Below are 72,089 nucleotides of genomic sequence, written 5' to 3'. Positions count from 1 at the left end.
GAAACAAATAAAGTGCATAAATAAACATTAATAAGAAACATCCTTGGTTCTACAAATAAAAAGTACATAATTGTCAAACATAATTAAGAAACATTGTTGGCACGCTGCGCACGCATCGCAGTCCAACTATTAAACATTTCATTAGCAAGAAGGTCTCAACGATCGGTCCATTCTTGTGAGGGCTCGATCATAGAAATAACATTGTCATGGTCATTTGCAGGTTGTGTGTGATTTACTGGGATTTCGTTATCAAGAGGGTCTTCACTCATTGTTGTTCGTATGAAATTGTGCAATAAACAACAAGCAATGATGATACGTGGCATGGACTCTATGGGATGATATGAGTTATCACGCAAAATAGCCCATCTATCTTTAATCATTCCGAAACATCTTTCTATAACATTCCTGGCCGATGAATGTCTCATATTAAAGAAATCCTTAGCATTCGTAGGAGGACGAGACCAATCGTTAAGATGATAACGTTGACCTCGATATGGAGTTAAAAATCCTTCACCATTTGTATAACCGGCATCACAAAGGTAGTATGTTCCTACAATTAACCATAAACTCTATGTTAATTATCATACTTAAATCTATGTATATTCTTTGAAAATTGCCTATCACATACCCGGAGTTATTTTAAGACTATTGGGTCTACTGATTGCATCACGCAAAACTCTACTATCAGCTGCAGAACCCTCCCATCCCGCTAAGACATACGTAAATAAAAGGTCTCTCGTACATACTCCGAGTACGTTAGTACAAATCTGCCTTTTTCTTGTCCTATATGGTTTTCTATCAATAGCAGGGACTTTAACTTTAATGTATGTTCCATCTAATGCTCCTAAGCAACCCTGAGTTAAAAGAAATCATTACTTACTAATGTATGTTAGCAAAAAATATCTTTAATAAAAAATGTGTTTGACTAACCTTAAACCATTTCCATCTTTCATCAGTTTCATTATCTGGCACTGGCACGGGTGACTTGTAGAGTTCTTTGTGTAATCAACATATAGCATTTAAGACTAACTTGAAATACCGACTTACAGTTTCCCCGGACCGATGAAATCTGTTGACTAGTATCCTATTCTTTGCATTATGAGCAAGGATATGTAAAAACATAGCAACTTGCTCATCGACTAGCATGTTTTTACTATTCTTTAGTCCCCCTCTAGTTTCTAGCATATCACAAAGTGTTGTAAATGCATGTATATTCATTCTTATGTTAACAACACTCGTAACATCACTTTCATAAACCATCCTCACCATGTTTTCACGCCTATTATGGTAACTCATTAAATATTTTTTACGTAAAGTCATTGACTCAATCGACCGACGCAAATGATAAGTACACAACATCCACCAACGAATCGTAACATAAATGACATAAAATGCACCTATGGCAACTATTCTTTGTCTGGAAGGTGATCTTGCCATCTACACATAAAAATATAAGAAAATTCAAGAAAAACAAACTAGACCTCATATATATAACAAATCAAAAGAGTTCATAGTTCCTATTATACACTAAACTAGACCTCACGAGAGATTGCAGGTAAATTAATGCAAAAACGCAGCCAAAGTGCACACCAAAATGCAGCAAATTAAAGTGCAAAATTGAGGTAAAGTGAAAGAATTATGACCATGAAACTATAGCTTGAAAATTGAAATCATAATGCAATCATTAACATCATTAAAACACAATGTTCATATTTAATGTTGCAGTAACACTGGACTATGAACTCAATGCAACAATATCATTTTTATGGCTCATGATAACTCATAAATAGAAAACTGAATATAATATCTTTATGTTCAAATAATCAATTTCAAAGAAAATGAGATTCTGTGATGGTATATCTGGTTAGCCTCAATTTCAATCGCAAACCCTAGAAAACCACAACTTTCGAATTGGAATTGGATTATTATACTTGGAGTTCATATTTCATAAGTTGAGTACCTAATCCAATCATTCAAACCCATTTTGAATACAAATCTAACTTCTAAAACAAAACCTACAACATGTGAGCTCCTAAAATTGCAATTTAGGCACTAATCACTTACTGATTAACCAAGAAACCTTCTAAGTAAATCGCACACAACAATTAGTGAGTCAAGATAAAAAATTGAATCAGATGCTCTGTAAATCAGTAATTCATAACATATACACATCTAACTGAAATAACAAAACCTACAACACTAGATCTCTTATCATTACAATTTAGGCACTAGTCACTTTCGCATCAATCATGAAACCTTCTAACTAAACCGCACACTAAGATTAACAATTCGAGATCAAAATATGAACCAGATGCTATGTAAATCAGTAACTTATAACATATAACAGCTATATCTGAAATATGTAAACCTACAATATTAAAGCTCCTAAAACTGCAATTTAGGCACTAATCACTTGCGCATCTATCATAGAACTAATTATTATTATTAACACACTAAAACATCTATCATAGAACTAAGATGACTATTAACAGAGAGAATGCATTAATTATTATTATTATGCCCAAGTACTTTCTAAAAGCAAAATACTAATAAATAGATAGAACTGACCTCACAAATTATTGCTAAAACCTAAAATTATTGTTGAACATGGTCGCTAGCCACCATGAGGGTTTAACAAACAGCAAACAAGACCCACAGCCGTCAGTCACGGGGCTTTAGATCAGAAACCCTAACCAGGCCACCACACCACCGTCACCTAGGGTTCAGAAATTGAACCCGACAACAGTAGGCAAACAGGGGCGACAAACGACCATCACATCGCACATAGAGGGAGAGAAAAAGAGCATTTCTGATTATGATTAAGGTTTTGTGGGAAAGCGGTGGGTACACACAGATGGAAGAAAAACCAACTTGATACAGCAAGCACAGACAAACTACACAGAACTCAACATCTCAAAACCCAGTTCGTACGATTAATAATAATAAAGTGAAAAGGAAGCTGATATATATAGATTGAATGCTTATGGATCTGTTAATCGGAAATTTGAACCATACCTTGTTTTGGGTTGCGGTGCTCTGAAGGAGGAAGCTGGTGATAGAAGTGAAAAGGAAGAGAATGGAAGTGAGAAATGAAACCCTAGAGAAATGATTTCTCCGCTTTTTTTAGAGAAAATAAATCTGGGAAATGGAAATGGTTTATTTCCATTTCTCACCTCTTTCTTTCGTAAACAAACAAGAGAATTGTTTCCATTTCCATTTCTCACCCCCCAATTCTCTGTACCAAACACCCCCCTAGGTTATTGTCCTGTGGGCACCACGAGTGGAAATGTAGAAATCGTCTAATAAACACATATAATTTCAACGACAATATTTCCCGTCCTCGAAAGTAAGTTAATAGAACTTGTCTAAATTCGAAGGATAGACAAAGTCTATTAAATCAGATATTGGATATAAGGAATTGTTAATTAGAAGATCATCGGAATTTGTACATTCATTTGAACCCCTCCTCCCCAACCCCAACATTCCCTTCACTTATATCCAATAGTCAATTCGCAAATTATTTTATCTCTTCAACATGTAATGATTGACATCTAACTGTGAGTCTCGTGTTTTTTTGATAGTTTAAGTACCTTGTGCTTTTACAAGGTGTAGGAAGAACTACTTGAAGTGTAATTTATAAAAAACATGAAGAAAATTCTATACAATTTAACTATTTATTTAATAAAAGTATCATAAATTTAGTATCTACATCTCCCTAAATATTTTCTTGTAGGTTTATACTTTAATTTGTAGCATTTCGTTGTTGATAAATATAAAAGGAACAAATTGGTTTTTTAATAGCTAATAACTAAACAGTTACAAATATCAATTGGCTTATATAACTTGTTTAGCGATTCATAGAGCCATAAATTGTATACACTGTAATATTGACTTGAAATTGTTGTGACTTGAACTCAAGATGTTAATAACCCATATTAGCTCAAACATGTTCTAAATCATGACACGAACCTGCACAATTTGATATGCCTAACTACATATCCATATGGCTCCTAATAACAGTCCGGATGTGGCAACCATTCGATATAGTGACGTATTTATTTTCCATTAGTAAGATACTAATAATGTATTCATTTTTTAATATATATAAAAAATGAATAAAATAATTTTTAGTGGTTCTTTAATATTTAGTAGTTTTCATTAAGCCTAACAGTATGTATAAATATTAAAATATTGGTTTTATTTATTAATCTTTATTAATAATTTTTATATCCATGAAGACAAGTATCTACAACATATGATATATTGATAATAAAAAATCAAATTGCACATTGATCTTGGCTGGAAAGTAGTTTAATATATTAGAGAAACAAAACTTTCTCTTTTTGTAGTACTCTTTATAAATGAGTTTAATAGACTTTACCTAAATCTTGTTCATATGCAACAAATCTATTTATTTTCCTCCTGAAAAGTCATGCACTTGGCCATTAACATCTTCTCCATCTAATTTTTGCGAAATGAAATCAACCACAACAGTATTATCTTAGGAGGACTTACTAATTATTATAATGTAAAAAAGGTTTCAAATTTAATAATGAAAAAATTAAATTGTATAGTAATGATAAGGTAAATAAGATATCTGGCCCTCAGTATAAATATGTATGCAATTTGTAAGCATTTTAATGTTGTTTTGGAATTCCAAAAAATGGGCGGTGTTGTATCTAAACCATCATGGAATAAATATTAAATAACTAATTAGTAATTAATCAATTTAAAGGTCAAAATTAAATTAACTACGCAATTGATGAATATAAAGTAAGAAATTACCTTGTATTCAAATTCCACTGTCAAGCTCCTGATATGTAATTATAATAAAAAAAGTAGTTTATAAAGCTTTCGATAAATAAAGTAAAAAACCTTATACAACAAACACCAAATAAATTAAGGTTTTTACCTAACATCCGATTAGAGATTGAGCATGAGATAATAGTTTATATAGCCTTTTGATATCTTATTTTCCATTAGTAAGATACTAATAATGTATTCATTTTTTAATACATACAAAAGGTGAATAAAATAATTTTTAGTGGTTCTTAAATATTTAGTAGTAATTAAAGCTTACTATTATATAATAGTATTATTCCTCCTAATCATTATACCTCCATATGGGGCGTCATCACCATAAAACTGCCTCAAGAAAGCTCTTAATAATTCCTACAAAAGTCAATGATATAAATTTAAGTAAACATAATAAATAAATTAAATATGAAAATATGTTATTAAGCTTGGTACTAAATGTTGTGAAACTGAATCTCTTAATTTATTAAAAATAAAAAAAGTTAACACATTTTTTCATTTGTATAGAGAATAATTAAATATTTTAATTACAATTAATTCATAAACTGATGATTTTGCATAATTATGGTAAATTGAATGTGATTTTAATCCGGTTATTCAAATGATTTTGAATTTTGGGATATTTAATGATATTAGAAAAGTTAGTCTCACCATTTTTATTATAGAAAGTAATTAATTTTGATAAATGACTATCATAAAGTAAATTAAGAAAACTATTAAATGATTTATCATAAAGTAAATTATCCCTTCTTTAGTAACATCACTTTAATAAGAAATATAGTATATACATAGGCTTAATTAATTGTATCGTATCCCGTATAATAAACATCATTTGAAGTTAGTTTATACATTTATTTTTAATTAGTTGACTCAATTAAAATTTTCAATTTCATATCCCGTCTCTAGTAAAAATTATTTTAATATATAGGCTTAATTAGTATACATTATTTTTTTATTAAACTAAACAAAGTTATATTCTAGGCTTAATTATTTATGTTATTGTTAATTGGGTCTAATTTTAGATGTATGGGAATTGACAATTCATACCAGTTACCAAAATTCGTTTAATTGATATGATTAATTATATTAATGGTAATAAATATCAATTACTAACTTATTCTTGTACGTACATTACTAATTTTATGCTCTAGCTTGAAATATGGTGTAGATTTAAACGTATCAGTTTTAATTATATTGTAATTAATCGTGTTTAAAACATTATATCACCTAACCTAAGCAATAATAATTTATTGGTTACCTTAATTAAAACACGGTAATTAAAAAATTATAATAAAGACATATTCAATTGGTCAAATGTACTAAAGATTCTATAATGTACGTGAGCACCGGATTATTAACTATATAACCTATTTTTGTAAGTGGTCAAGAATTCGAATTTCAGAATGGTTCAAATAAATAATTTTTATTATTCACTTAAGGAATTTAGTTGAAATTGACATTATATTCATAATAACTTGAAATATTTAGAAGAAACTAATATTTTTTTATTTAATGTATGAATATTGAATAATTATTAAATGAGTTTATATATATGGATGGTCTTCAAAAAAATAAAAAGGGTTGAAACAAATTAGTCAAATTATGAATAAGAATTATGTTTAAACATGTAAATTTAATTTAAACATATTCAATATAAATGGTCAAATTGAGTCAAATCGTTAATTTATTCAAATTGTTGTTATTTAAACCTATTCAATATAACCAAATATGTAAATGTTATTAAACATATTCAATATAATTGGACTTTGACCAACAACAATATAATAGTGATTATCTTACTGTAGATAATTTAATATATTATAGAATAATCAACTAAATTTCATTTCGGGATTATATAATAATCAATTAAATTAAATAAATTGTGAAAAAAAAATAAATACATGAATACTAACATAAATATAAATCAATATTAAACAAAAATAAAAGCCATCTTATCAAACAATTCTCAATCCATGAAATTAGCTATACCAAGTTGGGGACAATAACCTGAAATGACAAAATTAAATATTAATATTAATATCACATAATAAATATATTACAAATTATGGAATATTTGAATCATGTGAAAAAAATGTAAAATTGATGTTATAACTTACAACCGGAAAATTTAAATCGCGTTACCGAAAAAACCAAATAGTGAAGATCTCCATTGAATCTTCGATTTTGATATATAACCTAAAAAGATTATAAGAAAAAGTCATATAAATATTAATATAAATACAAACAAAAACGGAAAATTATCAGTTTAATATTAGATTTTGGTATATAATCTAAAGATATTATAACAAAGTAACATAAAAATTAAAATAAATATAAAACCTTACCGGAAAACCGTAATAACCTCAACATATTAATTCAATCTTGGATTTTGATTTACAACCTAAAGAGATTATAAAAAAAATTATATAGCAATTAAAATAAATATTAAACATTACCGGAAATCTTACCGGAAACAATAGAACCTTACCGGAAAAACGTATAACAAAATTGGCCATTACCGGAATATAGGAGACGGTTGAGGAATAAGCCGAGAGAGAGAGAGAGAGAGAGAGAGAGAGAGATTAAAATGGTTAGGGATTTGTTAGTGTAAGAACTACCTTATGAATATTAGTGTATTTATACAAGAATTTCCTATTGTAATTAGAAACAAAAAATTAGGAAAACTCAATTAACTTAAAATAAGGACGAAAATTAGGGAATTAGGATTAATTATTTAATTTCAATTACTAAAATGTATGATTCATAAATTAAATCTATACTATATTTAAATCTAGACTATATTTAAATACGGAATTAAACTTATTAATGAAGAAATATAAATTACTAATTCAAAAATTGAGATCTTCTTTCTAGAGGTGAAAAATTCAAAAAAACAAAAAAATTCTTTTAAGAACAATAACACTTTTAAACCAAAAAAAGAATGCAAAAATGGATGATATAAAAAAAACACAAAATAAAAACCTTATACACAAAGCTAATGGTGTTTGCTAAAGAGAGTTTGAAGGTGTAAGAATTACAGTATGAAACTTAACTATTTATACGGATTGAATTATGGTTGACTAAATTATAGAAGGAATGTATACAGGGAATTGATTAGAAATAAATAATTAGTGAATTTCAAAAAATTTTAAAAAACTTAAAGTAAGAACGATAAGTAGGGAATTAGGATTAATGGATTTTCAAATTTTGAATTTACTAAAATGTAATGTTCCAAATTTAGATTATTATAAATATAATATTATTTAATTTAAATTTAAATGTTGACTATATTTAAACAAACGGAAATAAACTTATTAATGTAAAAATATAAAATAGTAATTTATTTATTTACAAAAATATAATTAATCATCAATTATAACACCGTATAGGTAATTTATAAAATAACAATGTCTATAATATATAAAATTACAATTAATTTTTATATAATGAAGTACTGAATCAAATGATTGAAAGTTATAAAAATAATCAACATTTAATTATATATGTAATTCATATAAGGTGTGAAAAAAGAAATTTTTAATTTTGTTTTTATTTATTAACATTAACACAATTTTAATACAACTGAACACTAATTATCAAATCCAATATAATCAATTAGAATATTTAAAATCAGCACCATATATTTAAATCAATAATTGAGAAATTTAGAATCAGTAAACGGGTCAACATTTGTATTTATAGTAAATCTTAAGGATGGTTAATAAATTCCTTAATCAATTGAGCCATTAATAATTTAAATATTGTAATTGATATTAATACATTTGGTTGCAATTTTATATTTACGTAAAATTTATTAGTTCTAATTTTATATTTAAGTAAAATTTATGTTAAATAATGATTAGTTAACCGATTGACTGATCATCCGTAATTATAGTAAAATTAATGATGCTAAATCATATACTTAATCAAATAACCAAATAAGCCACAATAATTAATTCAAATTTAGAAATTTTGTAATTATACAATTTCCTTAACCAAAGGGGTGATTCTTTCCTAAATATTACGATAATGGTAAAAACCGGTCAATTTGATAAATTTTTTTAAATACAATAGTAGAACCAATTATACTAAATTTAAATTCATATTCTCTCTATATTGAATCATATTGATGAAATATATATTAATTATCTAAATTATATATTATATATTATCTAATAACCATTAAACCTTCTGAGAAGAAACAAAGAGTGTGAATAAAATCAATCATCAATAAAAAATAATAACATAAAATTAGTTTTAAAACATATTTATACTTATAGTATACATAATAAATAAATCGTAATTAATTATTAATTATAATTATTAAGTAGAAACATAATTAAAGAAGATTCAAAATTCAAATTCAAAATTAAACATTAAATGAAAGATGAAAGAGAATACTTTAAGAGAACTGATTAATCTTGTTTTAATTTATTATTGATTTATTTAATTAAGATGAAAAATGGAGAAACTATTGATATATATGGAAACTCTAGTGAACAACCAATAGGAAGGGGGGATTTTGGCATAAAGCCTATTGCTTTAATAGTATAGTTATATTCCAAACACCTTATTACTTTTCAAAAAGTTTATAAGTTATAAGTTGATGAAATTAAGCAATCCCAAACACCCCCTAGTTATTACATTGCATCTTCATTAGAAAATTTTAGTTCAACTAATATTTTCTCAAATTTGAAATTGATGTATTAGAATATTTTATCGGAACGAGAACACAAGTCGACTAATGTAAAATTTACATCGAAACGGTGCTTCAAACGTCAAAACGATGCTTCAAACGTCAAAACGATGCTTCAATTTAGGGGTTTACACTTCCAGTAATAAAAATCAAGTCGTTTGGAGCACCATTTCGAGATAAGTTTTACATCATGATTCGTATCCTCGTTCTAATCAAAAGCCGTCAGTTTGAAATTTGGTAAAAGCCTAACAGAGTTAAGTTTTTTTAACGAATGTCCAAAAAAACAATTAGTGTGAAAGGTGAGGCCGCTGACAACTTTTTTTTAAGCTGAGATTATTATCGGTCAACTTCTAAAATGTGGGATTATTAAAATCTAATAAGTATTTATACTGGGGTATGCAATGGGAAGCCGGTCAGTATCGGTTCGATTCGTTTTTTTATGACAAAAGTTTCATTATCAAAGATGTGAAAACAAAATATAAAGAAGTAATTTGAAAAATAAAAGTTTGATTGCCAAAATTAAGTGATTAAAGAGTAGATATATGAAACTTTTGTAACAAAAGTCTATGTATCATTACTTCAGTTAATTGTTTATGCAGGTAATTATGTTTATGGACGTATACACATCACTCGCACTTTTCTCTATCTTTGAGTGGGGCTTCTATATTGGTCACTAAGAAAAAGAAGATTAATCAAAATATTTTAAAAGAAATTTCAAATATAACTTGGTAGCCTGATCTTGAAAACCGGGTTTTACATAAAAATAAAATAACAGTGTGTTCCTTTTGAAAATCAAGATAGATTTCGCGAAATAATGTCACATTTCGTTGTACAAATCAGAATATACAGTTAAGATTCCAAGTTATGCAATCAGGTTATATTAACTTACAAATCAAATCATAATTGGTTAAGAACAAAGAGAACGTCGTCATCAGAGCTAGTCGAATTAAAGTTATTTATCGTATGAATCTCTAAACATAGTTAACCGAAGGAAATTCGTCACCTAATTCGTAAGATTATATCAAAATATGATTTTAGGTCATCCTTATAAATAATCACTAAGCTTATAACAAATTTTTTAAAGAGACTTCAATTAACTCAAACCATAAAAAGGTTCCACACTTGGACTATTGCATATAAACAACATTTCGGTACTACATTATACATCCATAATAAGTGGATTAGAACATACTTATTGAAAAGGATGTCTAGATCATCATCCCAACTACTTACTTCATCACACTCTATTTATTTGGTCCTCTAACCATATATAATTCAATACTACGAGAACCAACTAGTAAAATATGGATAATACATAGCCATATTTTTGGAGTCTAGCCAAGATCAGGGACGGTGAAGTACTCATCATCATCTTCTTCAATATATGGCACTTCGTATTTCGGTTTCTTGTTATGATGGACATATTGCTTGGTTTGTCGGTATGAGACAGTGTTGATCGGCTGTGATGTCGGGAGTTGAGGAACTTCAGCAGCTGTGTCACAAAACACGCCATAGTCGGTCAACCACTCGATCTCTCCAAACCCGAGCGGTTCTTTCTGCATAACATGTTAGAGATGACAACTTGATCAGCCCATTTATTTATAAATTAGTCTACCCAATTAATATTTTGTGAAAGCAAATAACTAGCTAAAAAGAAATAATTTTAAGAGGTCAAATATACATACCCATGCATTTTGCTTTATAGAAAAGCATATATGAAGTTAATACCATTTCCGATACTTTAATTTATATTTTTTTTCTTAATAAGTGTTTACATAATTTGTTTTTTCGTAAGAAACCAATACATTTCTTTTATATACATTTTTAAATATAAGTAACATAATAATTAACATACTTGTATTAAACCTTCCACAAATTAGTAAATTATATATGATTTCTTTGCACAAAATAAAAAGTTGTGGCCCAATCTTATTAGATGATTTCATAATAAATATTTTATTAATATAAAACACATATCGATAAAATGATTTGAACTATTTATTGAGGTTTTTTAGCCAATACTGAATCGATGACCTATTCATTGTGTATAAAGTAAGAAAAACTTCTTTGATTAAAAAAAGTAAACAACTTTGCTGACAATTATATATTTTTTGTTTGGCCAGAAGAGTCCTCCGAATATTTAAGTACTGTATTTATATTTTATGTGATATATTGATACTTTTATTATATTAAATATGATGTTATCCGGTTCTTAAATTTGGTTCTACCGATTATCGGTGGACCAGAAAGATATCTGATTTTGTTTCCCGTCCAGTTATGAAAACATTGTTTTTACTTAATACATTAATTACCTTGTCAGGCGATTCGAAATCAGAAAACTGTAGGAGATCATCAACAGCCCACGACGATGAAGTGTATCCGGGAACCTGGTGTGCCGGTTCTTTCACAGGAACAGCCTGTGGCACAACTGCAGTCATAGTGGATGCTGCTGGTGGTTCTTGGTGACTCTTCTCGGTCGCCTTAGCAGCACCCGAGCTAAGAGCCACACGAATTCCAGTGGCTAAGAAACGTTGGTGGTTAGCAGCAAGGCTACCGGCTGAATGAACCGGTTCGTCACAGTCGCGACAAAATAATGCTCGATCCTCAACACAGAAAATAAACGCTGCTTTTTCCTGAAAAATGGTGTTAATCGGTTAATCACTAATTAGTTTCGAAAATAAATATTATATGTAGCATTACTAAACAAATGAGTATCATGACAATTAAATACTGTTGATAATAAGCGAAAGATTTATGACATATCCCATTAAATAATAAAAAAAGATCGGCAACCGCCGGGATTTAGTTAGTGTCGGTGGGAATCCCTTTACCGACGGAGAATCTGATGGTATTATGTCAGTAATTGAGGATTGGATTCCCGATAAAGATTACCACACAGGCTTTTCAGGCTATTGTCAGAGTGGGACCAGCGTCAGTACTGACTCTCAATCACTGATAAATACTCGTCGGTAACGACTGTCACCGATTGATTGTTGAGGGAATGGTCAGTGAAACTCATTTGTTTAATAGTGTGCGGATTTTTTTTAGATTATAATATTTCTATGAGCTTTTTACAAGTTATAGTATTTCAAGACACTTTGCTATGCCTTGCAAGCGAACTCATCAAGTTTGCTTAGATATCAAGCGGACTTCATTAAATTTGGTGAAAACCCTTGTCGGGTTAATTTTGGTAAAAACTCTATAGAGTTCGCTTGTCACCCAAGCAAACTTGCCCAGTAGCAAACTTTAAAAAAAATGTGTAAATATATTTAACAGAATCGTAAACACAAGGAAAACTAGTAGAGATTACTTGACAAATATCACAAGTAGGAAGCTTATTCGAGAGCGTTTGAAGCAGTAGCCTTTGATGCTTGCTTGCAAGCTTATTCGCTGCATGAACTTCAACATCACATCTTGCACACAAGGCCGCTTCATCCGCGCAACAGATCAAAGTTGCGGGAGCCTTCTCGCACACATCACACTGAATCTTCATCGATCTTTTACCGCGGAATCTGGTTCGGGTTGGGTGTAGATTGAAGAACCGTGGAGTTTGAAGATAAGGGGATCAGATGCAAGATAGAAATGAGGACAGCAAGACATTGGTATGGGACCTTTGGTGTGAACTTGCATGGCTAGAAATTAGTTTGATATCAATTATTATGGTTGCATTTTTATTTGTGGATGTAACTTCAATCCATTTCCGTACATGAAAATTTTGCAGATTTTTTTTATTATTTAGGAGGATGAAATTATTAACTGAAAGTTGATAAAATATAATTGATTTTAAGAATGTTATGCGAAGTTATTTTAAAAAGATTGTTTAACCTTGTGTTTTATTGATGGTTTTATTGATGATAGCAAGGGAATATATGGTTTAAAAAGTACAATTGACAAATGAGTTGAAAAGTATAAAAGTACTAAAAAACTTTATTAATGCTTTTCAAGCTACCATGACTATATTCAACTCACATGAGGTGTCGGTTGGGATGGTAAAGAATTATGAACAAGATGTAAAAACTTGAATCCGAAAACATTCTAGACGGGTATTTGCTACGTGAGCGGTTATGTGGGGTTAGTTTTTAAAAAATTTTCCGCTATGGGACATATATGGTAAGGTGATTTATGCTCAACACAATAACCCGAAACGTGCATATGTTTACCCAAATGGGCCTACTAGGGACACCCCCTCCCCTATACGTCTCGTATAGGGCTATACGGGGTGTATAGGTCCCCTATAAGCCTCGTATAGACCTATACATTGCTAATAAGACCCCCATATAGTACTAGGGGTATAGGGGGTGTGGGGTGTCTCTAGAATCCCCCTTACCCAAATCATATAAATAAACAATTTTGTTTTTTTTTTCAGTTTTTGCTTTTCTTTTTGGGATATTGGATTTTAATAATCCAAACTTTGGCATATTGGCTGATATTAATCTCAACTTAAGAAATTCCCTTAAATTAATCTTAACTTTCACTCTATTAGCCTCTACTGAGCATTTTCTTAATAGAAACTAACTCTAGTTAGTTTTAAGGCAAAATATATTATTTCTTCAAGTTGAGGGGGACAAATGAAAAATGTAATTTATTTTAAAAACTCACCACAATGTCCACCGCCACCACCACTAACACCGTTGCCGCCACAATCGCCACCGCCGCAACCATCGTCGTCGTCGTGGATGCCAATAAAATGAAAGTTTGGATTAATCTAAGGAATTTCTTAAGTTATGATAGATATTGACCAATAGACCAAAGTTTGGATTAGTATAATCTAATATTCATTTCTTTTTTTCCTTCAGTGTAACAAAACAATATGTTAATTCACTGGTTTTAGTTTTTATAACTTTCTTGGGGTGATAAAATTATATAAAAATCAAAATTGTAAGAAATGTATTTGGACATCTTAAAAAATATTTTTTTAACAACAAATATATCTAACACACAAATACCCTACAAGAATACAGGATTAATAAAACATAATTTGTAAATTGGTATGAAAGTGGGATTATCAATGCCCGTCCTAAACTCCTTTGATTGTCATCCATTCGTATATGGTTGTCGACGGGTGAGCGGGCAAGCCTATGGTAGGGGCACATATAATTGAAGGAGGGCGTCCTTGAAGTAAATACTCGTGTGGACATGCAGGTTTGGGTGAGGGGTGGGGTAGGGTTTTTTTGTTTTCATTTCGTTTTAATATTTACGTACAGATGGATGGAACACTTAATTTAAAATTTTTAAAGGTTTATAAAAATATATATAAAATGAAACACTTAATGACAATTGAGTGACTTTAACGAAACAATTAGAGAAACTTTATTGTGTAAAATACCTCTTAGAAATTTATAAAAAGATGAAGTCAGTCTTGAAGTCATCCTTGTGCAAAAGATTTAATTATTGGAAAGCATATAATATTTTTGAAGGGTGTTGGTGTATATGCACACCTATATGAAATATAAAAATAGAGGTTAATATGAGAGAAGGAAGAGATATATAAGAAGAAAAGATGGAGAATATAAAAATGGGCATGCATAGATAAAAAAGAAAGTGATTGTCAAAATTGATGCATTTAAGTTCACCCAAATACCAAAGTACAAAAAGTAAAGTGATTGTGATTAAAATTAAAAAAGAAAACTAAAATCTTCGACCATGTCGCCCCCAACAACACGTCCATTTTAGAGTTCCTTCCTAAACTTCTTTTGCCCTACATTTTTAAATAAATAAATACATAAACCTTGTTAGCCATTTATTTCAAACGAAATTATTATAAAATCATATATTATGATAAGACAATAATTCAACACTTCAAAGCCGTTGTAGACATAAATACAAGTCAAACGGATACTAACATCACACGCAAATCCACACAAAATGCCAACTCGTAAATTTGATTTCTACTTGAAAAGAATGCATTAGGGGTGTTTACAGTCCGGTTTTCTTGGTTTTTAGGTTAAACCGTGAACTAAACCGTTAGTAACGGTTTTTGATTTTCGTAAACCAAAACCGAACCGTTGAACTCTTAAACCGAACCGCTTGGTTTGGTTCCGCGGTTTGGCCTTGTTCGGTCTTTATACAAATTGTCCAAAATAATTCATGATATGTTAATATTGTACAACTCATAATATTTATATGATTTAACAAACAACTGATTTTTACTTTTTTAAAATCTCATTTAAAAAAATAAAAGGCTAATTAAAATTTCTTTCATTTTCGATTTGGGCTCAGCCCACTTTTTTGTTGACTATCAATATTTTGATACATATTTAGGAGTGTCCATGTATACACACACACACACACACACACACATATATATATAATACAAAATACTATATATGTCTAGTTATAAATTTACACACACAAACACACACACATATATATATTATGAAATATTTAAAAAAACATATATATAAATCATACGGTCCGGTCTTATGCGGTTTGGAAATTTTCAAACCAACCGACGGAGAACTAAGGAAAAAAACCAACCGCAAAACCAAACCGATGGCCGGTTTGGGCCGTTTCGCGGTTTTGAACCGAACCATGAACACCCCTAGAATGCATGGAGCCACGAGTGGAAATTGCAACAGTATGTGACGAGTACATGTATAAATAAGTATAACTAATAATGTAAACGTTTGGACGATAATTAGGACTTAGGAGCCCGGTAAAAATATTGCTCAATTGGAGCTCGTCTAGTCGTGTAGGAAAACCTAAAATTGTGAATGTCAAGGCTTATTTGAAATGTATCTATGGGTCATAAAAAATGTGTCATAAATTAAAAACTTAATTGAAAAGTATCTACGCCTCTATGGGTCATAAAAAAAATGTGTCATAAAAGATTAAATGGTTGAAAATATGAAACTAATTCAACTTGTACACAAACATTTACCGATTTACGACTCAGTATTTTAAAATTTCATTATTTTAGTATCGATATTTAATTGTATTTACAACATGTCTTGACAATGAATTGAACGAATTGAATTTATGTATTTTAGTGTTTATAGAAATTTAATAATTTTGTTCAGAAAAGTTATTATTTTAGTAAGTATATATGTAATCACATTTCATTGCAAAATAATTATAATAACTATACATTATATACACTTATTCATTAATTGAATTAACTTGTCAAGATAGGACGAGCACACTTGGGATGCATGCCTCTTATAGAAGAAATGATAGTTTAAATTTATTTCTGTAAAGTAAAGTATGAGTAACACTTGTCATTAAAAAAAGTTATAATTAACCCGGATTATGAAAGTTCATTACCAATCAAGAATTTACGGCTAGTTTTATCTCATTGCAGATACGCGGCACGGAAAAAAGACGCATTCGCGTGCTACAAGTTTTATGTTTGTTTTATATGTATCAATTTCCTCTTTTAACTTGAAATCAGGTTCATTTAAGCTGTATATAATCTGACATGTGATAAAGAAAATATTTAATGTTAGATGGTTTAGGTTGAAAAGCTTCACAAAATGCACGTGTTATTGTGATACATTAATAGACCATTAATGAACAATAAATTATAATCCTTAAAACCTCATAATACTTTTTATTCGAAATGCTATATAATTATTTTGATAATTTATATTAGTCCTTTAATACATTATTTATTAAATAATTAATTGATTAATTAATTAATTTATTTATAAAACTCCAAACACGGATCAAGTAGATATTTAAAACTCCAAATTGTATCTTATATGCAAAATACACAAAATATTAATTTATTATTTTAATAATATATACTATATGATCATTTTGTTCATTATCATTTATGAAACCAGTGAGCTAAAGCTTAACTAGCATTAGAAGAAAAGTGAAGATAAGAAATGAAAGCTTGTGAAGATAAGAAATGAAAGCTGCAATGCGCCTTCATGCGGCGGGCTTTCTCCAGAACAAGAGATGATGTGTTTGAGCTACCCAACACTGTTTGCACTCGTGGATGTATGTCGCCTTTTGCCATTGGATTGTCCCGGGTACCCGGGCTTTATTCGTTGGTCATTTTTTAAAAAATCAATCATTTGTAAAAAATCCAAAAACATGTCAACCCGGTTCATTTTATTACACATATTAATTTATATTTTATTTTCACCTCTCAAAAGTAATTCTGTATTGGACATGAAGATTTATTATGTCATATTTCACAAGAACATAAAACTAATTATTCGCTTAATTAAACCAATCGTGTATTAAGAAAGGCTAATCACGCAATGTATATAGTTTTCCAACCCTAGTTTAAAATTTTTACTTTACCGAAGTTAAATTATGTGCATCACTGATTATAACAGCGCTTGTAGATCCTTCATGTTTAAAGAAAGGTTAAGTGGTAAACGACAAAGAAGTAATTAAACGAGGTTGTGTCTAAGTTCCACTTTTTGTCAGATACGTTTAAAATTACTCGACAAACTAACTCCATCAAGCACTTGCTTTCAAAGTGAATACAGAAAGTTATAGGAATGAAAACGGTTCGCATATTAAACTTAAAATGTCAAAACGTTACAACTATAAATTCCACTAAGAAATATATATCCATCATCCGAATAAATAAAATCAAATGTTGATAAAACAAAAGAAAGAAAGTATATACATATATAGCATGTATTAGTAGAATACATGAAGTGAAATACGAGCATAAATGATATTATTCTAGACAACATATCTCTCAAACCCCACATTTATGTGATTGTCTAAACTTGTTTAAAAATCGACACCTTGTTTAAAGGGTTTATACCACTTTGCACGAAAAAGTCCCTCAAAACAAATTTTGGTGCATCAAAATCCCAAAGCTTGTTTAAAACACGCACATGTGTAAAATCAACGAAAAAAATGCTTGTTACTAGTACAATCATTACACATGCCAGCAACTTTTTGTTGACGTGTATTTCATGTAGACTCATTTATTGACATGAAACACAACCTCGTCACATTTGACCACTTTAAAGCTTCACAAGTATGCGTTTTTTGAACAAGTTCAAGGACTTTAGTATCCCAAAACTGGGTAAGAAACTTTTAACTTTTTGGGACAAAGTGAGAAAGCATGTTAGGCTTTTATGGCTTATTAGCCCTCGCTTAAAACCGACATGTTTTAACCTTTCTGATTCCCTAATACCCCTACTAATATGATTGAACCAAGATAAGTAACTGTAGGTTGTTAAAACCGACATGTTTTAACCTTTCTGATTCCCTAATACCCCTACTAATATGATTGAACCAAGATAAGTAACTGTAGGTTGTTGCCTAAAGTGGTTACTAAACTATGATGTATCCTACCAATTTTCTAAATTTGGAAAACCAACTACTTCACCAGAATAGTGAAAACATAAAGCACACAGCATATCTTAATTATTTCCTAAAAACCATAAATATATATAAAGAAAATTAGGGTCAGAAATAGTAATACCTTGACGAATGAAGTCACCTTAGTGGCTTCCACCTGTTTCCGCACCTGACTGCTTCTGCTGTATCTGCGACAGGAAGTTAGCCGCCAACCGTAATGTTGCCTGGTACCGTGCATTCTTGTCAGCATAGTGCACCTGGTTTGATCGCATAATATCACCAGTCAAATTGGATGCCCTTTGTTCTTGGAATGTATCGCCTGAAGGTTGTTGACCATCAGAGTTGGCGTTTGCTAAAGAAGCCAGAGATGCAACAAGTTCAGGAGTCAAAGAAAGTCCAGCTGGAGCAGATGATGCGGCGGTAACCGGTGGAACACGGTCCACATGTCGCTGTGTAATAGCGGGACCAGAAAACTTGTCATAGGTGTGTGATGGGAACTTCAGAACAAGAATAAATTGGTCGGGACCCGAAACTTTCAAAACCGTTCTTAGAAAGTCAGATGGTGGGACCAAGAATAAATTGGTCCCATCACCAAATTTTGCAACACCAGCTCGGTTTAGATCAGTCATGTACTGTAAAAACTCGGTATATGAAGGAAAATCCTCTTCGCTATCAGGTAAAAAGAAAACGATATCAAAACCAATAGTGTCTGCAAAATGTTTTGCTAGCATGTCCAATCCCGTTCTAGCCGAGCAATTCACAATTTCCGGCCTGCACGTTTAAAATGTTTTAATATCTGTAACAACAACAACAACAATAATGATAAATGAGAAGAATTAATTATTTACATCTCATATCCAATCCCCAATAGGAAAACAACGTGCACGACAAACAGGAGCCCCACTCCTAGCAATAATGCCTCGCCATATATAGTCCACGTCTGCACAACCAGTATTGGTACTCCTACTTGTGAATCTAGTATTTGAGGGTACACCATTTTTTAAATGTGGACCACTTCTCAACCTCTTGGGCTCCCTTTGAATTTGGCTTGCATCAAAAGCATCCCGTGTCCCAGGAGTTGACTTGGTCAACGGGCTCATACTAGGAGATAACAGCATCTGTCTCGAAGGTTCAGGCCCGCCAAAATATGGACTGAAGGGACCTCCAACACCATGAGGAATCACACGCCCATGAAAGCTACTTGGCACCACAGGTTGAGCAGTTACATCCAATTGTGGGGGCAAAAATGGAATTTCATTAGCAACGGGTCTTGGACCTATGATTCCTGATTGGTTTGGTGCCTGCACGTTTTCTGAGAATGTAACTGATATTCTGGGATCATTGAAAAGTTTACCCTGTAACCCGTTTTTGGCACGTATAGCCTCTTCCATGCTTCTGAACTCAACAAACGAACAGTGTCTTGAAGGAAAAGTTTTGATCTTTTCAATCTCACCAAATAAAATTAAGTTATTGTGCAACATTTGTTCATCAAGGTTAACAGCAGGAGGATAAGATACACACAAAATATTACTTGGAACTTCGCTACTCCAATTTGGGCCTTCAGATGGCGGAACAGACTGTTAAATAAACATGTAGGATGATAAGATAATAATAATAATAATTATAATGCTCATTTATTGTTACTTGCCGACATTTTATAAAATAAAACAAAAAAGGAAACTTATACCATACTTTTGTAGAATGAGATCTGGAATAATCCACACGAATCGTAGTTCCGCTTATTTCTTTTCCATGGATAGCTTTGAGAGCCTTAATTGCATCATCTAGTTTGAGATAATCAATGGTAGCAGCATGTTTGTGCCGATGGAATTTAAAATCCTCAATTTTACCAAATTTAGAGAATTCTTCTTCTAGATCTTCTTTTGAAACTGAAGTGCTGATACTACTAACCCACAAGCACTTGCAGGGTTTAGCCTGCCACAAAATAAAAAAAAGAAGTCTAAATAAATACGAGAAAGCGATTAAGCAATTAAAACTATATAACAAACTAATAACTGAAACTTTAATAATTGGCCTGCGTGACAAATTAATCAGAACAGCTAGATTTCATGGTTGCAATGGTAAAGCATGTATAAGAAGTCCAGATCCATCAAAACCTAATTTAATTACTCTATGAAATAAGAAATGAAGTATTTAACAATAAATCAGACAAAACATAAAACAGATGTACACGTTGAGGGATGTTGTAGGGCTTTCCATATTTAGCCAACAAATGTGCATAAATATAAAACGTGTCTATGTAAAACCATAAAAGACTGATACGAGATGGACACAGATTTGTTTCTCACAATACTTCAACTTATGTGCATAGGAGTATCAGCATAATTCAAGTTTTGAAATTGCGATAAGCGACATAGTACTAACCGTCACTTGAAACTCCATGGTCCCAGTAAAGAAGGAAACAGAACCACGCAAAATCATTTATAGAATCACAACATACAACCAAACTAGCATCGTAGAAACATCAACGGTTAATCTTGTCTAGTAATCGGATGCTTCATTTGACTTCTTCACTCGACACATCAGGAAGATTGAACTGTTATGAGTGATACAGTGACGTTTATCCACCCAACACATGACTTGTAAAGAAGCTGTTGTATTAGTACATTATTTACCGATGCTAAATTGAGAAGTTGCAGATCACTCATACCATAATGGCTTGCATAGTTGCATGTTGTGCATTAAAAAATCGTATCTTGCACCATTTCAGCATGTGAGAAAGACTCGTAGATCTGGCTAGCTCCGAAAAAGGACATCCTAGACTAAGTTAAGCAATTAACTTGACAAAAAGATGCTGTTTATGTGATCTTTAGTTCCGTTCATTCGTCCAACTTCAAGTTGGAAGTTGGAACCATTCTATTTCTATTTTTCTTTGTAGCGCAAGAGTCATATTGCTCTAAATGTGACCTTTTTCATACCAATGGCAAAACTTGCAAAAAGAAAAGGTGGAGCTAACATGTAAAAAGAAATGCGGATGCAATTAGAAAATCATTTTTAAAAAAATGACACGATAAGATTTGAATTTCACATATTCACTATGAATTCAACTAAACTGTTGATACTCAAAGACTCAAAAGAAAATGAGGCGGATAGTAACTCCTCCCCAAATAATTTTCACCAGATATAATGAGGGCGATTCTATTCCGTTGTGCATAAAGGTATTACAAGTGCTATTCCTTTTCATACGCTGAAAAAATCGACAACAATTTCGAACATACCAAGCATCTAAATCCTCAAGAAGTCCATTCATTCAAAAATCTAAAGATATCGCGTGTGGTCAAATTTACTTTAAATGCCGCATCAATCCGTCAATTTAGGTTAACTTTCATCATTTGATTTGCTTAAATACACTTTCCAAGGAGGCTCATTACATTTATATTGCATCTCAGTTATAAAAATTCATAATTCAACATCAAATTCTAACTGTTAGAATATCATCAGCATATTAACTACTTGCGGAAACCGTAAGCGGAATCTCAAATAGCTAGATCAAAATTTCCATGTAAAAAAACCTAACTTCACATAATTTTAGGTTTAAAATAACTATCATTCTCTATTATTATCTATATATTTAACTGAATCCAGCAATCAACTATAAACAATTAGCAATTATACAAACAATAAAAATAATAATTAGACGAACCGGTTTAGCAAAATCAATCTTGAGAGGATGTCCATGAAGAACCACTCCATTAAGGTTATCCTTTGCCCGTCTGGCATCGACCGGGTTCTTCATGTACACAAAGGCGTAATTACGTAACGGATAACACGTCACGCTGTCCACACCACCACCACCACCACCACCACCACCACCGTGTGTCTCAAATATAAGCTTCAATTCGGAATCCGATACACCGGCAGCCAGGTTTCCCACCCATAGATTACAGGACATGGTGTCCAGCAATATGTTCACTCTAACTTTACCAGTCTGCTCCATTGCTTTCATGTATAATTATATACCCAAAACCCGGTCTGACGTGGCATTTGTCACCATTACAAAAATCGGATTCTAGCATTATAATTTAATGCTTAAATTAATTAATTACTTGTTAAATTAATACTCTAAGTTTAGTATTTGACTGCATACTTGACTCCCAGGTTTTTTTTAAAAACATGTATCTTTATTTGTTTATTAAATTTTAATTGCAACTAATTCACAGGCTTAACTTACGTTTTGTTTCTTTTTAATTTCAATTAAAAATTCAAGTTAAGGTAGACGAGGTTGTTTTTCCGTTAAAGTGAGATTGCTCTTTGCAACAAAACTGAAAGTTAGGAATAACTAACATTGGCTTGGCTAATTGTGTGGGTTGTTTTATAATGTTGTGTCTTTTTAAAATAATTAATTATGGCAAAACAACTGGCTAGATCGGGTTGGTTACTTGTTTCAAGTTGAAACAAGTATGTAGTATCCATATTACATAAATATAACGTGTAATACGTCATACGGCATATGTGTAATGTATAGTATTACATTACATATTACATGGATATAAAATGTCATATTACATATATGTAGTATGACATATTAGATATCTATTACGTGTATGTAATAACATCATATAACATGTCAAATTTATATCAAAGTTTTTTAGCGCGCTCGGTTTTGAATAAAAGTTTTATCGGCATGCATAACGCCTCAACGTATTATTCGGGATTTTGTAAAACTTTATATTTTAAAAGTTGTAAAAGAAAATTTAAATATGTGTCAAATTAACTGTAATAATATAATATTCTAAAAAACACCAAAAAATCATAACAAGCTCGTCCCAACTATTGTTTACCCAAAATAGCCGCCCCGACATATTTCTTAGCTTAAAATAGTTGTCACTGCTAGTTTAGTGCTACAAACTACTCGTCTCGACAATTTTCTTAACCTAAAATTGTTGTCCCGGGCAGTTTTGTAAAATACTCATTGACGTAAAGAATCTTGTCGTTCAGAGATGTTTGTGGTGAATATTTGGGTAACTAAACAGGTGCCCGCGCGATGCAGCGGGTGTTTGAACACATACAATGTTAATCACGTAACAAATATGAGTGTCTATGGTTCGGTTAAAACATTGAAATCGTTTAAACAGGTCATTGGTTTGGCTTCTTTTTTTTATTTCTTTTTTTACTTTCGGTTAGTTGGTCGGTTTCAAAATTTTCAAAACGTAGTGAACGATTGGTTCGCGGTTTATACTGGAAACCGGCCATATGAAACCAGACGAGACTGTAAATGTTGAATGAATTTTAATGTTTTTTATTATTAATTATTAGATATGTTTTGTTATATATATTATATATATATTATATATAGTTAAAATGTAATTGAGAGCTAAAACTATAATTCTTTATTATGATCATCTCAAATATCATATTATGTTGGTGTTTAGTTAAAATTGATGGTACAGTTAAATTAATAATTATTTTAAACTAAATTTATTAAAATGTGAAACCAAACTGGAATCGGGTCGTTGGTAACGATTCGATTTCAACTTTCAATTGGACAATAAAAAATCGGTATTAACGGTTGGTCTCACAAGCTTAACTTAAAAACCATCAAAACCGAAACTAAACAACCTTACCTGACATGTTAATTTATTTAAATTGAAAAAAGTTATAACAATATCATATTCAAATTAAAGAGAATAAAATGTCCGTTTTTATGGTATAATTTTTTTTATAAAAATATTAACGTATGAAAATGTTATAGTCATTTAAAAATCATGGATGAGAAGTTAGTTACTTAGTTTAAAAGTTAAATTAAAAACATAATATGATTAAAAATAAGGGACAAAACTTGTAAGTTGAATGAATTGTGTTTAAAATACAAGTTTTCCCATACTAATACATGTACATTATGCATTAGCATTTGTAAAAAATTTTAAAATCAAGTGTCTTAATTTGCTATTTTTTGATGTATTATATATAGTATAGATATTGATATAGATATGGATATAGATGGTTTGCAAATGATGGGTAAAACTTGAAACCCATTTATGAAATGGTATTTTGAAAAATTTCCCTTTATTTTTACCCGGGCTTTCTATTTATATTTACAGATGGGGTATTCAGCCCAGACCAGCCCAAGAGTACTAAATACCCCATTCCACTGATCCATTCCAATCTCCCATGTAAACTTTAAAGCCCATAGACATTTTAAACCTGACCTGTTTTGACGAGAGATCATTTTTTTCCAGTTACTAGCCCAAGTGCCCAACCCTTTTAAGAACTCTAGAATAGTTGCTCATTTTGTAAAACTGGAACAAAATCTCTCAAAATTTTTATTAACTTACAGCTATCTAGTATATAAACATAATAATGTGTGTAGAGCCCATCTATAAACATTTATAAGATTTATTACTGAAGATCGAGAAAATTTTTTAAAAGAACAAGTTCATGGGTTGAAGTGATGTGACATTAAGTTACAAATTTGAAGACTTTAAAAATGCCCATGAAGCTTTTGTATTTGTGTTTAGTTTCTTCCTATCTACATTTGAAAGTATTTGCAGAAATTTCACATTACTTATATAGGTAGCGTCGTGGTAAGCATTTGAGTCCCTTTAGCAAAAAGATCAGGTTAAAATGCTAGTTTAATTTAAATTAATTAATAGTAAAGCTTTAAGCACCAAAGGACATTTACCCGGATGATATCATAGTGTGTGTGAAGATAATCGAGCCTTTCGTCCAAAATAATTAGTCGTATATAAGTTTTCAAAGAGGCCACCAAATAAGAAGTTTTCAAGCCAAATAAATGGCCTTGATATAACCGGATTACTTGTTCTGAAACAATTGGTCATATATTATAAGTCATCTTACATAATCCAAACATAATTTCTTTTCTTTAATGTATTTCAATGGAATTTTATGAAACGAACAAAATGATAAATATTGCAACTTGTACCCGGAAGAACTACACTTGCTGTTTTTCAAATCTATTTAATATAATGAGGCTGCTAGTGACTAATTAACCAAATCATGAATGTTTATCACCTAGGGATTGGTCACTAATTCAGAGGCGGACCTAGCCTTTGGTCTACGGCGTCACCTGACAACAAGTTTTTTCTTTTTATTTTTTATCTGGTTAATATAATGAGGCCACTAGTGAGTAATTAACCAAATCGTAGATATCAATCACCTAGAGATAGGTCACAACCAGGGACGGACCTAGCCTTTGGCTATGGCATCATATCAGGGCCGTCCTCGAGAATGATAAAAAAAATTTAGGCCTCGTGCATGATTTTTACCCTAATAAAACTGAAGCTTTGATAATCATATTCTTGAAAGGCCGACGCTTCCTGCATGATTTTTACTTCTTGATAACTTATCTTGTTTAATTGTTCAATGCATGCTTAAACGACGCTTCGATTTATACTTCTGAGTTCTGTCATCGGCCTCTTGCTAGACGAACCAGCCTTATGACAGAAAACCGTCCAATCTCGACTGTCTAACACATAATCTAAAAATGTACAAAAATAATGAAAAAACATCTCAAAAAATAATGAAATCTAGCATTGAAGTATATTCATTAAAGTTTTAAAATCAAATACATTAACAAAGATAATATAGAATTAATAGTTTTATTAAATTATTTAATCATTAAATAAGACAAATTAACCACACAAATAAATCTTGTAATTAAAAGCTTAGTTGATACTTTGAAGTTTTATCAGGAAAGAAAACCCCAAAATGCTTCTCTGTCTCTTGTCCAGGTTTCAAATTTTCATCAAACATTGCAAACAAATACGTCTCTATAGAACTTCCAGGCCTTGCGGGCGTCCCTGTCGAACTTTTCACATGTGAAATCAAGTTTCTATAATACGTTCCAGCGTTTCCACTTGTCGCTGCGTTTTCACCAGCCGAAGGCCATCCAGTCTCCGTCACAACAATCTTAACATCGGCTCCACCAAGACGTGCTTGAGCCGCATAATGGGCATCATACATGGCATCAAAGAGGTTAGAGTACGGTCGACCTTGATCAGTATAAGCCGGCGTTGAATTGGTAAATAAAGCGAACGAGATATCAGGTAACACGGGTGGACCAATGTAAGCAAAGTAAGGGTAGATGTTAGCAAGCATTGGTGAATCATTTTGAGCTAGGAATGCGATTATTGGTTGGATATAACTCAACACATTATCACCAAATGTGCCTTCACTAGGTGGATATGATATGTTTAACAGGCCAGTGTATGTCGCGGTGGAGACCTTGATATCATCGTGGCCTGCGGCTCTAAGGGCGTTATGAATATTATTCATTACCGGAAGAACCAAGTTTGCGAACTGGAGAGTGTTAGCATTATTAGGATCGACTTCGTTTCCTACAGAAATGTATTTAAAGTGGACATCAGGGTAGTTTAAGATGTTGTTTGTAACCCAAGCGTTTGCGGCATTTGGATCGGTGAGGGGTTGAAGATCAACGTTGGGTATGTCAACGACGAGTTCGATATTGGTCCCCCTGAGGGCGTTAAGGATGTCAGGATTTGGAGCGTAGATTCGCATCCCGGTTATGCCGTTGGCCGTGTAAAGGTTTACCACATCTTGTGGGGAGGGTAAACTGTCACCGTTTACTCCATAGCACACGCCTACTGATTGTGCATCTGTACATTTTACAATAAGAACAAAATCATTAATAATAGGACTTTAAAAAATAAAAATCAGATATATATATATATATATATACACTTGTTTAGCAGTGATACAAAAGATATAATCTCCTAAATAGTCGTTTCACTAGGAATTTTTACAATTCAAAACTTTTTTACTTTTAAAAATAATCGAATTGAAAAAGACCCGATTAAAACTTGATACATAAGTCGCTAGGCATAGATCGATGACGCCATCCTAGTCGACACGGAATAACATACAAAACCAACATTGCACCAACCATCATCCAACACGTGGTGATCCCTAAGACTGAACGTAGTGGGCGACAAGTGAAGGGGTATTTTAGGCGATAATGGGATACAACACCGCCTCCCAGGCGATATTGGGGTAGGGGTGTGGGTGGGGTGATAGATTTGTCGCCTGATGTGTGATGAAAATAATATTAAAAAAGACAACATCACCACTACACCTTTAAAATTAAAATCACTCTTCTATTGATGCACGTGTCAAACCCCCAACCCCCATTTTGTAGCACTCTACTACACATAGCCTAAGTGTTGAGGATCCGATACACCCCTCTAGCAAGGACATGTGTATTTCGGCTCTCCTGTTGGTGGGTGGTGCCAACATGTAAGATGATGGATGGTACCACGTTGCTTTTGGGATGCATATTATTTCGTACTGGTTAGGATGGAGCTTTCTCTACTGAACGAGTTTAGGTTTGTAAAAGCTCTTGGTAACATGACAATTTTGAAGATTTTCGCTATATAAAATGATCAAATCTTGTATAACATGAGAAAGAAAGTGAGAAATATATTTGTATTGTATTTTGTTGGAACACGCATATATTTTTCTTGTAAAACCAATACTAAAACATCAAACAACGGAAGCAATTATCATATGCTTCATCAAATATCAGTGTACTGATAGTATATGTTAATATACTAATGCACTCACGTATACGAATACACATAAAAGCACGCATATGCGTACACATACACATGATAATTAAGCTAGCTTCAGTTTATAGAAGTAAGATAGATATATGGATATAGAGGAAGACCTGTGGAAACGAAAAGGCTTATGAGTATACCGAGTCCTATGAGAGTTAATGCCATGGCGTTGAGTTTTTAAAAACTTTTCTATTAATAAGATCATCTGGCCATCTTGTAAATATATATAGTGACGAGTTTGAGTGGTTAGGAGAGATTAAAATAATACAAGCGTAAAATCTTTAATCAAATTGTTCATTTTCTATAACCGAGTCAACTGCAAGAATGTTTCTCTTGACAAGGTTATATTACAAATTATTTACAATTGCAATATTGCTTTTCCATCAACACATTTCCTTCGCAATAACCCCTTTCACTTCGTCCTGTTATTCATGCATACCAAACACAACGGTAAAACATACACAAAACGGGTAATTGTGTGGATGGGCAAGCTCTTGAACTAACTAAATCTGTATTTTCTAAAAATTAAAAGGACCTAAATTGAATTATAGGTTCACCATGCACATAACCATCACGGTAAGTTATTTTTATTATTATAGCTATATATTATCCATGATCAACTACCTAACTTAAATACCTATTTGTTTCCTGTTCTTTCATGACCATTTCTAAAGATGACAGTGGAATAGATAACGGTGTTTGACAGTTGATGAATAACTTACGTTGCCGTAAAGAAAAATAAAGTTGAGTGAAAATAATTAAACTTTTGTTAAATATTAGTTAAATTTTTTATTTGCAAATTTTTAAATTAATTAAGTGTATCTACTATAATGATTCTTATTATATGTAAAATGGCCATGTATACCATACCTAAATAGCAAAGTATATATCATATGTATACAAAAAAAATTATAATGATATATGTATATACACACATAATTAATTATAAGTATATATGAGTTAATTATTAGATAGTAATTGAAATAGAGTTCACCACAAGCTTGATAAACTTCTCATGAACCCATCTCAAGCTAGCTTTCATAAGTTTAGCAAACTAGGCTTGAGCTTCAACAGCTCGACTCCGCTTTGCTGTGCTCATTTACGCCCCGAGTACTCAAAACCAAAAGTAGAAAACCAAAAAAAATTACGTATTTTCTTGTCTAATTCTAACAAAAAATTACGTATTTGCTCATTTAGCTCGACTCCGCTTTGCTGTGCTCATATACCGTAATTTCTAACCAAAAATTTTATTGGATACAAGAAGTTAAAATTATTAGATTAATGTATTTATCTTACGCAATAATTATAATATACATCCCTTTTTGAGTAATTGACCCTGAAAATAAAAGGCAGCTATAATTACTTCTGTTATTAATTGTAAAACAAGTTGAACTCGTCCCAACTTAGTATACTTAATTGTCCTTAATTAAATAGAAAATCTCTCATTTATAAAATTAATAAAAAAAACTAAAAGGTTAAACATGACTTAAGGTTAAATATGACTTGGTTAATTATAATAAAATTGCTAAATCTCATATTTCGAGAGAATATTGATAATGTATAAATATGAAATTTAATGCTTTTGAAAAAACAAAGATACAATATTGATACCGTATAAATGTGAAATTTAATGCTTTTAAAAAAATAAAGATACAATATTGATAATGTACAGAGTTGAAATTTAATGCTTTTAAGAAAAATAAAGATACAATATTGATAATGTATAAATAAGAAATTTAATGCTTTTAATATTGGTTATCTTTATAGAATTTTTAGTTAAATGGGTAAAAATGATCATTTTTAATTTAAGACAACAAAATTACAAAAATTGTCCTTTATGTTTACCCCAAATTTCACTGGTCCTTTATCTTTCAAATTGATGTTTATTATCCTTTACATTTAAAAATGTAACAGCGTTTGTTCTTTAACTCTAACAAGTTAGTTTTGAGCGTTAAATAAGATCACGTGACTTGCACAATAGTCGATTTATCAGTGTATTTAAAAAAATCATTTTGACAATAAAATTTATGTTTATCTAATTATAAAAAACAAAAGTCTCTCTCTCTCTCTAACAAACCCACTACCGTCACCATCTCTCCTGCATCTTCTCCTCTTTCCAATCATTAAAATCCAGATCGTAAAGAACCCACCAAACCAATATCTTGAAGAACTCATGGCCACACTTTAATTTTCATCCTTGTTCGTGAAAACCAAAACCAAATAGTGAAGAACCCTAGGTGTGATTTTGGGGTCAAAAATTGAAGATCTGGGATATACCTTAATTTGTTTTACTTCCGTCGTCGCCACTCCCCGGCTAGTACCAACCCCACCGGATAATCGAAGCCCACAACATAAGTATTTACAGCAATCGGAAACACCATCGGAGGGATTCACAACTGTCGCGCCACCGCCAGTGGTGTGACGGTGGCGGCAGGCGGGGGTGATGGTTGCTGGTGCTAAAGGGTGGTTGGAACTAAACCCTTTATGTTATCGCTGTTACAGAGGCGTTTGCGACGGCAGCGAGAAACACCTTACGGAACGTGGGTTTCAGGTAGATCGAGTCGTAATACTTTAATGGAGCTTTGATTAAGGGTCCGATTTGGCCGGAATCGAAAGAATGAACTTTGATTAGGCTTCCGATTTGGCCGGAATAGGATGAATGAACTTTGATAGGCTTCCGATTTGGCCGAGGATGATGAATGGGGCTCTGTTAGGTTCCGTTTACCAAAATATGCTAATGGATTTTGATTTGGGTTTCGTTTTGATCGGACGACAGTGGTGGTAGTGTTGGTGGATGAGAGAGAGAGGGAATGGTGTGAAGAAACGTGGATCGGCTCACTGGTAGACGATCAACTTTCCTCGGGTACGAGTATGCTATTTCACCGATGGTTCTCCGGACTATGAATTCTTCCACCTACAAAACGAGCAGCACCGTGAACTTACCCCTCAGAAAGGGACAGAGGGGTCCTCTTTGGGGTAACCCTCCGGTGTGAGAATAAGAGATTGTAGGAGAAGATAATAATAATCTGAGAGTGAGTAAGGAATTGGAATGTATTTTCTTGCTTACCTCCCCTTGTGGAGGTGGTGTGGTATTTATAGTGTTAGGGTTTTCAATGATTGGGCTCAGATCCCATTAGGGCCTTTTTGGCCTTCTCCTATTGCTTTGCGCCACGTGTCCTTAGGACACCTGGTGCTTTTTCATTGATTATTCTCTGACCCAGGTATTTCACCTGACCCATGTGCAATCACGTGGTAGCACATGGGTTTTGCTGAGTTGTCCACCTTTCATTGGCAGCTGTCAACATCAGCATATTCTTATTCCTTAAAGGATACCTTCTGGAAGGTTGTCTGACGAGCACAATCAAGGTTGTCCTTATCCTGATTTGGATAAGGACGAGGTTGATTATGTGCATGTGTGATATGCGCCTATCCTGAGGATGCGCGAGGTCTTCTCTTTATTCTCACGCGCAGATGTTTCATGCGCAGATGTGATATGCGCAAGCATATGTAATATGCGCCACGCGCAGATGTGATATGCGTGAGCATATATGATGCGTGAGCATGTGATATGCGCCACGCGCAGATGCGCCACGCGCAGATGTGATATGCGTGAGCATATATGGTGCGTGATCATGTGATACGCGTGAGCATATGTGATATGCGCCATGCGCATAGGTTTTGGCTTTGTGCCTTCATGATATCTTGATTTCAAGCATCTTGTCTATATCTTGTGGGTTGACCCGCCCCGCTCGATGTTAAGGCGGGTACATACCTCTTCATGGTGTATGGTGGTTCTGGTGGCAGTGTCGGTGGCTTGCCGGAGAAGACGGTGGTGGTGGCTCGCCGGAGGTGAAGTTATGGTGGCAGTGGATGAATTCATAGGGGTGTTTGATTGAAGGTAGGTTGGAAGAAGGGGTATTATGAAGAGGAAGAAGAAGATGATGAGTTTTGGAATAAAACTAAAATGTTTTTTTTTAATATTGTAAAATTACAATAATACCCGGGCAGCACATGATTCAACTTAACGAGATTTTTTAACAGGGTTAGGCCTAAAGGACAAAATGTGTGACATTTTTAAACGTAAAGGACAATAATCATCAATTTGAAAGATAAAGGATCACCAGTGAAATTTGGGGTAAACATAAAGAACAATTTCTGTAATTCTGTCTAAATTTAATTAACTAAAAACATACTTCTGTTCTTATAATTTAACCCTAATTAAAAATTTAAAATATATAGTCCAATAGAAAAAAGCTAGAAATTCAGTTTTTTTATTAATTACACATAATCGATCGGCAAGCAAAACATTTGAGTTTAAAAATTTTTTCAGCCAAGTAGGCCACCAAATAAGAAGTTTTCGACATAACCAAATGACGATCTAATTTGACCGGATTACTTGGTCCAAAAAAAGTATCATATATATGTTGGAAGTTATCATATACAATAATCCAAACATAATTATTTTATGTAAATTAATGTATTTAAACGAATTTTATGAAACATAAATTAAATATAGCAACTTGTATATGTAAGAGGTATTCTTCCAAATGATGTTTGATGTTTTATATAAAAATCGTAGCGTGTGATGATATTAACTCTCTCATAGGTAATTCATCCGATTGTGTAAGTATATCACGAAATTATTTATGTTTAAGCTTCTTGTGCAATAAATAAAAATCTGGTTGGAAGTGTTGCTATATATATAGCGAAGAAATTGATGTTTAACATTTTGACGTCTGAATGACGATGCTCCACATTTAATCAAGATGTTGGATTATATCGTTAGTATGTGCATCGATCCAAGTTACACATATAAAGCACAAGATGAATTAACAAAACTAAAAAAAATCGTATGTAGACGTATGTTTGGATTTTCAATACGTTACTTGTCTACGATGATGTGTTAACTAATGATAAACATAAGGTAATCAAATGCTTATTAAAAACAATATAACATGCAAGTGTTATAAAGTCGTTAGTTTTAATTACAAACAAATGACATAATTAAACATTCTAGTTATTTTATTTTCAAGTAGGCCACCAATTAAACAAGATGTTTTAAATCAACACCAAAGGACAATAACTTTTATCCCATTAGTTTATTTGTTCACACATTGAATATAGACTATATCTTATGTGCATAAAAAATTTGAGTTGTGTAAACACGCATTATTAACTTGACTTGATTATTATACTGATCTTGATTAATATTTAATAGAGATTCTCATTATAAATAATTCATTAGTTTGGAAGATATTAATCTTAAATACTATGAATTGTTACAACAATTTAGGAAAACAAAAAGAAGCTATCTTATTTATAAATACAACACTTAAAATAATTAAAATTGCATTTATATGTTTTTGGAGGGAATCATCATATTGGGTTCTAATATAACTCGCAAAATGAACGATATTGTGATGAGTCCAGTCTTAGATAAAAAGACTGGTAGCTTCGTAGTGGTTTTTAAGCATGGCCGGCCAAGGGGGGTGGCGGGGTAGTCGACGGTCATATGCCCGACACCCCGCTAGACCCGAATTTTATTTTTTTTACATATATGTATTTTTAAACATGCCTGACACCCCGTTAGGACCGTACAATTACATAACCACTAGCTTGGTCTAGTGGCAAAGGGGTATGACATCTAACCAAAAGTTTGTGGGTTATAGTTTTATTTGAGGCATTTTAAGCTTATTTTTATACAAAAGTTTTTTAAACAACTCAAATCATAATCAAGTACACCCATTTAAAATTGAATTATTTAAAAACCAACATGTTTTTTTTACTTAGGGTCCAAAAAATTTCGTTTTTGGCCCAATTTTTTTTCGCATTCTCGGAGCTGGCCGTGCTTTTAAGTAACGGTTTAGTTAGTGCATCCGCTAGTTGGTTGTCACCAGAAGTGTGAGTCACCTGCATGGAACCGTCTTGTACTTTTTCACACAGAAATGAAAATCTAAGGCGAGACGCTTCATGAATGAGTGGAAAACCAGATTAGTCGAGTAGTGTGTGACACTTAAGATGTCGTAGCATATTGGCGGTGTAATTAACAGTAGACATGTAACCAAGTTTGAATAGTAAGGCCATTAACCATTGCACTTCGGTTCTTATAGAGGCGACAACCGGAACTAAACTCTCGTTGAGAAACGGGTAGTTTTGGCTGATGTTAGAGCTCCACGAAATTAGCCGGGTTTGATCCGATGTAAACTATGTATTCGATGGTATATATAGGTTTGTTTATCACTTGCCCAATCTGCATCGGTGAAAGCGTGAAAGATGCAAAGGCAAGTTACGTCGGATTAGCTAGTAGCCTATGGTGCATGGTTCCATGCAAGTATCTTAATAAACGTCTAATTGCATGTAAATAAATTAAGATCGGTTGGTGTATGCATGAACTCAGGGCCGGCCCAATAGCTTTATTGGGCCAAGCTAGGCAGGCCCGTCCCCGAGAACGATAAATAAAATTTAGGCCTCGTGCGAAATGAAAGTTGGGCATCTTCCTTATAATATAAGATCATCAATTATATATAAGAAACAACAATATGAATCCAATTTTTATATAATAAACAAAACAAAAGTAGTGTATGAAAATGATCAACCTAATTAAGCGGATTTTGAGGTTCTCCTAACGTTTTGGGGAGCAAAGCTCTCAATTACCTGCCCCGATTATCGATTACATAGCCCATGTACCCGATTATATATATGATTGTAACCCGTCATAATAATTTTTTTTATAACTATTTCATATATGTTAATATATTTATAAATTATAATATACATTATTATACTCAGACACTCATTATACCTTAAAAGACTAAAAATCCAACTAGAAGGTAAACCACCATTTCTTCCTCACATTCGTGTGTTTCTGAATTAATAAGTTATACGTATCAGGTTTTGGCCTCATGCTCTCATATAGTGATATATATAGAAGTTAAGAAACCTTTGTGTCACACCCTCATCTAGGGTCTAGGAGTACGACCCAATAGTTGGTATCGTATTTGTAAATAAATCAGAGTTGCGTTAATTTGCGGAAGACTTATAAAACTTTAAGGATCGAAAGTGTAATTTATATACACATTCAAAAGACGGGAATAATAAAATACCCGTTTAAGTTGTTACAAAAATATTACTTGTTTATGTTTACAAACCACCATATTAAACTTATACAAAATAAATCCGAGCCATCGGATATTCGTAGCACTTCGTCATTCCAAGCGCTATCATTGTTCACCTGCAAAATGTAAGAAAATACGTCAGCAACGAATGCTGGTGAATACGCAGACGCAGAAATATTTTCTTCTACTTTATTACCCCTCGAGACTACGTCTGCCTCGGCCCAACGTGGCTTAGGATAACAAAGTCAAATAACACATTATAAATATGAGCCTCTACTCTAGGTCACCTCAGCAAACACCGCAACGTTCGACTTAGTTAAGTACCCGTAAATATACACAACGGTCGTACTCCCTGTAGGAGAGCATCATACGACCAAGGGTGGTGCGATCATGCCCATACATCGCATAGTACCACCTATGTAAGGATCCAGACATACGTATACCACAGCCTGAGGGATAGGTTTATACCCTTTATTTATAACGGTTTTAGGAACACATAGTTCCTTGTAAACAATTTCATAAAACAAGTCGACTCATTTTAAAATAAGTAAAAGTTTGGTGGCGTATTCACCTTATCTCTTTAGGATCGGCTTCACTCACCGTCCAAGGGTCTTTCCCTTATTTATCTCGCACCTATAGTACGAGTATAAATATTTGTTAGTCGGATACACGATCCGGCTTAAGACCTTTAGTCTTATTTTATATCTCAACATCGATGAACCTTTAGTTCATTTTCTTTTACTTGAAAACCTTTAGTTTAAAAGTAAATTATAAACCTTTAGTTTATATTAAAAACCCGACGTTTCTTTTTCTCCAAGAAACGTATTCTTTTTCTTTTATTATTTAAGAATACTCATTATTCATTAAATAATATTTCATAACAAAGAGTATACATATATACTTAGACACATATATACGTATTCATCATATTCAATAATCAATCTTTTATTCATTTCATTGTTATGTTTATTTCTCTTTTATCGAGGTATTGAGTATAACCTCGACTTAAGGCTTAAGCCTTTAATATAATATTATATTATATTGAATTCATTATTACGCCTAACCTCAATGGCGTATAGAAACCCTTGGGACTCGAGCAGCACTCCAACGCCGCTTCTTTCTTGATCGTCAAATAATAACGTCAAGCTTCAACACTCGTTGACACGCTTTACGAGATTCTTCGCCATTACAACAACACTTTTGATCGTATGTGGGTGGAGGGTGACACACACTTCAAGGAAACGTCGGTACACAAATGAAGGTTCGGGACACGCTTTACGATGAAATATGGCACGTTTATCGAGGTGGATTGAGTATATGGTTGTCGGGTTTTAGTGAGAAGCTAGAGAGAGACTTGAGAACTGATTTGTGGGATGGCAAGAATGAAACCCAGACCTTGCTATTTATAGACATCATCTGGTGTCCCATCGTGTACCGCGCCAGCACCCTGGGTACCCGTCGCGTACCGCGACGTAGCCCAGGTGAGTCACCCAACAGGTCTGCCACGTGTTGACACGTGGCGGACGTCATGCCACGTGTCATCACGTGTCTTGCTGTCAGACACCTCATCGTGTACCGCGATGGGTGTTTCTTTTGACCTGTCGCGTACCGCAATGTGTAAGGGAAATCATAATTTACTTTTTAGACCCTCAACTTTGGAATTTGGCAATTTCAGTCCCTAGACTTTGGAAAGTTTGATACTTTGATCTCGAAATTTTCACGTTGTTACACTTTGGGCCCTTTGATCTTTTGGTCCTCGGTTTTTGCACGGATTGCACAACCCAAGAACCAGGCCTGAAGCTAGGGCTTCAGGACCTAAAAATTAAAAATATAAAGGCCCCCAATAGTTGTGATCATTTTGATTTTGGTCATAAATACAATGGCTAACTAATCAACTTTGTGACCGTTTTTGTTGGTTGCACATTTTGGTAGCATTTGCCTATTTATAGTAGTATTGTGACAAAACAAAACACGTGACCGTATCAGATGGATAATAAGGAAGTAAACGCATAAATATTGAAGCTTATAGATTGATTAATAGATGATAATTGCATTCATTGAATGAAAATTAAACAAACTTTCTTATTTAAATAGAGAGGCATACAAGATTCGATTCTTAACGTACATAAGACCCGGACTCATAACAAACTGACCCAGTGCATATAGTAGCACTTTTATTCAAATTCAAAATAACATCAAACTTAAACTTAAACCTAAACGTACATAGAAATAATTTTTGTAATCAAAACCTCAGTTGATACTTGGATCGTTGATCAGGAGAGAAAACCCCAAAATGCTGCTCACTCGCGGCTCCTTGTTTCTTGTTCTCATCAAACATTGCAAACAAATACGTCTCTATGGATCTTCCACGCCTAGCGGGCGTCCCATTCGAATTCTTCACATGTGAAATCAAATTTCTATAATAAGTTTCAGCGTTTTCAATTGACGCAAAAGGTCCTTCTGCTGACGGCCATCCACTCTCGGACACAACTATCTCAATATTGCCTCCACCAAGACGTGATTGAGCCGCATAATGGGCATCATACATGGCATCAAAAAGGTTAGAGTACGGTCGATTTTGATCAGTATAAGCGGGTGTTGTTCGGGTAAATAATGCGAATGGAAGATCAGGCAACGCGGGTGGACCAATATGAGCAAAGTAAGGGTAGATGTTAGCAAGCATTGGTGAACCGTTTTGATTTAGGAATGCGATAATTGGTTGGATATAATTCAACACGTTATCATGAAATACGCCTTCACTCGGTGGATATGAGTTCTTTAACAGGCCCGTGTAGGTTGCGGTTGAGACCTTGATTCGGTCAGCAAGGCCTAAGTCTCTAAGGGCGTTTTGAACATTTCTCATTGCTGGAAGTACAAACCCGACGAACTGACGAGTGTCCTTGTTATTTGGATCGACTTCATTTCCCACAGAGATGTATCGGAATCCTACATTCGGGTAACTTAAGATGTTATTTCTAACCCAAGTGGTTGCGGCATTTGGATTGTTGAGGGACTCAAGGTCACCATTAGGTACGTCGAGAATGAGTCCGATATTGGTTCCCCCAAGGGCTCGAAGAGTGGCTGGATTTGGAGCGTAGATTCGCATCCTTGTTATGCCATTGGCTCGGTAAAGGTTTACCACTTGTTGTTCGGTGGGCAAACGTTCGGCAAGTTCTCCATAGCACACACCTACTGATTGTGCATCTGTTTTGCATCAAGTAATAAGTTAATAACAATGCTCCATTTATTAGCGTTTGGTTATAAATATATCTTATGGAGGTATGAAAATGATTACATCCTAAAATCATATATTTAATCGATAGTTTACTCGATCTGATGTCATGCATAAATCTAGACACGTACAACCAAATACCAAGTCATATATTTGTATATTTAGCAAAATGGATATTGAGATATATGAATATATCCATAACTCCGCTTACCAACATGATATGGCAAGCATTAACATAAGTTTGAGTCTTGACTTTCAAGAGGTAATATACGTCTTCTAATTAGCATATTTAATAAGTTACGGACATACACATATAGTAAATTAAGCAGACATATCTATGCATATATAGAGGGAAATTTATTACCCGTGAGAAGGAAAATGTTAATGAGTAAACCAGCGAGTAGTAGGAGATTGAAAGCCATAACGTTAAGTTCGTTGATGGAATTTGTGTTTTGAGCTTTAGAAGCTAACCGTATATATAGTGTCGACTGTCGAGCTTGAGTGGCCCGGTTAGGATATTTTAAATAATACAAGTCATGTAAAATCAAAACTTAGATATTATAATTATTTATTTTCCACAATTATTTTGTGTATTCCACACAAATGGACACAATCCACTTGACTAAGGTTTTAATTTATGTGTTTTCTTGTCCATTAATATTTCTTATAATAGTAGAATAGAAAATGGAAATAATGCCATTGACAAATAACTTTCATTTCTTAAAACCAATTTTATTTTTTATTTTTTGGAGAAAGACTTTTGTAAAACATTGATTAAATTTTGTATTTGTAAATGTATATATAAGGTGGTGTCTTTTTTAGGTAAGTGATCTTAATTTGCATTGATTAAATGGTAATGAATAATGTTAATATTATTATTGATCCATATATATATATATATGAGATAATTCCCAAAATGATTCTAAATAGGAGAGAGAAAAAAAAAGATCTTAAATGGATCCACATTCCTATAGTAACCCATGCAATATGTACTGACCAGACGCTTTAAGAAAATAAACGACGAGATTTGTAATCCAATCAAAAGTTGACACTTGTAAAGGTTCTGACACACCAGACGAGATTTTTAAAAATCTCGTCTGTTCCGACTATATTCCTAACTAAATCCACTTTTCAAAAAACAATCCACCAAGACTGTTTTAATAATGTTTCTTATCTGGCCAATCCATATTTTCTTTTTCTTGAGATTCGAGCTTTTTAAATTTTGTCTTGGTAGACGCATTAACATTGAATTTCGTCTTCCAAGTCAAAATGTTGACATGTTCGGGATCCACGCTGGCATCCGAGTTTTGCTTGGCGATCCCGGTAAAACCCAGTTGGCTCACTCCGTCCGAAGGCACGACAGGTTTTAATGCTCTGGTAAAATCCGGTCGAAATCAGGATTCGAGAGTTTTTTAAATTTAATGACATAAACTTAATTTAATGACAAACTTATTTTGAAGGTATTTACATGTTTTTTGTAATTAAAATCAATATTTTAAATTGCCAAGAACATTTTATAAAATAATTAATATACACGAAAATTGTTATACGAGTTTGAAAAATAATTTACATCTCTGTTTGGACGCGTTTAATTATTAGTCTGCATCGTGTGTGATTGTAAAGGTTACTTTAATTATAATACCAAAATACCCTATTCATAATTCCTCCGTGTGAATAACAAAATCTGGCCCATATATAATTTAACTTGTCTGTGGAAAGAAACAACGTTAACGTCTTTTAAGTGTTGTATCTAGTATTATAAGTTATGACTTTTAAGTTTTAATGTGTCGCCTTCAAGTGCTGGAGAAATCAATAGTTAAGGTTGAACAATAAGTCATGATTGTCTGCTCAAAATTAAATAACGAAAAACTATGCCATCGGGATAGGTCGCCAGAAAACATGTGCTTCACCTTATAGCGTCGTCGCTGTAGGCTTCTTATTTAATGTCGTCGCTAAGTGTCACGCACCTATTCTTGTGGTGAACTATGCATTAATCTAGGATTCGGAGGACAAAAACAAAGTTATAGATTTTTTTTTCTTCAGGACATATATAAAACTTGTCTATTTTACTTTTATATTAAAGGGTAAACTCAGGGCCATCTCGTGGGTAAGCTAAATGAGGCAATGGCTTTAGGCCTCAAAATTTATAGGGCTTCCATCTTAAATAAGAGTTATGTATTATGAGATTTTGAAAGTAGAGTTCTTTTAGAATTAGTAACTCAATTATGAGCCATAAGCTAAGAATGATTGCTTCATATCCATTATCACGGCATATCATCCATATTCTGTAATTCTTGTATACTCTCTAGCGCTATACACATAAAGAAAAGAAAATAAAAGGCCTCAACATTTTATAGTTAGTTTTAAGCATCCGAGAACGTTGAGACAGGCCTGGGTAAACTAGACGCTGAATATTTGTTTTCGCGATAACACATTAATTAAATTGTCTATAATAATATACATATCTTGCATAAGTTATATATGGAAGAAAATACATATCTAGGTCGAGGTCGAGGTCGAGGGGGAGAGAGAGAGAAACATTCTTTCAAGGTTTGTAACATACAATTAACGTATGTATTAAGCCGCCCACATTTTTTTTGAACGACCAACAAACATAGAATGCCTAGTTACTTCGTACGGGGTGGCCCGTGGCCCAATGACTAAAGGTCACCGCCAGCTAGCCCAACACAGCCGTACGAAGCCCTTAAACGCCTCTAAGTTATCTCCAGTTTCAGGGTAAAGCCGAATTTTATAGTTAAATGTGAAATTAAGAAATTAGAACAAAACATGGTTGACCTCCTTATCTGGCTTCCAGTCTACTAAGGACAGCTGGCTCAGACACTGGCTTTGAGTTCGGACTTCCTTCTTTCTATGACCAGATCAGGAGCTGCATGATCCGATGAGCTATCAGCTGAGAGACTGGCTTCTCGGTTGTTAGTAACGACTCAGACAGAGCAGCTTACCTTGCTATGGTGAGTTATAGAATCAATTGAGCGAAGCTACCTACTTCCTAACGACTTTCTAGACAAAGTTAGTTGTGGGACAAGTTTTAATATTGGATGGAGTGTCAATTGATTTTTATTGACCCGGCCTGACAGAGTCACATATTTAAGTATTTAACAGGCTGGTTCTGGAAATTGATTTTCCATGCGATTAATACGTCATTATAATGGAGCACACGTACTTAATTTGGGCAAAGATATGTGTGTATATTTACGTATTATATAACTACGCTGTACAATGTTCATATTTATCTATGCAAGCGCTTTTTCTTATTATTTAAGTGTGCAAGAAAGCTAGCTACATAACTAGTACTACGGCCTAGAAACCAAAAGATAATTAATCCTTAGCTGAATCTGATATGATAATATCTTATATCTCAATAGCCAGATTGCAACCGATCTCTGTAAAACATATGTAATCTCAAACACACATATAAAAGGCATTGTATTACAGTACGTATTCCCTGATCATAAGCACAAGGATCCGCGGCGCGACAAGCTTGTCCAAACATTAATAAGCAGATAGAAAGTCACAATTCGCATATTATGAACATCGTTAAAACAACCTTTTTGTTGTACATTTACATGTGAAAGCTGTTAAATTAAGCCCAGCTGAAATGCAGCTCGGCATCACGTTGAGAAACTAGAAATAGTTGCTTCACGCTGGTGAAGGGCTAGAACCCAAGCTAAAAAGTGGTGATGATATGGAAATATAAGGCTGATCACTGTAGATATAGAGATAGAGATAGAGATAAATAGGTGTTTTTGAAGAAATACTTGAAAATTTGAAGTGCCAGCTATTTGAGCACGCTTGTGGGTATTAAGAATATTGTAGATCATCTTATGACGGGTTAGGTCGAGGTTTAATTTTTTTTTTTTAATAAATATTGATCCTTTTATATATAACACAAACCGAACTATATCTGGATAATGGGTAAGCGAGCAACAGGCTGCGCCGCTATCCCCTTTTGAATCGCAAAGCCTATTCTACTAAATATAAATCCTTGGTTCCTCGGGCTCTGCGAGTCACTGTGGATCACCTTCTGCACCCGCTCCAAGAAGCGAACCGCCTCGGGAGCTAGGGATCCAAAAGTGTCAAAGGCAAATGGAATGAACACGTGCTGATTCTCCAAACACGATGTCTCATGCTTAGCAACCTTCCTAGACTCCGCTCTCAAAACCGCCTGTCCTGGTACGAAGCCACTGTCTCTCAGCCCCACCAACGGGGACACCCCAGTGAGGTCAACACACGCATGCTTACCCCCTGCCCAGCCAAACACAAGAACATCCGCAGGACGCGGGGTAGATCTTCCCTCACGCGGATCAGTCAAAAAGTTAACAGGTGCCTCTTTCTTGGCTGAGATCCCGGCACGTCTAAGCACATCCCATAACACATCTCTAACCCAGTCACGACGATACTTTAATTTGTGTGTATTGATGTCGCTGCTAATGCCTATATATATATATATATATCAGAGACGGAGTTCCAGATTTCTTACGCAAAAAAACACAATTAATTTACATGAGAGTTTGTTATTAATTAAATTGAACTAAAAATGTAATAAAACACGATAAACTTCTCACTAAAATCATTGTTACATTTCATTAGTTTATATAAAATTACACGAGATAGAAACAAGTGGCCATAGTTTCACCAGAGTCTTCTAATTGCCACAGTGGACAGATCTTGAGCTTCACCGTACGATGGTGATTGACGGTAGCGGATGTAGATGGTTGACAGTGGCGGATGAAGTCGTCCAAAAAGATGGGTTATGTATAAAAAAGACATATTATATTGAGAATGAGAAGAAGAGAGACAAGGTCCGGGAGATGTGTGCCCTTGGATCCTCTTTTTATGAAGGGCCAAGAGCAGCCCTTCTAGTAGCACATGCACGAACCGGTGTATTTGCGGCGACAACGTGCAATAGTCGCAAAAGGCAAGTATCACCACTATAGCATGTTAATACCCTGATTTTTTGTAGTGCTTTATTTGATTTATTAATTAAAAAAAATTTGAACTAAATTTTTTGCATTTTACAAGGTTTAAACTCATGACCTCCTATTTCACATCTTAACACCCCATCAAAGTGGGAATGACCGTTTTATTAATTTGATATTGTGTAATTTCTTATTATAAATAACCAAACTAATCAGATAATAAACACAAAATATATAAAGATGGAATTAAGTAACAAATGCACTTTTAAATCAACAAATTTATTAATTTCGGTTAACTTAATTTTTTCGAAATAAGAATACCACAAACAAAATTGAAAATTGATAGAAGTTCCCATTGTTGACTGTTATGGATATAACAATAACGAAAAATCCCCCGAAAAAATAATAGAATGAAGCAGGCTTGGGCTGGGGATTATAACATTCAAATATATATAATCTAAACCTAACTCATTGCCCACTTTTGATTCGATCGATCCGCTATTAGGAATCATGGTAGAGCCAGCATTTGATGTGGTTGAATAGATACCGGTACAATTGGATGTTAAAATCTAATCCGTTGCAAGAGTGTGTGTAAGACATGGCTTTCTTTTATATCACTCATCGTTTTGTTAAAGCTCACTTGACACATAATATCAAGAGTGATCGTGACAATCGTCAGCTTGGACATAGAAGGATCTGCCATTATAAAAATTGGTCTTGGAGTTTGTTTCGTTACGACGACATAATTCGTATATCTAGAACTATGCCTATGGGCAATTGGTGTTGTTACAACAAGATAATTAGGGATGACAATGAAACCCGAACACGATGGGAAAACCCGAAACCCGATATAAATAGGACGGGTAATACCCGACCCATTAGGGTTTGGGATGGGTTTGAGATTGGTTTTGAAATTTTTTGCGGGTTTGGATTTCAAATATACCCGATTGCCCAACATGATTACCCGATAACATAAACTCATTTACCCGATTATATACCCGATATAGCTTGTTATATTATATATACTATATTCCAAATATATTATTTGTCGGAACTTTTCATTTCAATTATTTGAGACATTTAATCTTTATGGTGACCATCTTTGTAATCGATTAGTTATATTTTGTCAAAACCCGATAGAAACCTAGCGGGTTTTGAGCCGGGTATACCCGACGAGTATTTTATCAAAACCGAAAAGAAACCCGAAACCCAATGGAAAAACCCAAAACCCGACGGGTAATTACCCGATTAAAACCCGACGGGTTTGAGATGGACTTTCATAAGCGGGTATTAGTTTGGGAATACCAAAGCCCGACCCAAACCCGACCCACTGCCCTCCCTATAGATAATTCGTATTGTTGGTTCTTGTAATGGCCTTGTATGTTTTCTCCTAGAGGTGTTAAGCTTGTAGTAATTAATCCTTCCACTAGGAACAAAAGGAAAATTTTTATAAATAGGAAAAATGAAAGGGGTGTAATGGTTTATAGGAGAGAGAAAAATATTTTAGGTTTCTAGGTGTTTCGCTATTTAAAATGGCGGAACCCACCATGATTGCAGAACGTGTTAGAAACGGTCTGGTGAGCTAAAGGTTATTTTGGTGTTCCGCCATTTGAAATGACGGGAGCGACATATTAACCTCATGTTCCGCATTTGAAATGTCGGAACACAAATTTTACCCCTTATAGGCTGCCGCTATTCATTTTTCTCACTTTCGCCATTTGAAATGACGTAAATGAATAGTATGATACCCGACACATCTGATGATGGCTTGTTGACCACACTATTCACTTCCGTCATTTGAAATGACGGAAGTGAACAGTACCTACATTTTATGACATTGACATAACTTTTCTGGTATATTTTTTACCACAATATTCACTTCCGCCATTTCAAATGACGGAAGTAAATAGTGACATTTCTATGACACTGACTTTTTGACATTTCTATGACAGTGCTTTCTTTTTGATCACATTAAACACATTTGAGAAGATTTTTTTATTTTTTTAGCATACTATTCACTCATACCATTTCAAATAGCGAAAGCGAACAACATATTTTAAATACTTTATAATAAAAATATCATAAGTAATTAATTTTTCTTTATTAATTTGTTTATTTAATAAATATATAAATAAATAAAGGTAATTAAAATTAAAAAAAGTATAATTTAAATATGTAATTTAATTATTTCATTTTCTCTATTAATGTGTTTATTTTATATAATAAACATGTAATAAATATTTTATAATAAACATAATTAGAAACACATAATATATACAAATAATATATACAAAGATAACATTAATTAACTTAAGTTGGTCAAAAAGGTACCAGAAAAGTCATGTTAATGTCATAAAATGTCAGTACTGTTCACTTCCGTCATTTCAAATGACGGAAGTGAATAGTGTGGTCAATAAGACCTCGTCAGATACGTCAGGTATTATACTATTCACTTACGCCATTTGAAATGGTGGAAGTGAGAAAAATGAATAGGGGCAACCTATAAGGGGTAAAATTTGCGTTCCGTCATTTCAAATGGCAGAACATGTGGTTAATATATCACTTCAGCCATTTCAAATGGCGGAACACCAAAATAACTTCCAGCTCACCAAACCATTTTTGACATGTTCTGCGATCATGGTGGGTTCCACCAATTCAAATTACGGAACACCTTGAAACCCAAAATATTTCTCTCTCTTGTAAGCCATTAGAGCATTCTCATTCCATCCATTAAAACATCCCCTATCTTTAAATTTTAAAAAAATATTTCAATTTCTCACTTCATCTAATCCCCTATTCATATACCCTATCTCTAATTTATAAAAATATGCTACAGTAACTCTTTATTTATAAAAAGCTACTGTATCCCTCCCTATCTCAACTCCTGGACTTTCACCCGCCAATTTCATCATCTCCCGCCCATCTTCCTTTCCCTCTTACTCTGAAGTAGGTTAATCTACTTTCTCCTTTTTTGCTTCTTTCCCTATGAAACAAATCGGTGGCAAAACCTAAATCAAAGAAATCTTTGTTCATCGACAAAAGCTACAGCAGGTACTCTCTCCATATCTCAGTTTCAATATGTTTATTGTAGGATTAAAATTATTAGTATGATTTGGAGGTGTTCTTACAAATATGCCGGCATGATAAGAGATGTTAATTAGGGTTTGTAGATGTTCTGGTTCCATGTTCTTGGATAGTAATTTGGGTTTATTGGTGTTTGTTGATGGATTGTAATTTGGTTCATGATTAGGGTTTAGGGTTTGTAGATGTTTAGAGTTGTATACAAAAAGCGATTTTAGTTTTGATCATTTTATTTGTTTTTATGTTGAAGTTGATAATTTGAAGGTTTGAATTTGTTACTATATGAGTTGGGATTGATAACCAGCACTAGGTGGGACCATGTCAATGATCCAACAACTTGAATATCATCCATCAATTGTTTGATGATTACATTGTAACCAAACATTTCGATTCGATCTTTAATTTTATGAATGATCCCCTGCTTTCTTCAACCTCTGTTTCAGCAGAGATGAATGGTTAATTAGTTGACCAATCAATGAATGGTTAATTGGTTAACTGGAAATCACTTCCAGTTATGAAGGTGTGGAAGGGTAGTTTGGGAATTTATTAACAAATTAAGTTCCTTGCTTGCTTGATGGATAAAGATTTTGGGTTTGATGATATGTTTTGTTGGTGATTTTGAGGGATGGCATTTTTTTAAAATAAAGTGCTGTGAACTTCTTTAAAAAAAAAGGTTTGGTTTACTTTTTATGGGCTGCTGAGTGCTGAAATGCCAAATTTGGCTTTCTGATCTAATGCAAATCTACTGATTTGCCCTCACGGAACATACATAATTGTCTACTATTTGAGCTTGTAGTAATTTGGTATTTATAATAGATAAGAGAACACATTCATTTATTGTTTTATGTTATGTGTTTGGATTGATATGAGAGTAAAAAAAAAGCAAGGTTGATTATATATACATGCATGCATATGATCAATAAAATGCCGTATTTCTTTATCAATCATAATATAATGATCTTTGTATCATATTTTAGTTTTGAGCATGGATTCACAAGATCAAGGTTTATCCTACACCAACCTTCTTTGTGGGAATTCTATTGTGAGTCTTGACGACTCTCCACCCTTACCCACAAATCCAAACAGTGTTAAGAAATCAAAAAGGGGAGTGAACTTCACCGCTAAAGAAGACGAGCTAGTCGTTGCTGCATGGCTTAATCATAGCCTTGATTCCATTCAAGGAACGAATCAGAAATACTCTCAATTGTGGGAAAATATCTATTTGTACTTCGAGCAACATAAAGAAACCACAAAAAAATGTCAATCAAGTCTTTATCAAATCGATGGTCTAGCATTCAAAAGGCCACTAATACTTTTTGTTCGTGCCTAGATCAAGTTGAACGATTAAATATAAGTGGCATAACCGATCATGATAAGGTAAAATTCCACACTCTAATTTGTTTTGTGAGTATTTTATAATGTTGGGTTAATCTTGACGGGTCGGGGTCAAAGTTGGGTCATGAAATTAAATTAAGTTTGCTTTTAATGGGTAAGTTAAGTGTCAATAAAGCAAAGTGAGTCCGAACCAACATAAAAATACTTATTTTGTTTATCTAACATGTATTTTATTTGTTTAAATGCAAGTTTGAAAAGGCAAAGTTTATGTACCATAAACAAGAAGAATGCAACTTCGCGTTTGAGCATTGTTGGAACCTATTAAAGGACCAACCTAAGTGGATTTTACGAGACGCGAAGGGCGAGTCAAAGAAAAAGAGGATGACGGTCCCATCCCAGACCCCAACCACAACCCCATCAGAGGCTGGAAATGCAATTGAAAATGAAGTTATCGAATTGGATCGACCACTGGGTAGGAAAGCTACAAAACGATCACGAAAAGTTGAAGGTGAGCAAACCGAGGAAATCAAACAACTCAGAAAGATGAAGTATACACTTTTAGAGGAGTCACATGCTCAAGAGAAAGAGTTTTATCGCCTTCAGGCCGAGAAGATGGCGTATGATAGACTTGCTGAAGAAGAAAGGATGAGATTGAAGGCAGAAAAATTGAGAATTGAAGCTGAGAAAGCGAAGCTTGCAAAGAATGAATCCGATCAACGGATTATGATGTTGGACGTGAGTGTTATGACAGAACTCCAACGACTATATTTTGAGGAACTTCAAAGAGAAATCATAATGAGACGCAATCGTGATTGAGATAATCAACTTTAAAGGCCGAACAATAGTGCATATATATTAGTGCTACAAGAAATCGTATTCCCCTTTTTGGTGTTACATGGAAGTCTTATTGCATAAGAACAGATTTTTTTGGCATTGTCTAACCTTATACTTTTATATTTTTTGGGTTTCATGAATTCAAAGCCTTCTGGCCTTGTGGATGCTGGACTTATTTTGTTTTTAATTAAAGGTTGTTGAAATGTTGTTTTGTTTGAAATCAATGTGCTTTAGGTTGCAATTTAATGTGTGTGTTTTGTTTCGGAATCGATATTTTTGGTACCGGTACAGTACCAAGCTCATCCCTAAATGGAACTCAGTTGAAGCGTTGTTCAATGAAGTGCTATTTTGGATGAAGTTAATTGGGACCTACGAAGAAATTTAAACGCATATCGATTATAATGTTTGGTTTAATATACTATATGAGTTCGAGCCGACTTTAGGCTTGCATAACGTTTAACGCAATTTTTCTGAAGGTTATTAGAATTATTTTAGACGAAAAGTATAATAAGACAAAATAGTCTTTAGTTAAAATTGTAAATGAATAGAAAGAGAAAAAATAATAAAAAAAGAATGTAGAGATAAATATAGAGGTTAGGATGTGTGGTGTTTTTTAAAATGAGAGGCATATTTTAAAAAGTAGTGAATTTTTGTTAAATTATGAGGTTAAAGATGGTGGATGGGATAAGAATGCTCTTACACCCATTTCATTTTTCCTATTTATAAATTTTTTTCGGAACAAAAGAAACTTCCAACGCTGCCCTATCGGCCTAATATGAATGGAATTGGAATGATTAGGGCAGTAGTATGCTGGGGTTTAGGTTATAATCCGTGCACAGATGATTACAAGGTTATTGTAGGGTTTAGAAATACATGATGCAAATTGAATTTGAAAGAATTTCTTGTTGTAATTTCTTTGGATTTACCCACCTCTTATGACTATGATGTTGATGATCTTAGTCTCGGGGTTTTAGAAGACTGCCTATGCATCTTTTTGTATATTACCCTGTTTTGTAATAAGAGGTGGGTAAAGAAAAACAAGTGGGAACTATATATTAGCCTCGCAACAAGTCTGATGTTGCACACTTCATGTCATATATGTTGGATTCATAAAAGATGTCTAGCCTTGATGATTGTGCTCGTGTGCCCAATGGACACAAATATATCAGTGACGGTATATTTGTCAAGAGCCTCGTACTCCCCACCTCCATGCTAATGATAATTATGTGGGACCATAGAGAAATGCCGAGGTTCGATCATAATGTCCTATCCTTTTTACACACATACACGTATATATGTTGATGGTAAATTGTCCTAATTTTCTGTTTGTATATACATGCAATGCATCAGGGGCAGGGAGATACTAAAAGTGTTAAAAGCAGCAACATAAGAAAGAGGAATAGGAGCAAGAGGCCTTGCAGGCATAAAAAGCTTTCCGAATGAGTGCAAAAGTTATTCAATTATTAGCTGCTGCCTGTTGCCTGTTGGTGGTTTTTTTATATTTTTATTATTATCCAATATTAATAATTGTATGGAGATATGTTTATGTACATTTATTAAGCTTTACCGATTGTGTAACATGCAGTATATACTTCCATGTGTTCTGTAATTTGTACCATTATAATTACTGTAATCTCCATATTTGTTCTTTGTAATTCACACATTCATCTTTTGTAGTATGCAAGACTTTCAATAATCCTTTTTTGTTCAATTACTTCCGATGTACCTTGGCATAACTTGAAAACCAGTCCTGTTAATCTATGTATATTAATATGGAACAGCATATTAACTTTTCATATTTGTATCTCTTCAGTCAAACCTTTATTGCATTTATCTTGAAGAATTATATAAGAAATTATTTGTTTCTTCTAAGAACAGAAGAAACTAAGACGGGCCTAGAGGAAACTAGATGATTTATATCGTCGCCACACACCAAGATTATATCGTGTTAGCTCTATTGTAAATTTCTTAAAAGTAATACAAATATTTCTATGTTTAACTTCTCAAAATTGTCTAGAGTTATCTACCATATATTCGCAACATGGAAGTGTGTACGGAAAGTGGCAAGGTACAAATCTTGGAATGAATCTAAGGGCACCCGGGGCACCACGTGATGAAGGGTCATCACGCATGATGGCATCACTCAACACCGCCGCCGGTGGTGCATCACGCGCGTGATGGCATGGTTGAGTGATGGCCATCACGCAAGTGATGGTGGGTTTCGAAGGCAAAAAGTGACCGTTGAGGGGAAGTAGCCGTTGGGGGGGGGGGGGTTTAAATAAAAAAAAAACAATATAAAACCAAAACCAAAACATAAACCAAAACCAAAACCAAAACATAAACCAAATCCAACTCAAAAACACTCTCAAACTTCCCCTTCATTCACAACAAAAAATATGGCATTTCCGAATCCCTCGCTTCCCTTAGACACCGATAGCTCTTCGTCTTCGGACGATGACATTCTCGAATGGTTCCCGTTGCTATATAATGAACTTGAAGGCCCGAGCCATCCAAAGAAAAAAGTGGTGGAGCGTGATTGTATACATGCCCACGACGTGCTAATGAACGACTATTTTGTGGAGGAGCCGAAATACAATGATGAGACGTTTAGGGAACGCGTTCGTTTGCCGAAATCTTTATTTTTAAAGATTGTAGCCGACGTCGAAGCAAACGAAGAATGGTTTCAAGAATCTTACGACGCGAGGGGCAAACGAAGTTTTACGGCGCTTCAAAAATGCACATCCGCTATTCGTCAACTAGCGACAGGTAACCCACCCGGCCAATTCGATGAATACTTACAAATGTCTGAGAGAACTTCACATGAATGTCTACAATTCTTTTGTAACGCGATTATAAAATTGTATGGCAAAGAGTTTCTACGAAAACCAACAAGACGCGACATTACACGTCTTTACGCCGCGCACGAGGCTAGATGGCATTTTCCAGGGATGCTCGGTAGCATCGATTGTACACATATCGAATGGAGGAATTGTCCACGGGAGTTGAGAGGGGCGTATGTTAGGGGTGATATATATCAAACGACCGACTATCTCACTAGAAGCTGTTGCGTCAAATGATTTATGGATTTGGTATTCTTATTTTGGTGTTCCCGGCTCAAACAACAACATCATTGTTCTGTACACATCCCTATTGTTTCAGAGCGTAACAGATGGCACCGCACCTTTCTGTCCGTATTTTGTCAACGGGAGATATTACAGACGTGGCTACTATCTTGTCGATGGTATCTACCTGCAATGGTCTGTTTTTGTGAAAGCCTTTCCGTTTCCTGTCGAGACAAATGAAAAGGCGTTCAAGAAGTTGCAAGAATCGGCAAGAAAAGATGTCGAGAGAGCTTTCGGTGTTTTAAAGGGTAGATGGTGCATACTTAGTCGACCGGTTCGTGCAATGAAAAAACCCACGATCTCTAGCTACGTGTATGCATGCATCATATTACACAATATGTTAATAAAAGAATATGGAAATGCAATTTCTCCAGATTGGGTACCGGATCCTCCGACTCAAGTTCCCGTTCCCGATGATGTCCAATTAGACTTGCGGGATGAAGATATTCATCATCGGTTAAGATGGGATCTAGTTGAGCTTATAAGTTCTTTAGGTTTGGAATTTACGGATTCAGACGAGGAGTAGACGTTTATTGTAACTTTTATTTTTTATTTCTAATTTTTTAAGTTGAATTATGTTCTAGTAAACTATTTTAAGTTCTAGTAAAATATTGTTTTATTTTTTTAAGTTGCAAAAAAAAAAAACAAAAAAAAAACAAAAAAATTCCATCACACACCATCACCCCTAGTAAAAAATCATCACATGTGATGGATTTGGGGTTTGTGATGTGACACCATTTGATTGGGTGGGGTGTGTGATGATAAATTTCATCACATCCACCACCCCTCCCCCCTAAGGTTGCCAAAAGGAGAGCAAATTGTTGAGCATTAATCTTGTCCTCAAAATACTATCAATAATTTAAATTATTATTATTGAGGAGGGGGGGGGGGGGGGTTGGTTGGTTGGTTGGTTGTGAACATATTATTTTATATTCACTTAGGATATGTTTGGTTGGGGGTAACAAAATGAACAAGTGAATATAAATAGATCATTATCATTCAAATTGTCTTATTTGGTTAACATATAAGAATATAATGAATTATTAATTTATTTTTTTGATAGCTACAAAAAACGCATAAATGAAATAAAAATGATAAAAATACCCATATCTCAAAATAAAAAAATAATTACCAAATTAAAATAAAAGAAATTGCAATGACGACGGCGGTAGTGGTGGTGGTCAGGAAACGACAATGGTGGTGGTGGTCAAGCGGCGATGATAATGACAGTGGTTGTGGTGGCTATGGAGACGATGGTGGCGGTGGCAATCATGCGGTAACAGTGGTGGTAGTGGTGATTGTCAGGAACGACAATGGTGGTGGTGGCAACGATGGTCAGGGATGATTGTGAGGGCGACGACAATACCAATGGTTGTGGTGGCTATGACTTGATGGCTAAAAAACACACAAATGAAATAAAAAAGATAAAAATACCCATATCTCAAAATAAAAGAAATTGCATTGACGACGGTGGTGGCGGTCATGAAACGAAAATGGTGTTGGTGATATGGCGGCGATGATAGTGAGGCGACGACAATGACAGTGGTTGTGGTGACTATGGCGACGATGGTGGCAGTGGTGATCAGACGACGACGGTGGTGGTGGTGGTCAGGACACAACCATGGTGGTGGTGGTGGTGGTCAGACGACAATGATGGTGAGGGCGACAACAATGACAATGGTTGTAGCAGCTATGGCGACGATGGTGGCGGTGGTGATCAGGCGACAACGATGGTGGTGGCAGCGCCGGTGGTCAGACAACAAACAGTGGTGGTGGCAGCATGTATACTAGAGGCACCGCTACTAGGCTAAGGGGTATACACTAGTGGGCAACCTCCACTGATCCTAGGTGGCATCCACATGGCCAACCAACCGTCATCGGCCTCAAGCAAACACTGTCCCACCCCCTTTTGGTAACTTGTGACCTGAGCCCACTGAGGGTGGTCACTCGCGACAGTGAATGTTGAAGGTGGGGCCCACTGGTGGAGAGTGGTGTATTTTGAATATATAAATTAAAAAAAATGAAGAATGGTGAGTGATGAAGTGTGATGTATATTTTTGGTTGAAGGGTGATGTTGGATGATTGGTGGGGTGGGGTGTGGTGGGGGCGGATGTGATAAATGAATGGAATGGTGTTGAGGGGTGTAATCTGTATACCCTTGACCCTTACACTACATTAGCAAGTTCGCAATCTAACAAAAGGACTATGTGATATAATTTATGACCCAAGTAATGACTCAACACCATGCAATAAACTCTATAACGTACCATTAATTGTGCTTTGAAACTGATAAACGGATGCCACAAATTAAAAATCACGCCAGCGTCGCGAAACACGAGTAAAAATACTAGTTTTTTTTATTATACACATGATCAAACTAATCAGACGGTTAATATAAAATATTGATTTCACCTTAATTTTTATGAAATAAGAAAACTACAATCTTATATACTAGTTTGATCCTCTCGTGTTACGAGGGTTTATTCAAGTTTTTGTTTTAATTGTTTTGCTATTTTATGATTATTTATTTTATTTTTTGACGCAGTTTAGTTTTAATTTAATACATATATATTAGTTTGTTATTATATTTTTTACCGTTTGAGTTTTTTCAATTGAGACGTGTAAGTTTTTTTAGATTTTTAACGAGCAAACATAAACGGACACGAACATGTTGATTTTTCTAAATGAACAAACATGAACACAAATATTTGTCTAACGAAAAAGGGGATGTTAATGTAGTTGACAATGGTGGGTAGTGTCGGAAGTTAACCGACGATGAAGATGATAGACCAACAACATAGAACATGTAAATGAGATAAATTAAATTAGGGTTTAATGATAGTGTTTACCAATAAATGAGATTTTATAACTCATTTGAGGGCTATTAGGGTTTGGTAAGACCCATAACTCGTGCAAATTATTCTTTGATGATTAAGGGGTTATTTGACAAATAAATGAGATGTTATAACCCGTTTAGCAGTTATTCGGGTTTGGTGAGACCCATGACCCGTAAAAATTATTGTTTGATTATGAAAGAGTTTCATAAATATTTGAGATGTTATAACTCATTTAAAGACTATCTGGGTTTGGTAAGACCCATACCCGTGAATTCGGGTCAAATGCATGAGAAACCTCCATTTTGAAATCAAGAAATATGGTGACTTTAGAGAATTGGGGGAACAACGCGAGAGCGACACATAGGATTTTATGGTATGCAATTATATAGATAGTTAGATTAGATAGATAGTATATATTGAAATAACAAATAATTTGTAAATGAAAAATCAACCAAAAGGCCGGTGGGAATCTTATTTAAAAAAACAAAAAAGAAAATAATCTATATAGAATGAAGCGGGCCTGGGCTTGTAACATTCAACATATACCCTCCTGCACCGTAACCTAAACATAGCTACGTTTCCCACTTTCGATTAGATCGATCGATCTAGCTGTTAGGATTCATGGCAGAGCTTGATGTGGTTGAGCAGATACTGGTACAACTGGATGTTGAAGATCTGATCCGATGCAAGAGCGTGTGTAAGTCATGGCTTTCTTTTATATCAAGTCCTCGTTTTGTTAAAGCTCACTTGAATTATAATATCAAGAGTGCTCGTGACAATCGTCAGCTTGGACATAGAAGGATCTGTCATTCTGAATATATGCGCAAATACCGTTGGGTTCACTGGAACGAGATAATTCATATTGTTGGTTCTTGTAACGGCCTTGTATGTTTTTCTCCTAGAGGTGTTGAGATTGTAGTAACCAATCCTTTAACCAGGGAACAGAAGAAACTACCAACGCCGTCCTATCGGCCTAATATGGATGGAAGTAGAATGATCATCGAAGTAGTATGTTGGGGTTTCGGTTATGATTCGTGTGCAGATGATTACAAGGTTATAGCAGGGTTTGGGAACAGATATGATAGTAATTGGACAACCTTTTGCGTGTTAACTTTGAAATCAAATAAGGTATGGGATTATTGAGGAGGAGGAGTCTGGTATTTTGTGTGGCGGGGCACTTCACTGGTTCGTTAGGGATGGAAATAAAAATAAAGTGATTATTTCTTTAAAATTATCTACAGAGAAATTTAAAGTAATTCCTCAACCAGATACAGCTGATTATGACTATGATAGCAAGCATCTCCAACTCGGGGTTTTAGAGGACTGTCTATGCGTATATTCGTGTTGCCTCCCTCGGTCTCGTAATAAGAAGTGGGTAATGAAAAACAACAAGTCGGACCTATATATTGATCATCGTCACTACAAGTATGATCTTGCGCACTTCATGCCATATACTGTCGATTCCCAAAAGATGCGCAGTCCTGGAGATTGTACTCGTGTGCGGCCCAAGGCACGGAGATATATCAGTGAAAGTATATTTGTCAAGAGCGTTGTGTCTCCCCATCTCCATGTTAATGATAATGATGATTATGAGGAACCATTGGCAAATGCCAAGGTTCGATCTGATCAATGTCTTTTTCTTTTAATACAAACACGCACACACACACACATAATTGTCCTAATTCTCTGTTTGTATATATATGTACCATGTAGCAGGGACAGGGAGATACTGAGAGTGTCAAAAGCTGCAACTTAAGAAAGAGGAAATGTTGGAGCAAGAGGTCTTGTATGTATACAAAGATTTCCGGATGGGTGCGAAATTAGCTGCTGCCTTTTGGTGGTTTTTAATATCTTACTATCCAGTACTAGTAATTGCATGGACGTGTGTTTTATATTCATTAACATCAACGCCTTTTAATACAAACACGCACACACACACACATAATTGTCCTAATTCTCTGTTTGTATATATATGTACCATGTAGCAGGGACAGGGAGATACTGAGAGTGTCAAAAGCTGCAACTTAAGAAAGAGGAAATGTTGGAGCAAGAGGTCTTGTATGTATACAAAGATTTCCGGATGGGTGCGAAATTAGCTGCTGCCTTTTGGTGGTTTTTAATATCTTACTATCCAGTACTAGTAATTGCATGGACGTGTGTTTTATATTCATTAACATCAACGCCTTATTATGAATTTATTGGTCTACTACGTACTATTAGGCTTTACTTATTGTCTAATTACTAATATATAATTACCATCCAAATGATTACAATAAAGTGGTAGGTAAACGGGCAACATCTTACGTCACAACCGATTGTGTAACATGCAAGTATACACTTCCATGTATTCTGCAATCTCCACATTTTTTTCATTTTTTTATATATAATTTACACGTTTATCTCCTGCAATTTGCGAGACTTTCAATGTATCTCGATTATTGACATAACTTGAAGATTTGGGAACCAAGACGATAAAAGATGCAATGAATCTAACTTAAATAATAAAGGATATAAAAAATCGGTTAACTTGCTATGTAATCCAAATTTAGGCAATAATAATCTTGAAATCGGTGGACATAAACCTAAGCTAGTTGTAAAGAGCAACTCAAAAATAATAGTTGCTTGATGTTGATTAAGAGAAATAACCTAAGCTAAAAAGTGGTGATAATGTGGAAATATTATTGTAAGGCTAATTGTAAAGATAGAGATAGAATAGGTGTTTTGTAAGAAATACATGAAAGTTTGAAGTGTCATCAGCTCACTGAGAACGCTTGTGGGTATTAAGGATGAAGATCGTCTTATGACGGGTTAGGTCGAGGTAATTTGGGCATGTTGTTGTCGCCACTAATGCCTATGCTAGAGAGTTTGTCCGAGACGAATTTTCGAATTTCTTGTGCAACATTTGCATGAGAGTTTGTTATGAATAAAACTGAACTCGAAAATGAAACAAAAGACGATTAATTTCTCATTAAAATCATCTTAGATTACACGAATTCTACAAACACAAGATAGAAACGAGTGGCCAGAGCTTTAAACAAAAACAACACAATTTCTACATAGAACTACACGAGATAGAAATGAGTGGCTGGAGCTTTCACTGGAGTCGGTTAATCGTCTCAGTGGCCCAAGATTGAAAACACGAGCGGCCGGAGCTTGAGATTTTACCGGTAGGGTGGTGGTTGACGGTGGCGGATGAAACCATAACCAATAAGATGGGTTGTGTATGAAGTAGATGGATTGTATTGAGGAGGAGAAAAGAGGAGGCCACTGGAAGGCCACGAATCGGGTACTAGCATTCACACCACTACTAGAAAATGGTTGTTTTTGCTACAAACATTTTCTGCAATTTTCCCACAACTCAGATTTTCCTACAATTTTCCCACAACTTTTCACCAATAATCAAACACAAAAAAAGTCTAAATATTTTACACAAGTTTTCTACAACATAGAGGCGTAAAAAAATCTTGTTACAATTTTGACGAAAACATAAATTCATTCCCGACAAACTACCGACAATTTCATTGTACATTTATTAGATACTAACCTTCAGCATAAAAAAAATCAACATACAACTAAAATAACATACTTTTGTAGCAAAATGGTCATAACAATGGGAAATTATGCCACAAATTTGCTACAAATTTAAATTTAACACATTTATGGCAAACTTGTGGCAAAATATGCAAAGTTTGCTACAAGTTTCAGAAAAATGTGTATTAATTATTGAATACTTAAAACTAATTATAATGAAATCATACTTTTGTGACAAAACGGTCAAAACACTAGCAAATTTTGCCACAAAGTTGCTACCAGTTTGTATTTTGACACGTTGGTGGCAAAATTGTGGCAAATTATACAAAGTTTGATACAAGTTTCAGGCAAATTTATGTTAGTTGGTGAATACTTAAAATTAATTATAATGAAACGATACCATTGCGGTAAAACGGTCGGAACACTGGCAAATTTTGCCACAAAGTTGCTACCAATGTGTAATTTAACACTTTGGTGGCAAAATATGCAAAGTTTGCTACAAGTTTCTGGCAAATCTGTGTTAGTTGTTGAATACTTAAAACTAATTATAATGAAACCATACTATTGTGGTAAAACGGTCGGAAGACTGGCAAATTTTGCCACAAAGTTGCTACCAGTTTGTAATTTAACACTTTGGTGGCAAAATTGTGGCAAAATAAGCAAATTTTGCTACAAGTTTCAGGCAAATCTGTGTTAGTTGTTGAATACTTAAAACTAATTATAATGAAACCAAACTTTTGTGGCAAAACGGTCGGACTTTCACAAATTGTGCTACAAATATGCTACAGATTTGTAAGACCACACTTTTGTGGCAAAACTATGGAAAAACTTGCATAGTTTGCTACAAGTTTCCGGCAACTGTGTATTGAATATAAAAACTAATTATAATGAAACCAGACTTTTGTGGCTACTAATACCGCGATTTCTTGTAGTGTTGTTGTTATTGTCATTGTCACTGTCACTAATACCGCGATTTCTTGTAGTGTTTTGTGTGCTTTATATTAATTTATATTGCATATTTTCTGTTATACATTAAGTGATCAAACTAAACAGATTACTAATAAAAATACATAATGATGGAATTAAGTACAATTGCATTTTTATATCAATAAATTTATTAACTTATGGTTACTTAATTTTTTTGAAATAAGAAAAACCACAAACAAAATTGAAAATTGATAGAATAGAAGTTTACAATATTATATACAAAAATAACATATAATTTGTTTACGGAAAATCACCCAAAAGGCCGATGGGAACCTTATTTAAAAAAAACAAAAAAACATATAGAATGAACCGGGCTTGGGCTTGTAACATTCAATATATATTATATACCATGCACCGTAATCTTAACCTAACTACGTTTCCCACTGATCGATCTGCTATCTATTAGGATTCATGGCAGAGCTTGCTTTTGATGTGGTTGAGCAGATACTGGTACGACTGGATGTGAAAGATCTAATCCAATACAAGAGCGTGTGTAAGTCATGGCTATCTCTTATATCCGGTCCTCGTTTTGTTCAAGCTCACTTGAATCATAATATCAAGAGTGATCGTGACAATCGTCAGCTTGGACATAGAAGGATTTGTCATTCTAAGTATATGCCTAAAGACCGCTGGGTTCGTTGGAACGAGATCATTGTTATTGTTGGTTCTTGTAATGGCCTTGTATGTTTTTCTCCTAGAGATGTTGAGTTGGTAGTAACCAATCCTTTAACTAGGGAACAGAAGAAACTTCCAACGCCACCCTATCGGCTTAATATGGATGGAATCAGTATGATCAGGGTACTAGTATGTTGGGGTTTCGGTTATGATTCGTGTGCAGATGATTACAAGGTTATAGTAGGGTTTAGGAACACATTTGATATAAATTGGACAACTTTTTTTGTGTTAACATTGAAATCAAATACTTGGAAAGTTATTGGAGAAATAAGGTATAGGAATATTCAGTTAAAATATGGTGTTTTGTGTGGCGGGCCGCTATATAAATCTTGTGTTTTCTGTGGCGGGGCGCTTCACTGGTTCATGAAGGATGGAAATAAGAAAAAAGTAATTATTTCTTTGGATTTATCTACAGAGAAATTTAAATAAATTCCTCAACCAGATACAGCTGATTATGACTGCGATATCGAAGGTCTCCAACTCGGGGTTTTAGAAGTCTGTCTATGCATATATTTGTGTTGCTTCCCTCGGTCTCGTGATAAGAAGTGGGTAATGAAAAACAACAAATGGGACCCTTATATTGACCATTGTCCCAACAAGTATGATCTTGCACACTTCATGCCATATACGTTGGATTCCCAAAAGATGTGCAGTCCTGATGATTGTACTCGTGTGCGGCCCATGGGATGGAAATATATCAGTGAATATGTATTTGTCAAGAGCCTCATATCTCCCCATTATAATGATAATGATAATCATGAGGGACCATTGTCAAATGCCAAGGTTCAATCTGAATGTCCTTTTTCTTTTAATACTAACACACACACACACACACACACACATAATTGTCCTAATTTTCTGTTTGTATATATATGCAATGTAGCAGGGGCAGGGAGATACTGAGAGTGTCAAAAGCGGCAACATAAGAAAGTGGCAGAGTAGTTGGAGCAAGAGGTCTTGTAAGCATAAAAAGATTTGAAATTAGTTCCCGTATTAGCTGCTGCCTTATGGTGGTTTTTCGTTTTTTATGTCTTATTATCCGGTACTAATAATTGCATAGACGTGTGTTTTATATTCATTAACATCAACACCTATTATGAATTTATTGGTCTACTACTATTAGGCTTTACCGACTGTGTAATTACTAGTATAGAATAACCATTCAAAATGATTACAATAAAGTGACAAAACTGGCAACAAGTTATGCCACAACCGATTGTGTAACATGCAAGTATTTACTTCCATGTATTCTGCAATATCCACATTTTTTTATTTACAATTCGCGCATTTATCTTCTACAATATGCGAGACTTTCAAATTTCTATATATTTTTCATTCAGTTCCGATGTATCTTGATTATTAACATAACTTGAAAAGCGATATTGTTAGTCTATGACATAACAAGCAATACTGTGGAAAGATTGGATTTTGTTCACGCAATGTTAAGATTTGGGAACCAAGACGATAAAAGATGCAATGAATCTAACTCAAATAATAAAGGATATAAAAAGTCGGTTAACTTGCTATGTAACCCAAATTTAGGCAATGCTATCTAAATCGAAATACACCAGTCGAACCACTCTAACGTACGAGTATTTTTTTTTTAATTAACTTGAACCCTCCCTATCAATCGCAGGGACGGGGAGATACTGAGAGTGTTAAAAGTGGCATCACAAGAAAGTGGAAGAGGAATAGTAGCATATGGTCTTTAAAGCATAAAAAGTGTCCCAATTAATGAAAAGTTTATTTCCGTGTACGTTGGTCGTTGGTTGATGCCTGGTGATGGTATTTTGATATTTTCTTATCCAACACTAAAAGTTGCATAGACATTAGTTTATTTATACTACTATTAAGCTTTACCGATTGTGTAACATATTCTGCAACTTTTACCATTTTAATTTCTGCAATTTCAACATTTTTTTTGTATGCAAGACTTTCAATTTTCCCTTTGTGTTCAATATGTATCTTGACATAACTTGGAAACCAGTCCTGTTAGTCTATGTATACTACTATGCAATACCATATTAGCTTTTGATATGTGTACTTCTCCGGTCAAACTTTTATTTAATTATTTCAGTTATATAACTTGAAGAATTATATAAGAAATATATTCTTCTTAGTTTCTTTTGAGAATACAAATATTTCTTTGATTTATGGGCGTGCATTAGAGATGGTCTAAGAGCATTCACAACAGGCTCCAAAGCCCTGGGCACGCCTCTTAAAGACGGTGCCCAAGCCCAAGCAAGCCTTGGTATCATTGTGGAACAAAGGTTTGCCAAGGTAAAGTTTGTGGATGCAGATGAGACCGCGGACGTGCTGGTGGCTCCACTTTCTCGCATACACATATCTGTAAAATTAAGAGGGAACTCAAAAAAAGTGAGGAACTGGGGAACTGGTACGGTTGGATTTGAAGGATTCAATTTGATGCAACAGCGTGTGTAAGTCATGGATTTATTTTATAATTTATATCCACTCCTTGTTTTGTTAAAGCTCACTTAAACCATAATTCGTATAGTTGGTTCTTGCAATGGCCTTGTAAGTATTTCTCTTAAGAGGGATTGAGTTTGTAGTAGCCAATCCTTCGACTAGGGAACATAAGAAACTTCCAACGCCACCGTCCTATCCACTCCATATGGAGATAACTCTAATACGGTGATATAAAAACTAGTTTAAATATCAAATAAACCTTTAACTAACGAACATAAACAAACGCACATAAACGAACATAAATGAACGAACGCAAACTATGTTCATGTTCGTTCATTTAACTAAACGAACAAGATTTCTTGTTCGTGTTCGTTCATTTATTAAACGAATGAACGTGTAAACAAACTTCCCATCAACCGATTCATGAATATAAACGAACTTCTTGCCAAACGGTTTATGAATGTCCGTTGGAGCCCACGGAGATTCTCTAGAAGATGATCCAACATGAAATTTCAATATTTTATCAAACTTAAAATAAAATGATTATTAAACCTTTTCGTCAGTGTGATTAACGGTGTTTCTAACTAACAAATGCATGTTTAAGTCAATAAATATACTAGTTTCTATTAAATTATTTTATTTTTAAATAAGAAAACCACAAACAAAAGTTCAATATAACTACGTTTCCGTATAATTTGTAAACGGAAGAAAGCCAATCGATGGGAAAATTTTATTTAAAAATAGCAATCTTATATAGAATGAAGCGGGCTTGGGCTGGGGGTTACAACGTTCAATATATATATGCCCTGCACCGTAACCTAAACCTAACTACGTTTTGATTCGATCAATGTGCTATATTAGGATTCATGGCAGAGCTTGCTTTTGACGTTTTAGAGCAGATACTGGTACAGATGGATGTTGAAGATCTGATCCCATGCAAGAGCCAGGGCCGGCTCCGAGAAAGCAATAAAAAAAATTGGGCTGAAGGCGAAATTTTTTTTGGCCTTAAGTAAAAGAAATATTTTGTTGGGTTTAAACAATTTAAATTTTATATGGGTTTACTTGGTTATAATTTGGGTTGTGTGAAAAATTTTTGTATAAAAATAGAGTTAAGCATGTGTCAAATGAGACTTGAATTCATAACCTTCTAGTCAGAAGTAATACCCTTTGCCACTAGACCAAACTATTGGTTATGTAATTAGGTTTAAACATTAAATATACATATTGTATTTTATAAAAATACAATATATATTAAAAAAAAAATCCGGGCCTAGCGGGTGTCGGGCCTGTGGCCGTCGACCACCTTGCCTCACCCCAAGGCCGGCCCTGGCAAGAGCGTGTGTAAGTCATGGCTTTCTTTTATATCCAGTCCTCGTTTTGTTAAAGCTCACTTGAATCATAATATCAAGAGTGATCGTGACAATCGTCAGCTTGGACATAGAAGGGTCTGTCATTCTTCGTTTGCTTACACACATGAAATTCGCGTTTCTATAGTTGGTTCTTGCAATGGCCTTGTATGTATTTCTCCTGATGGTGTTGGGTTTGTAGTAACCAATCCTTTATCTAGGGAACAGAAGAAACTTTCGACGCTGCCCTATTGGCCTAATATGGATTTAAATCTGATTAGGTCCATATGTTGGGGTTTCGGTTATGATACGTGTTCAGATGATTACAAGGTTATAGTAGGGTTTAATAAAGGACATGATACAAATTGGACATCATCTTTTTATGTGTTTACTTTGAAATCAAATACTTGGAATGTTATTGGAGAAGTAAGGTATAGGAACATTCAGTATAAACATGGTGTTTTGTGTGGCGGGGCGCTTCATTGGTTCATGAAGGATGGAAATAAGAAGAGAGTAATTATTTCTTTGGATTTATATACAGAGGAATTTAAAGAAATTCCCCTACCAGATGTTGATGATTCTGACAATGATATCGATTATTTCAAACTTGGGGTTTTAGAAGACTGTCCATATGTATGCCTGCGTTGGACTCTTAAGAAGAAGTGGGTAATGAAAAACAACAAGTGGGAACTATATATTGCCCATTGTTGTAGGGCGGCTTGCAGCAAGTATGATCTTGCACACTTCATGCCACATACGCTGGATTCACAAAAGATGCATAGTCTTGACAATTGTGCTCGAGTGCAAGCCATCCAATTGAGATATATCAGTGAAAATATATTTGTCAAGAGCCTCGTATCTCCCCATCTCTATGTTAATAACAGTGATGATGATAATTATAATAATAGTTGAGAGGGACGATTAAGAGATGCCAAGGTTCGATTGAAATGTCTTTTCCTTTTAATACAAACACACATATTTATATACATGTAGGATTGGAATCGTGGGAGAATCGTTTGGGATTGGGAGCCCCTGAGGACCTTTTTTTTTAACAAAAACATGACATTTTAATTTTGTCCTTTTTTTCAAAGTTTGTTCATATGTATATTATCATTTAATCTCCGTTGACATATATGTCATTATCATACATTGACATTATTTTAATTGTACATATATGTACATTATAATTGTGTATATACATACTTTATTATTTTCCTATCCAATCATATAATTTATTATTTCTGTTAATTCATACATATATGTATGATACCTATATTTTATCTATAATCATGTGTGTATATTTATGTACACATATGATACATGTGTACAGTTGTACACATGTATATAAGTTCCGACAAAAAATTACTTGAAGGAAATAAGTGGTTTTTTTTTTATATATACTAATATATGTTGATGCTAAATTGTCCTAATTTTATGTTGGTATATACGTGCAATGCAGCAGTGCAGAGAGATTGAGTGTTAAAAGTGGAAAGATAGAGGAATAGTAACCGATGGTGATGAAGATTATGAAGATAACATGACTAAACTTTGAAGATGAATAAAATGATGAATGAAGACTAGGACTAAACTTTTAGTGTTTTTTTATTAAGAACTTTGTAGAAATTTAAACTTTACTACCATAAAGTATTTGTATGATTCTACTTAACACGTACCCGTTTTTGTTTTTTCAATTCAATATATGTAGCACTTTAATATATTCTTACAAGCTTAAAATTGTTATTTTCATTTTTTTTAATTCTTTCTGCATTGTCTGCACATAATTGGAAAAAGAACAAAAAAACCGACTATAAAAGAACCGAAACCAAATATAACCGAAATCCCAACAGTTTGTATATTAAACCAATGACGTCGGTTTCGCCTTATAGCCGGACCGTGCTCATCCCTACAATAACGAATAGCTAGGATTATTTTAGTTTTTTTAACGACCAACCAAACATATTATTAAAATAAACATGTTATGTTATATTTAATCAAAACTACACAGTAATCAAATTTAAAAACCCCCACTTTTTACCTAGTGACAGGAGGCTTAGTTCCCCAAGTCTGATTCTCACTTGTGTCACTTTTGACGGATTATGACATCAAATAATTTGAGCTAGGCATTAGGAGGTTATCAATGCGAATCCCGAGCCCACCTGGATACGTTTTAGTCCACTGTGAGTTACGCCAGAGAGTTCTTCTCATGTAACAGCCAACTATATGGTTTTTCCCGGGAAACGCCTAAGCTAAACATTAAAATTAGCGTGAACCGATTAAAACAAAATAGTCGGGCCAGACGTAGCGGGTGGCCTAACAAAAAATAAAAAAAGATTAAAAAGAAAAGAGTAAAATGACACTTTCATCATTGTGGTTTGACAAATAATGCGAATTTAGTCCAAAAAAATTATTTTTTGCATATGGACCCTCCACGTTTCTCAATTCTTGCCAATTACATCCAAATCACTAACCTCGTTAAATTTAATCGTTAAGTCATGGGTAAACATGTCTTTTCACTCTTTCTTTATTATAATACTTATTTCAGTTTACTGTGGTTTCCATCCCTGTGGTTTGTCCAAATATGCGGTTTTAGTCTAGTAGTTTCAAATTTTCATTTGTCGTCTCTATGATTTCATTTCACTTGCAATTAAACCCTAATTCACTAATCTCGTTAAGTCTGGTAGTTAAACTCATCGGTGTGCCCTTCACGTGAGTGGCAGTTTGTCCTTTTTTTCTTTTTTCTCAAATACACCCTAGCCCCTCACGTGAGGGGGCTTGTGGATTAGGACTGACGTTTATTTTAGGAAAAAAACAACAAAATTGGTCATCATGTGAGGGGCACGAAGATTGGTTAACGACTAGAATTTACGGGGGTTAATAAATTCGGGTTTAATTGCAAGTGAAATGAAACTACAAGGACGAAAATCGCACATTTGATAGGGACAAAAATTACAACTTGAAACTATTGGACTAAAACCGCATATTCGGACAAATCACAGGTACGAAAACCGAAGTTCACTAAAATAAGTATTATAATAAAAAAGTGAAAAGACATGTCTACCCTAACTTAATGATTAAATTTAACGGGTTAGTGATTTTGATGTAATTGGCAAAAATTAGGAAACGTGAAGGGTCCATATGCAAAAATTAAACCTTTTAAACTAAATTCGAATTATTTGTTATACCACAAGAACGAAAATAACACTTTAGGGTTTAGTGTTAACACAGGGACTAAAATGACATTTACTCAAAAGAAAATAAATAAAAGAGAAAAAATCATTCATGTGGAGTGAGTATAGTGTTGAATCGTCGATATATAAATTCACAGTCTACTGACTCGATTTGGAACCCTAAAACTCCATCCGGATCCTATCGATCAATTAATCTTAATCGGCGAGTATAGTATGGATGAAGAGTATGATGTGGTGGTACTTGGAACCGGTCTCAAGGAATGCATTCTCAGTGGTCTTCTCTCCGTCAATGGTCTCAAGGTATGTATGTACTCTCATTTCTGCACTTTATTAATCTTATAACTTCCTGATTTCTAGCTACTTACGACTGCTTCATACATACTCGAATCCGTGTACATATACATCGATGATTTTACTTGATTAGGTCAACATTTGGTTCCGGTTATTAGTCCGGATCATCAGATCTGAATTGATCAATAGGATCACGCTATTTTTGCTATCAATTGAGAATAATTAGGTTATCATATTATTATTAGATGTTTTGTGTATGCTGATATTAAAGTGACGGAGAGTGAAATAATTTGTTACATCTGTGTTAATTTAGATATGAACTCGGTCGATTCATAGGATCTAATCTTGTAATTCATATGTTTAAAGGATCAAGGATGTGATAATTTTGTTATAACATGAGGATTGAGTTTTTATGAGTTGTTGATCTTATGAAGTTTAATCGTTACCGTCATTCATGCTGTTAGATAATGTTATTAAGATTTTGGAACTGTTACATAAATAAAACAATAATTGTTTAGTTGATTTTGTACCTTTTTAAAGATACATGTAAATACAAAGTAAAGTTGATGATTGAAAATTTTTAATAGCTACAGAGCATAAGTATATGATTGATCATCGGTGGTTCTCTTGAACCGGATTGTATTTGTTTTATACAGGACAATGTAAAAACAAACTTCTTTGAAATCTTTAGTTAAGATAGTAAGGTGTCATTACTCATTTAATTAAAGAGTAGTGCATCAAAAATTTATCTAAACTCAAGTACTCAACACACAAACTTTATTTTGGATTATGTATGTTTTAACTTGTTGAGCGTTGATATCACTAATAAGCCATCAAGATATCTTAATCATCACAAGCCTTATATAATAATTTGTCAAAATACAATAATTTCTGTGAACTTTTATGATTTTTTATATGAATATTATTGATAATGTTTGGAATAAACGGCTCTTCTAAATTTTGATAAAGAATATATTACCGTTCAAAATATCACAATATCTCAATAAAGTATATCTAAAACAAAAGATACCTTCATAAACGATTTGTATGTCATCGGTCAACACTTTTACTTGAACCATATGTTATTTTGTTGCAGTAAACAGTTGTATTTGACTTCTAACCTAATAGAAACATTTTTTTTTTTCAAATTATGAGAAAGGAACAGCTATGTTTCAGTATTTATGCCAAAAGGTTCGAAAGTTTGTCTTTTTCCTCGACTATCTTCATCATTGCTAGCTAGCTTTTTCTGTTATGTGCTGTAAGGCTATAATTGATAATAATAAAGAAACCGCAACATACTTCTTTACTTGAGCTTGTAATCATGAAATTAGATTTGCATTGTGGCTTTGTTGAAAATTCACCAAAGACTTTGTTTAGTGTAATGTATATGTTTGCAAATTCAAAACATTATCTATTTTCAACACAAAGAGAAGATCTTCATATATTTGGCTAATGCATTTATGGTTTTTTACGCCCGTATACGTTATGTCTGTGAATCAGGTATTGCACATGGACAGGAATGATTACTATGGAGGAGAATCAACTTCACTCAACCTTATTCAGGTTTTTTTCTTTTAACATTTATCTTAATACAATTTTGTGTAGATTTTAGTAACATAAACGGTTTAAAACTTACAGCTTTGGAAAAAATTTAGAGGAAGTGATAAGCCTCCAGCTCATTTAGGATCTAGCAGAGATTACAATGTAGACATGATCCCCAAGGTATTATCTTGTTAATTTTTGCTCTCTAAATTTGTTACCTGTATTAATTCTTCAACATGATATTTTTTGTATTGCAAGTTTATAATGGCAAATGGTGCTCTAGTGCGCGTCCTCATTCACACCGATGTCACAAAATATCTTTACTTTAAAGCAGTGGATGGCAGCTTTGTTTATAACAAAGGAAAGGTATATTGTTGATTTGTTTCCATCAAATAACTGCAACTTTTTTGTAACCTTTAGCGTCTTACAAAAGAACTATTTTAACTGCATAGGTGCACAAAGTACCAGCTACTGACATGGAGGCCCTCAAGTCCCCTCTCATGGGCATTTTTGAGAAACGTCGTGCTCGCAAGTTTTTCATTTATGTTCAGGATTATGTTGAGAATGACCCCAAAACACACGAGGGGTTGGATTTGACACGCGTGACAACTAGGGAGCTTATTGCGTATGCCTTTTGTTTTATTAAAAGATATTAAAGTTAATTGTGAAATGTTATTTTGCACCATCACTATTTAATTTTTGATTAGTTATATGAAATGTTGTTTTCAAACACCATTAATGATATCTTATATTTTCAGTAAATACGGCCTTGATGACAACACAGTGGATTTCATTGGCCATGCGTTAGCTTTGCACAGAGATGACCGTTACTTAAACGAACCAGCTCTGGAAACAGTCAAAAGAATGAAGGTGTAAATAATTTGTCAATTTTTGTTACTCGTCTTCTTTTCACTTCATAAATTTATTTAAAGCTAACTGATTTTCAAAATTTGTTTGTGTAATAGCTTTATGCTGAGTCACTTGCACGTTTTCAAGGAGGATCACCATACATTTATCCTTTGTATGGACTAGGCGAGCTTCCTCAAGTATATGTTCTAGATACCTTTGTTTCATTTCTTTAAAATGTTTTGACAGTAAATCCCTCATTTTACAAGTATAATATGAAGTGGAGTTTAATGTTTTACTCCCAACATATTTTGTAGGCTTTTGCTCGGCTCAGTGCTGTTTATGGTGGAACCTATATGTTGAATAAACCTGAGTGCAAGGTATGCTATATCACACCCTTCCTCGTATTCTGAACGCCGCTTTCCCAAATAGATAATTAACTAGGTTTATGACCGTTTTTAATTTTTCAAAATTCTAGGTTGAGTTTGATGAAGAGGGCAAGGTCTGTGGTGTTACTTCAGAGGGTGAAACAGCCAAATGCAAGAAAGTTGTTTGTGATCCTTCCTATTTGCCTAACAAGGTACATTTTTTCTGCCTTGTATTAAGTGGGATCATATTATCTTTAGCATTAGCCAGCATTGACTATCGTGTATTATTACTCTAAATATATAATAAAATTAAGTATTGAACTGCTGTGTGATGTGACATGACATGAAGTATTAGTATGAAATCATTGTTGCGGTCATTTATCACCATAATGAAAAATTATCTAAGCGTGGTCTCTGACAGGTGAGGAAGGTGGGCAAGGTGGCCCGAGCAATTTGCATTATGAGCCATCCCATTCCAAATACCAATGACTCACACTCAGTGCAGGTTATTCTTCCACAGAAGCAGTTGGGTCGCAAATCTGACATGTGAGTTTAAACGTAATATGGCATTTAATTGTTGATAGATTACCATAAAAACCAATACACTTTCTTATTTTTCACGGAAAAGTCTCTCAACCTATTTTTGGTATATTATCTTTCAGCTTTTAAAAATACACGAAAAAGTCACTAGACTATTTTTTGTACATTAAAGTCCTTAAAGTTGTCTAAAATACTCATATATAATGGCTTGTTAACTTTGAAATATGTTGAAATAACACAATAGTTTTTTTCTTGCAGCTTGCAGAAATGATGAGTGTTACTTTATCATATTTTGACCAATTTAACAAGCCATTATTTTAAAAACAAAAATCAAAATTTTGTGCATTTTAGGCAAGTTTAGGGACTTTAATGTTTTCAAAATTTAGTGACTTTTTTGTATGTATTTTACAAATCGAGGGACTACAGTATATCAAAATTATTCTGAAACACTTTTTCTTAAAAAAATTAAAAAGTGTATTGGTTTTTTACAGTATCGATCTTTTAATGTTTGTATACACTTATTTTATTTGAAGGCAATGATTAAAAATAGTGTTCATGCTGTTTTATATAGTAAATAGTAATAATCATCATAATGGCTTGTTTGAAGTTAATAATAATAGCCATAATGATTTGCGTTCTGCAGGTATCTGTTTTGCTGTTCATACTCTCACAATGTTGCTCCAAAAGGGAAGTTTATTGCATTTGTATCTACAGAGGCAGAAACTGATCAACCTGAAATTGAATTAAAGCCCGGGCTTGATCTTTTGGGTCCTGTTGATGAAATCTTTTATGATATATATGATAGATACGAACCAGTTAACGAGCCGTCTTTGGATAATTGCTTTATATCCACAGTGAGTTTTTAATTTTTTGCAACAAATTGTTTTATCATGTTTTAATTCTCTTTTATGTTGAACAGAGCTATGATGCCACAACTCATTTCGAGTCAACTGTAATTGATGTGCTCAACATGTACTCAATGATAACTGGGAAGGTATGTAAATAACTGATCTAATTAATTTGTTTCTTTTAATGATATCTGTTTCTTTGCTAACACGCGTTTTCATGTAGGTACTTGACCTGAATGTAGACCTAAGTGCTGCAAGTGCTGCTGAAGAATAGAAACTTTGAAAGTGTGTTGTTTTCTTATTACCTTTTTAAGTCGTGGTGGAAAAATTGTGCTTGAACTTTTAAGGAGGTTTTTGTATGTGCTTTTGTGTAAAATGCGACTTTTAAGTGTTATCACAAAGGAAAATTATCGCCCATAAAAAGGCCAAACAACTTTCATTGGTAACTAAGATTGATGGTTGATGCACAGTTTGATCATGGGTTGATCATTCATGGTATGTTCTAAAACTTTTAAACTGATAAAACATTAACAATGAATATACTGCATATACATACTTTCATATCCCACAATAAATCAAAACCTTCAATGTCTGGTTTAGTTTACACGGATGGTCCTAAGTTTCATATTGTTGGTTGGATCAACCAGCTACAATGTTAAA

The 72,089-nt window shown here is 33.8% G+C and overlaps 5 protein-coding genes and 1 pseudogene across 6 annotated transcripts; 2 read left to right on the top strand and 4 right to left on the bottom strand.

Moving 5' to 3' along the window:
* Nucleotides 1-10,604: 10,604 nt before the first annotated feature.
* On the bottom strand, nucleotides 10,605-13,150 carry LOC143545328 (B-box zinc finger protein 24). The gene is made up of 3 exons (XM_077037240.1): nucleotides 12,822-13,150; nucleotides 11,824-12,144; nucleotides 10,605-11,067 (listed from the first exon to the last, which is right to left on the bottom strand). The coding sequence occupies exons 1-3, from the start codon at nucleotides 13,002-13,004 to the stop codon at nucleotides 10,846-10,848; spliced, it is 726 nt and encodes a 241-aa protein (XP_076893355.1). The 5' UTR covers nucleotides 13,005-13,150; the 3' UTR covers nucleotides 10,605-10,845.
* Nucleotides 13,151-18,681: 5,531 nt separating this feature from the next.
* LOC143545326 (flowering time control protein FPA-like) lies at nucleotides 18,682-22,712 on the bottom strand (annotated as a pseudogene). Its single transcript, XR_013137407.1, has 4 exons — nucleotides 22,452-22,712; nucleotides 20,480-20,722; nucleotides 19,636-20,364; nucleotides 18,682-19,558 (listed from the first exon to the last, which is right to left on the bottom strand). The product of XR_013137407.1 is annotated as a flowering time control protein FPA-like (transcript).
* Nucleotides 22,713-26,316: 3,604 nt separating this feature from the next.
* On the bottom strand, nucleotides 26,317-28,512 carry LOC143545327 (glucan endo-1,3-beta-glucosidase-like). Its single transcript, XM_077037239.1, has 2 exons — nucleotides 28,455-28,512; nucleotides 26,317-27,384 (listed from the first exon to the last, which is right to left on the bottom strand). Exons 1-2 carry the CDS (start codon nucleotides 28,507-28,509, stop codon nucleotides 26,426-26,428), a joined length of 1,014 nt encoding a protein of 337 aa, XP_076893354.1. The 5' UTR covers nucleotides 28,510-28,512; the 3' UTR covers nucleotides 26,317-26,425.
* A 9,161-nt stretch (nucleotides 28,513-37,673) lies between these two features.
* On the bottom strand, nucleotides 37,674-39,132 carry LOC143545307 (glucan endo-1,3-beta-glucosidase-like). Its single transcript, XM_077037227.1, has 2 exons — nucleotides 39,056-39,132; nucleotides 37,674-38,663 (listed from the first exon to the last, which is right to left on the bottom strand). The coding sequence occupies exons 1-2, from the start codon at nucleotides 39,111-39,113 to the stop codon at nucleotides 37,702-37,704; spliced, it is 1,020 nt and encodes a 339-aa protein (XP_076893342.1). The 5' UTR covers nucleotides 39,114-39,132; the 3' UTR covers nucleotides 37,674-37,701.
* Nucleotides 39,133-59,769: 20,637 nt separating this feature from the next.
* LOC143545297 (F-box protein CPR1-like) lies at nucleotides 59,770-62,475 on the top strand. Its single transcript, XM_077037218.1, has 2 exons — nucleotides 59,770-60,305; nucleotides 62,202-62,475. Exons 1-2 carry the CDS (start codon nucleotides 59,770-59,772, stop codon nucleotides 62,473-62,475), a joined length of 810 nt encoding a protein of 269 aa, XP_076893333.1.
* Nucleotides 62,476-67,095: 4,620 nt separating this feature from the next.
* On the top strand, nucleotides 67,096-71,870 carry LOC143545325 (guanosine nucleotide diphosphate dissociation inhibitor 1-like). Its single transcript, XM_077037238.1, has 13 exons — nucleotides 67,096-67,294; nucleotides 68,786-68,848; nucleotides 68,924-69,007; nucleotides 69,086-69,193; nucleotides 69,280-69,452; nucleotides 69,586-69,697; nucleotides 69,793-69,873; nucleotides 69,991-70,053; nucleotides 70,152-70,253; nucleotides 70,463-70,587; nucleotides 71,225-71,435; nucleotides 71,501-71,575; nucleotides 71,653-71,870. Exons 1-13 carry the CDS (start codon nucleotides 67,208-67,210, stop codon nucleotides 71,701-71,703), a joined length of 1,335 nt encoding a protein of 444 aa, XP_076893353.1. The 5' UTR covers nucleotides 67,096-67,207; the 3' UTR covers nucleotides 71,704-71,870.
* Nucleotides 71,871-72,089: the final 219 nt, after the last annotated feature.

The sequence above is a fragment of the Bidens hawaiensis genome, unplaced genomic scaffold (genome assembly GCF_021521415.1).
Source record: "Bidens hawaiensis isolate Kalapana, Puna unplaced genomic scaffold, B.hawaiensis_p1.1 tig00013897_1, whole genome shotgun sequence".
NCBI lineage: Eukaryota > Viridiplantae > Streptophyta > Magnoliopsida > Asterales > Asteraceae > Bidens > Bidens hawaiensis.
Note: the sequence above shows the minus strand (reverse complement) of the source record. Positions and strands in the feature narration are given on the sequence as shown.

Coding starts and splice junctions, on each gene's coding strand:
- LOC143545328 (XM_077037240.1), bottom strand. CDS start 13,004: ATGAAGATTCAGTGTGATGTGTGCGAGAAGGCTCCCGCAACTTTGATC. Junction 12,145..12,821: donor CTACTTGTGATATTTGTCAA/GTAATCTCTACT, acceptor ACCATTTTTCAG/GAAAAAGCAGCGTTTATTTT. Junction 11,068..11,823: donor ATTTCGAATCGCCTGACAAG/GTAATTAATGTA, acceptor CATGTTATGCAG/AAAGAACCGCTCGGGTTTGG.
- LOC143545327 (XM_077037239.1), bottom strand. CDS start 28,509: ATGGCATTAACTCTCATAGGACTCGGTATACTCATAAGCCTTTTCGTT. Junction 27,385..28,454: donor AAGCCTTTTCGTTTCCACAG/GTCTTCCTCTAT, acceptor TAAAATGTACAG/ATGCACAATCAGTAGGCGTG.
- LOC143545307 (XM_077037227.1), bottom strand. CDS start 39,113: ATGGCTTTCAATCTCCTACTACTCGCTGGTTTACTCATTAACATTTTC. Junction 38,664..39,055: donor TAACATTTTCCTTCTCACGG/GTAATAAATTTC, acceptor GATGCAAAACAG/ATGCACAATCAGTAGGTGTG.
- LOC143545297 (XM_077037218.1), top strand. CDS start 59,770: ATGGCAGAGCTTGCTTTTGATGTGGTTGAGCAGATACTGGTACGACTG. Junction 60,306..62,201: donor AAAGTTATTGGAGAAATAAG/GTATAGGAATAT, acceptor GGCGTGCATTAG/AGATGGTCTAAGAGCATTCA.
- LOC143545325 (XM_077037238.1), top strand. CDS start 67,208: ATGGATGAAGAGTATGATGTGGTGGTACTTGGAACCGGTCTCAAGGAA. Junction 69,453..69,585: donor ACAACTAGGGAGCTTATTGC/GTATGCCTTTTG, acceptor TTATATTTTCAG/TAAATACGGCCTTGATGACA. Junction 70,588..71,224: donor TTGGGTCGCAAATCTGACAT/GTGAGTTTAAAC, acceptor TGCGTTCTGCAG/GTATCTGTTTTGCTGTTCAT.